Here is a 72,089-nt window from a genome sequence, read left to right on the forward strand (position 1 = left end):
GACCCACAGTGGGTTCTGCGATGTAGCTTCCAACATATTTGTAAAGTTCACAGTGATTTATCTCGACCTCACCATGATATTAAAGCCCCCAGTGGGCCCCAGTATGAAGACATCACCTCTGTAGTTTCTCGTGCTGCTGCGCCATCACGCACTGGAAAGTTCGTGGGGAGACGGCCCCTTACTCCAACGGTTCCTTCCTCATTAGCTGGGTGGTGCTCCTTCCACGACGAAGCTGTCGTGCTGATTTATGTTAAACAAAGGCTCTGCAAATGAAGAATCACTCCGCAGCAGGTAGGCTTCAAAACCTTACTTTATTTTTCATTTCAAAGGTGAAGTCCCATCTGTAATTCAGTCTCTTTCCCCGACGCATTTCTGAGCTGTGCGCTCTTTCCTCAGGGGGATGAAAGCTTGCAGGGGTGCACAGGTCTCACAGTCTTAATGGCTATTCAGTTCAGCCTGCTTAGTAGCATGCATTGTGGGACTTGTATTTTTTCAATTGACCCACAGTGGGTTCTGCGATGTAGCTTCCAACATATTTGTAAGGTTCACAGTGATTTATCTCGACCTCACCATGCACAGCTCAGAAACGCGTCGGGGAAAGAGACTGAATTACAGATGGGACTTCACCTTTGAAATGAAAAATAAAGTAAGGTTTTGAAGCCTACCTGCTGCGGAGTGATTCTTCATTTGCAGAGCCTTTGTTTAACATATATATATATATATATATATATATATATATATATATATATATATATATATATATATATATATATATATATATATATATATATATATATATCCAACACAAAGAGTCGCCTGCTGTGGAGGACACCACTCAAACTGGTAGGTTTTTGCCAACATTTCTTTATTGCAGGTAGCAACACAGGACCAGGAACCAGCTCACTGGATGTTCGAATCCCACCCAACGCGTTTCATGTAAGCACACTTCTTCAGGGGCTTGGGATCAAAAGAAATGCTGATGCACTTTTGGCGGCAACCTAAATGTTCAACTCTCCCCGCCTTGGTGGGCGTGGCCAAGACAACGGCCTGCTGGTAGTTGTGGTGCACGTCGTTATCCTTTAGTGAGCGGCATCACATTGCTTTGAGAAATAAAATTGAAAGTTTTTATCCAAGTGGATTAGTGGCACTGTTCCAAGTTGTTCGCATTGCTAACTTGTCCCCGCAAAAAATGGCACCAGTTTCCATATGCAAATCCGCCGGTAGACGAACTTGCTGGGATGCTGGAACAGCATCGGGGAGTCCTCCGCGGCTCAGGCAAAGCAGCTAACATCCAACACAAAGAGTCGCCTGCTGTGGAGGACACCACTCAAACCGGTAGGTTTTTGCCAACATTTCTTTATTGCAGGTAGCAACACGGGACCAGGAACCAGCTCACTGGATGTTCGAATCCCACCCAACGCGTTTCATGTAAGCACACTTCTTCAGGGGCTTGGGATCAAAAGAAATGCTGATGCACTTTTGGCGGCAACCTAAATGTTCAACTCTCCCCGCCTTGGTGGGCGTGGCCAAGACAACGGCCTGCTGGTAGTTGTGGTGCACGTCGTTATCCTTTAGTGAGCGGCATCACATTGCTTTGAGAAATAAAATTGAAAGTTTTTATCCAAGTGGATTAGTGGCACAGTTCCAAGTTGTTCGCGTTGCTAACTTGTCCCCGCAAAAAATGGCACCAGTTTCCATATGCAAATCCGCCGGTAGACGAACTCGCTGGGATGCTGGAACAGCATCGGGGAGTCCTCCGCGGCTCAGGCAAAGCCGCTAACATCCAACACAAAGAGTCGCCTGCTGTGGAGGACACCACTCAAACCGGTAGGTTTTTGCCAACATTTCTTTATTGCAGGTAGCAACACGGGACCAGGAACCAGCTCACTGGATGTTCGAATCCCACCCAACGCGTTTCATGTAAGCACACTTCTTCAGGGGCATGGGATCAAAAGAAATGCTGATGCACTTTTGGCAGCAACCTAAATGTTCAACTCTCCCCGCCTTGGTGGGCGTGGCCAAGACAACGGCCTGCTGGTAGTTGTGGTGCACGTCGTTATCCTTTAGTGAGCGGCATCACATTGCTTTGAGAAATAAAATTGAAAGTTTTTATCCAAGTGGATTAGTGGCACAGTTCCAAGTTGTTCGCGTTGCTAACTTGTCCCCGCAAAAAATGGCACCAGTTTCCATATGCAAATCCGCCGGTAGACGAACTCGCTGGGATGCTGGAACAGCATCGGGGAGTCCTCCACGGCTCAGGCAAAGCCGCTAACATCCAACACAAAGAGTCGCCTGCTGTGGAGGACACCACTCAAACTGGTAGGTTTTTGCCAACATTTCTTTATTGCAGGTAGCAACACGGGACCAGGAACCAGCTCACTGGATGTTCGAATCCCACCCAACGCGTTTCATGTAAGCACACTTCTTCAGGGGCTTGGGATCAAAAGAAATGCTGATGCACTTTTGGCGGCAACCTAAATGTTCAACTCTCCCCGCCTTGGTGGGCGTGGCCAAGACAACGGCCTGCTGGTAGTTGTGGTGCACGTCGTTATCCTTTAGTGAGCGGCATCACATTGCTTTGAGAAATAAAATTGAAAGTTTTTATCCAAGTGGATTAGTGGCACTGTTCCAAGTTGTTCGCATTGCTAACTTGTCCCCGCAAAAAATGGCACCAGTTTCCATATGCAAATCCGCCGGTAGACGAACTTGCTGGGATGCTGGAACAGCATCGGGGAGTCCTCCGCGGCTCAGGCAAAGCCGCTAACATCCAACACAAAGAGTCGCCTGCTGTGGAGGACACCACTCAAACCGGTAGGTTTTTGCCAACATTTCTTTATTGCAGGTAGCAACACGGGACCAGGAACCAGCTCACTGGATGTTCGAATCCCACCCAACGCGTTTCATGTAAGCGGCATCGCAAAAAATTTCTCAAAACAATGTGATGCCGCTCACTAAAGGATAACGACGTGCACCACAACTACCAGCAGGCCGTTGTCTTGGCCACGCCCACCAAGGCGGGGAGAGTTGAACATTTAGGTTGCCGCCAAAAGTGCATCAGCATTTCTTTTGATCCCAAGCCCCTGAAGAAGTGTGCTTACATGAAACGCGTTGGGTGGGATTCGAACATCCAGTGAGCTGGTTCCTGGTCCCGTGTTGCTACCTGCAATAAAGAAATGTTGGCAAAAACCTACCGGTTTGAGTGGTGTCCTCCACAGCAGGCGACTCTTTGTGTTGGATGTTAGCGGCTTTGCCTGAGCCGCGGAGGACTCCCCGATGCTGTTCCAGCATCCCAGCGAGTTCGTCTACCGGCGGATTTGCATATGGAAACTGGTGCCATTTTTTGCGGGGACAAGTTAGCAACGCGAACAACTTGGAACTGTGCCACTAATCCACTTGGATAAAAACTTTCAATTTATTTCTCAAAGCAATGTGATGCCGCTCACTAAAGGATAACGACGTGCACCACAACTACCAGCAGGCCGTTGTCTTGGCCACGCCCACCAAGGCGGGGAGAGTTGAACATTTAGGTTGCCGCCAAAAGTGCATCAGCATTTCTTTTGATCCCAAGCCCCTGAAGAAGTGTGCTTACATGAAACGCGTTGGGTGGGATTTGAACATCCAGTGAGCTGGTTCCTGGTCCCGTGTTGCTACCTGCAATAAAGAAATGTTGGCAAAATTCTACCGGTTTGAGTGGTGTCCTCCACAGCAGGCGGCTCTTTGTGTTGGATGTTAGCGGCTTTGCCTGAGCCGCGGAGTACTCCCCGATGCTGTTCCAGCATCCCAGCGAGTTCGTCTACCGGCGGATTTGCATATGGAAACTGGTGCCATTTTTTGCGGGGACAAGTTAGCAACGCGAACAACTTGGAACTGTGCCACTAATCCACTTGGATAAAAACTTTCAATTTATTTCTCAAAGCAATGTGATGCCGCCCACTAAAGGATAACGACGTGCACCACAACTACCAGCAGGCCGTTGTCTTGGCCACGCCCACCAAGGCGGGGAGAGTTGAACATTTAGGTTGCCGCCAAAAGTGCATCAGCATTTCTTTTGATCCCAAGCCCCTGAAGAAGTGTTCTTACATGAAACGCGTTGGGTGGGATTCGAACATCCAGTGAGCTGGTTTTTGGTCCCGTGTTGCTACCTGCAATAAAGAAATGTTGGCAAAAACCTACCGGTTTGAGTGGTGTCCTCCACAGCAGGCGACTCTTTGTGTTGGATGTTAGCGGCTTTGCCTGAGCCGCGGAGGACTCCCCGATGCTGTTCCAGCATCCCAGCGAGTTCGTCTACCGGCGGATTTGCATATGGAAACTGGTGCCATTTTTTGCGGGGACAAGTTAGCAACGCGAACAACTTGGAACTGTGCCACTAATCCACTTGGATAAAAACTTTCAATTTATTTCTCAAAGCAATGTGATGCCGCTCACTAAAGGATTACGACGTGCACCACAACTACCAGCAGGCCGTTGTCTTGGCCACGCCCACCAAGGCGGGGAGAGTTGAACATTTAGGTTGCCGTCAAAAGTGCATCAGCATTTCTTTTGATCCCAAGCCCCTGAAGAAGTGTGCTTACATGAAACGCGTTGGGTGGGATTCGAACATCCAGTGAGCTGGTTCCTGGTCCCGTGTTGCTACCTGCAATAAAGAAATGTTGGCAAAAACCTACCGGTTTGAGTGGTGTCCTCCACAGCAGGCGACTCTTTGTGTTGGATATATATATATATATATATATATTTATATATATATATTCACTGAAAAAACCATAGGTTTCACACCAGTTATAGTTAGCTGGAAATTGTACTGACATAAAACCAATGAAATTCCACGTTATAGTTAGTTGGACTCACTATAACTTGCGCTCCTGCAATGCACTGCTAATGACGTCACATATTACATCACTCATGACATGGTCAGTGACATCACTCATGCCAGTAGGTAGTTATAGTTAGGACCTATTTTCCATATGAAATACGCAACATTCTATTTCCAATAACTTTGCTACCGGTCGATCAATCTTCGCGTAATTTTTAAAGCTTATGGCCCGCTCTGGTCCACTCCTATCCTGAAAGTTTTGGTGTGATTAGGCAAGCGGGGCTGAGAAAAAAGGGGGTCCCAAAATGTGTTTTCCCCATGCAATTTTACATAGGAAACTTTAGAGTTAGCCCTTGGTTCAGAAATTTGCCTTTTTGTTAAATGGTGTAAATCTGTTCAATAGTTGCTGTAAAAATCAAAAGTAAAAACACATATACATCCATATCCATGGTGGATCTGTGCACCTTGCGCACACCCTACGGGCACCCTCCCAATCACGTGCTGCATGTTAATTGGTTGTCAACACTCCATACCAGGAAGTGTTGGCAGCTATTTTGTGCCTCTGTAGAACTGAGGCACAAGAAATCAGTGCAACAAGTGCGCAAAAAGTTAAAAGGGGCAGGGTGGAAACACCCTGACCCCCTACACCTGCTTAGGGGGTCCAACAAGGACCCCCAGGGGCAAAAAAATATATATATTTTTTTTTAAATGCGGCAAAATCCGAGCAGGGTGCGCATATTTGGCCAAGAAAAAAAAGCAAAGCACGGACTCCTGCACTTCGTTAATAATAAGTCCCCGGGTGGGCCGAATCCTGGGGGAACGTATTTTTTATAATGGGGGACCAAAGTGCCTCCCATCCCCGGGGACTGCCACTCCTGGGGCTTTTAACAAATATGGGGGGCTCACAATCCCCCCTGCCCTGGGGACCGCCACCACCGGGGCTTAAAAAATAAATGGGTGGGGGCTCAAAGGGCCCCCCCCAGCCAGTTTGGTACTGCCACCCCCGGGGCTTCACAAATAAATGGGTGAGGGGGCTCAAAGGCCCCCCAAGCCCCGGGGACCACCACCACCCCCCGGGGCTTTGTACATTGAGGAGGGGGTGGCGTGGCTCCCCTCCTAGAACCCTCGAGGCCCCTGGGGACCACCACCCCCCAGGGCTGGCTCCTGCAGTGTCTCAGGGTACCCACCCCCAGGACACTGCAGTTTGCTATGGCAGGGCGGGAGCCTCGCAGCTCTGCCATAGCAAATTTGGTTTGGATTTTGACAGAGAGAGCAGCGAAACCTGCTCTCTCTCTCAAAATATAACCCGATTGCTTTTCCGCGCGGGGAGCACCATGTTAGCAGCTCCCCATGTGGAAAAGCAATGCCGGCTCCCAAAGGACACGGGGAGTTGGCGGGACCTGTGGGGGCAATGGGGTTCCCCCCACGGTCCCCAACGTTGTATTTAGGCCCTGGGGGATGGGGTCCCCATGGAGAATATAAATGAATGATAGAAGCTAAATAAAAAATTCAGTAAAATTAAGGTGTCTCGCTCCCAGCACGGCGCTCGGAGCGGGCCCCCGGTGTGCACGCGCTGGGTGTGCGGCTCCCAGCGCGGCCCCCTGGTGTGAACACATTATGTGCGAAACTCCTAAATCCCCTGGGTGTGCGACTCCAAGTAAACAAAAAGTATTTGCAGAATGAGTCAGACATTCACACTAGAGTGCAGTTGTGAAATGTGTAGAATGTATGAAGTACCTTACCCCTTCCAGACTAGTGAGTTTCTCCTACTAAAGTCCAGGGAATAGTCTAGGTTGTCTATAATCACACGGTGAGTCTGTGTCCACTTCTGCAACCATTGTGACAGAAGCATGTGGTTACTTCATGTCTTTGCAGACATATAAGCGCTTAAAAAGCTGTCCTGTTGTGACATTTTAGTAGTATTAGAACCCAGAGATTGCTTATGCATTCGCAGAATGAGTCAGGCATTCACATTAGCAGTGCAGTAGTGAAACGTATAGAATGTATGCAGTCACCTTACCCCTTCCAGAGTAGTGAGTTTCTCCTGCTAAATTCCAGGGAATAGTCTTGCTTGTCTAGAATCATACTGTGAGTCTGTGTCCACTTCTGCAACCATTGTGACAGAAGCATGTGGTTACTTCATGTCTTTGCACACAGATAAGTTCTTAACAAGCTGTTCTGTTGTCACATTTCAGTAGTATTTGAACCCAGTGATTATTTATGCATTCGCAGAATGAGTCAGGCATTCACAGTATAGTGCAGTAGTCAAATGTGTAGAATGTATGCAGTCACCTTACTCCTTCCAGACTAGTGAGTTTCTCCTGCTAAAGTCCAGGGAATAGTCTTGCTTGTCTAGAATCACACTGTGAGCCTGTGTCCACTTCTACAACCATTGTGACAGAAGCATGTGGTTACTTCATGTCTTTGCACACACATAGGTGCTTAAAAAGCTGTCCTGTTGAGACATTTTAGTAGTATTAGAACCCAGTGATTGCTCATGCATTCGCAGAATGAGTCAGGCATTTACAGCAGAGTGCAGTAGTGAAATGTATAGCATGTATGCAGTCACCTTACCCCCTCCAGACTAGTGAGTTTCTCTTGCTAAAGTTCAGGGAATAGTCTTACTTGTCTAGAATCACACTGTGAGTCTATGTGCACTTGTGCAAAAATTGTGGCAGAAGCATGTGGTTACTTCATGTCTTTGTAGACATGTAGGTGCTTAAAAAGCTGTCTTGTTGTCACATTTCAGTAGTATTTGAACCTAGTCATTGCTTATGCATTTGCAGAATGAGTCAGTCATTAATACTAGAGTGCAGTAGTGAAATGTGTAGAATGTATGCAGTCACCTTACCCCCTTCCAGACTAGTGTGTTTCTCCTGCTAAAGTCCAGGGAATAGTCTTGCTTGTCTAGAATTGCACTTTGAGTCTACGTCCACTTCTGCAACCATTGTGACAGAAGCATGTGGTTATTTCATCTCTTTCCTGAAACATAGCTGATTACAAATCTACTGCCCTTGTGCTCCTCTAGTTAGCCATTTAGCACCATGTACTAATCCATTCATTGTGCCAAACCCCAACCACTTATAAATTCGCCCAGGCATTCTCTTTGCAGTACTCCAATTATTCAGTCAGTACCCAAGTACTCATGCAATGACTCAGGCCTTAGCACATGGACTGCTTCAAACCCCTATCCACTATGCATGCAGTCCTCTAACCACCTGCACATTTGTCTTTCGCACCTTCAATTCCCCAGTCATTGTCTATAGACTCCAGCAAACACTCTGCCACCCTCTTTGCACTCCTCTAGTAACCCATTCAGCACCATGTACTAATCCATTCACTATGTCAAAACCCAACCACTTATAAATTCACCCAGGCAGTTTCCTTGCAGTATTCTAATCATTCAGTCAGTACCCAAGTACTCATGCAATGACTCAGGCCTTACCACATAGACTGCTTCTAACACCTATCCACTATGCATGCAGTCCTCTAACCACCTGCACATTTGTCTTTCACACCCTCAATTCCCCAGTCAGTGTCCATACACTCCAGCAAACACCCTGCCACTCCCTTTGCACTCCTCAAGTGACCCATGCAACACCATGTACTAATCCATTCACTGCGCAAAAACCCAACCACTTATAAATTCACCCAGGCACTCTCCTTGCAGTATTGTAATCTTTCAGTCAGTACCTAACCACTTATAAATTCACCCAGGCACTCTCCTTGCAGTATTGTAATCTTTCAGTCAGTACCCAAGTACTCATGCAATGACTCAGGCCTTAGCACATAGACTGCTTTAAACGCCTATCCACTATGCATGCAGTCCTTTAACTACCTACACATTTGTTTTTCACACCTTCAATACCCCAGTCATTGTTCATACACTCCGGCAAACACCCTGCCACTCCCTTTGCACTTCTCTAGTGACCCATGCAGCACAATGTACTAATCCATTCTCTGCGCCAAAACCCAAACTTATAAATTCACCCAGGCAGTTTCCTTGCAGTATTCTTATCATTCAGTCAGTACTCAAGTACTCATGCAGTGACTCAGGCCTTAGCACATAGACGGCTTCAAACACCTATCCATTATACATGCAGTCCTCTAACTACCTACACATTTGTCTTTCACACCTTCAATTCCCCAGTCAGTGTCCATACACTCCAGCAAATACCCTGTCACTCCCCTTGCATTCCTCTAGTGAACCATTCAGCACCATGTACTAATCCATTCGCTGCGCCAAAACCCACCCGCTTATAAATTTAACCAGGCATTCTCCTTGCAGTACTCTAATCATTCAGTCCATACCCAAGTATTCATGCAGTAATCCAGGCTTTACAACATGGAGTGCTACAAACCTCTGTCCAATGTGCATGCAGTCCTTTAATCACCTATACACCTATCTTACACACCTTCATGTCCCCAGGCAGTATCCATACACTCCAGCAAACACCCTGTCACTTCCTATGCACTCCTCCAGTCAGTCATCCAGCACCATGTACTAATCCAAACACTGCACTAAAACCCAAACACTTATACATTTACCCAGGCACTCTCCTTGAAGCACTCTAATCATTCAGTCAGTACATAAGTACTCATACAATGTCCCAGGGCTCAACACAAACACTTGTCCATTAAACATGCAGACCTCTAACCACCTACACACTTATCTTTACACCTTCAATTACAATTTCAATTCGTGATTACAAAAGAAAGTGGTTAAATGGTTTTATATACAATGTGTTTGTATAGTAATAGAAAAGTATAATTTATACATTTATTATTATTTATTTTTTACAGATATTGTTTATCATCATTAAAATAAACTTATCATGCCTGAAAAATCAAGAAAGAGAAAAGGACACAAAAAAGGTCAATTATTTGAAGAAAATTCAACAAGTATTGGATGATCAACATTATGTGGGAAAAAACAATAAGAGGACCAAAGAATTTATTAAAAAACTTTCAAAGCCTACAAACAATGTGCACATTGATGAAAGTTCAAAGAGTGCTTCAACAACTAGATAGGGTAATAAGGAAAGAAACGTACATAAAACAAAATCACATTCAAAATACACAATGTATGGTAAAAGGAGGAAAAGTCAGTAGGCAGAAATTAGAAAGAAAATGTTTTACAATAGAGTTGTTTCTAATTTGTTAAAAGATGTGAGGAAATACAAAAAAGAGCAGTATTTTATTAAAAAAAGCAGTTTCAACAAATAACTGCAGTTATTTGTTTAAACTGCTTTTTCCACTGTTCTATTTTTAAACAGGCAGTGAATCGATATTCTAATAAAAAGTTCCCTTTTTTTCGCCTCATCACCCTATTTTATTCACCACTCTTTTGTGTTTTGCACTGCACTGAATTCCTTTGTGATCTACTACTTATGGTCTAAAGTGGTTGTGGGTCTGATCCAATCCAGCCTATTATCGTGGTTATGGCAATAAGTCTCTATGATCAAGAGACATACCCTCCCGATAGATGAATAACCAAATGAGAAGATTGATCATTGTGATATATTGTTGGGAGTTCATTTAGTTGTTTTTAGATCTCACTGGTAATCACTTATCTTTTGCTCTTTTTTCTGTTTTTCCTGTCCTTGTGGGTTTTTATGTAACTTGTGTTCCGACTCCCTCAGTGAGAAGTTGAAGCCAGCTAACTACATTAATGGCCTTTAGACCCCCTTTTTTTCTGTTTATTATATTTGAGTACAAGGGGATGTGAACCTGGGCAGGTCTTTAAATATCTCTATGACCATTTCTCTCCCTGTGGTGTTTATGGTTGGTTATTGATGAGGTAAGCATGGTCTCAAACTTAATGCTTGCTTTTGTGCATTTTAGAATGCAGCAAATTCTTAAAACAGAGTACGATGTCTTATTTGTAGGGAAACAGGTAATTGTTTTCGGAGATCTACTGCAACTTACTCCCATAAAAGGACAACCAGTATTTAAAACACTTGCACATGAAGACACCAGAAAGTCTTTGGGTAGTATTAGAAATGTTAATATTTGGTCATATTTTGAATACAAAGAACTCATTACAATTATGCGACAGGCAAATGATGTTGATTATGGATCTATTCTTCAAGATATAAGAATTTGAGCACTGATAGAACATGGTAAACAAGCTTTGCAAAGTCGATTACTTTACAATTTATTTCCAAATGAAAATATAGTTTCTGAGAAAATATATATGAAAATTTCAGAAAATAAATGTATAATCTGCTTAATGCTAACACTGAGCATGTTCTATATTCAATGAACAACTTTTGAAGCTAGAAAATGAAGAAATAATAAAAATGGAAGCCATTGATAAAATAGAGCATGAAGGAATCACTATTATTTTGACAGAAAAATTGAAAACAATATTGGATTCTTTAGAAAAATCGATATCTAAAACTGCTGGGTTAGAAATAAATCTATATGCTTGTATAAACTGTACACGTAAGGCGTAATTTGGATGTTAAAAAAGGTTTAGTTAATGGAGCAATAGGTAAAGTTGTGGATTTTGTTAATTATCAGAATAAAGATGAAATTGCATTTTTATAAATATCAAATTCAGATTGAAGAAGTAAAACACATTGGCCGTTGTTCAGTTCGTTTTTTGCTTGTTAAAGATTTATATGTCTGTAGAAAACAGTTTCCACTTTCTCTGGCATATGCAGTGACTATTCATAAATCTCAAGGTTTAAGTGTAGACAGTGCTTTGGTGAACATTGGAAGAATCGTGTTTAAAGAGGGTATGGCATATGTTGCTTTGTCCTGAGTCAGAACTTTATCTTGTTTGTTCTTGATAGTTTTTGTTGACACAAAGGTTACTGCAGATGCAAATTGTGTAAAAAAGTATAATTGGTTAAGAAGAGCGTATGCTCCCAATTTAGGTCAATATCCTGTATTTGAAAAGTATGTGGTAGGTCGAAAAAGAAGGTATGAGAATATCTGTAGTGAAGGTATAGAGAAGGAAAAAAACAAGATAATGTTGTGATTGCAAACAAAAAGAAAAATGACACTGTTGAAGAGATTGTTGGCTATCAGTTTGAAAATAGTTCAGGTATCAACTGCTATGCTAATGTGGTGGTCAATGTTGGTTTTTTTCTTGAAAGTTTGCTACGGCAAATTATGGAGAATCGGGGAAAATATTTTGTTCCTTGTTGCATTCCGTTTATGAAAAATTGAGAACTGATAAAAGTAAAATGCAAAGCGTTTCTGATACTTGTAATCTTCTGGATATATGTTCTGGTTCTACACAAATTATGCAGAATATCCAAGAAGGTGCTCAGGAATTTCTAATGTATATGCTTACCGTATTGGAAAGTGAAGGCATAGAAATTAAAAATCTTTTTGGCCTTTGTTATAAATGGGAACATCAATGTGAAAATTGTATGTTTACATGTAGCACTAACATAGACACTGAAAGATTTATATATTTGACATTACCAGACTGTAAATCAGTGTCTTTCAACAAACTAGTTAAAGCAGCAAATCAAAACATGGAGTGTAGACAATGCAAATCAGAAATGTTATCAACATTATTTATAGAAAGATATCGACCATACATAATTTTAATGATGCAACATTGTACAGCTGATGGAAGAAAATTAGAAACTTTAATAAAACACTTTGTAGCAAGTCAATTATTAATATCAAGAAGAACTTTTGTAGCAGTAGAAATAATTTTCAATGATTGTCCTTCTACAACATCTGGACATTACACTGCCTATTTAAAATGCGATAAAGGATGGACATATTGTAATGATGCTCAGTTGGTTTTTAAACAACGTTTGCCTAGCAAATTACCTAGCAAATTACCAAATTCCTACCTAATATTTCTAAAGCCAAAGTTTTAGGAACATAATTCGGCCTCTGAGGAATTTATTAATATGTATTAATACGATTACTATTGGACAATTTCAATATAAATGATTTCAAGAATACTATTTGGCCTAGAGGAAAAGTATATATTTGAATTAAGGACTTTTTCTTGCACATTCTGTCAGCATATGTTTTTAAAGAACATTATTTACAGTGTATAAAAATTAAAAATAATTTTTCATCGTTTTATTATTTGCGTTCTTTCATATTCAAGTAAGAAATTTCACTTAGAAAAAAAGCATTTTACACATGTGTGTGATTTGTATTATATGGTTTGTTATTGAGGGTGTAGTTTTTGTGGAATATTCAGAAATAGTTGGGTATGTGATAATTATGTTAGATGTAGTTTTTTTTTAAAACAATCTTATTGATTGTTTGTTTTTGCCTGCTGTTATGTGATGAGTACGATTGAAATCACTGTTTCTAGTGAAATTCAATATATTCCGAGAACAGCAAAAAAGGCAAAAAAAATAATTTATAAAATGTTAAAATTATGCTGTGTTGTAAAAAATATAATATTATGTAATCTAACTGTATTTTTTCTTCTCTTTGAGAGATCCTAATTCTAAAATATGAAATTTTCTGAAATTTAAATTATAAAAAACAACTTAAAAAAATGTGTAGCGTTTTTTATTTCTATTACTTTGAAGGTAAGATTAACTAAGTTCATATGCACAATGGGCTGTGTTTGCACACTGGTGAAGAAAGGGGGGATGGACGCAGTAGATATGCATTGAAAGATGCTCTGTGGGAGTTTTAAGTTACGGGATAAAGTTACCTTGAATACTGAGTGTCCCTGGGGGCCAACTAACCCACCAGATATGTGCAGAAAGTGCAAGAGAGTTGCATTGTAGAGAGGTATAAAATGGGACATGGCTTTGGAACACCTCTCTGGAACGCAGCTGTATGGTGTTCAATAGAAAGACATGATGGGCTAGTAGGACCCAGAGACTTTCAGGATTAAAAGAGACTAAATTCCTCAACTTTAAACACGTCACAGTGAGTGTTTGCACATGTCACATGAGGCCCCATCTCTTCCCTTCACCACTCTATAAACATGTCCTATACCTTTGCCAAAACCTAAGTACTTAGAAATGTATGTTGTTCTCTGTTTGAACTACTGAAATTACTCTACTTATTAGTCATATAGTTAAGGATTGGCCTAGCCACTAACCCTAGTTCAAGTCAATTTAAAGCTACAAAATATTAATACAGTTTTCAAAATACCTAGTTTATACCTATTTAGTTTTAGAATCACTCTATCATAGGATCCCATGTAACCTTAAAAAAAGGTTTGATTGGTTCATAACATTTTGCATTGTACCTATTGAAGGACTATATAAATATAACAAACAAGAGAGGTACCCTATCATATAAGATAGGGACAGGCTGGGTTCAAGAGTACAAACAGTGTCCCAGTAAAGAGGCACAGAGATCCCCAAGATATACTATCTTGTTTTAAAGCAAGGTCTATTGTCATTTTTGTCAGTCAGTCAGTCAAAAAGCTTTATTTCGATAAAAATTCATTATCATAAAAGCAGAACAATAAATGTATAAAAAATTACAATTTGAGTTTTACTTTTAAAAAAAAAGGAATTCTGTATCTCTGGTCCAAGCAATAGTTTCAGGAATTATTTGCTCAGTAATGCGTAGCCAGTTAGTTTTAAAAAGGTGAAAAGTTAAAACATTACTAGAATATTTTTTCTAAAAAAGAATTAAACAGATTGTTTTAGCTTTTTGGCTCGGATAGCCCAAGCCCAAGATAAAAATTTGGCTAGGGCACAAGCATAGGGTACATAACTGTCCGAAACAAGTATCCTGATTGCCACATCATGGCTCCTAGTTCCCAGCTGACGACATAGGTTTTTCAGCCACACCCTTCTTGGATTAGCATATTCGTTGCAGACAAACAGAAAATGCGCTAATGTCTCTGGGTTGACAAGGCACGATGGACATAAATCAGTTTTGCCTATACTGGATTTCCATCTTTTGGTAAAGGTGTTCAGTGGCAAAGTACCCGTTCTAAATCTAAAATACAAGGCCCGGGCAAAGGGTTTCCCTATTATGTCCAGATAAGGTTCCCACCTGGGACAATCTTTGAACATCAGGAAGTCCTCTGTTAGCCTGCCAAGAGACGTGCTGGAATGTCTTTGGGAGCAAATCCAGTCCCGATAGAGCTTTTTAAGTGTTTGCTTTGGGGGTGAGGTTCTACTTAACCAAGATTCGAGTAGGCCCAACTTGGTCAGTAAAATTTTCATGTCTTTTAACCATTTGATTTTGTCCCAGTTCGGTGATGCCATAATTTCTTTAAGGCCTCTGGCATATCCGCTGAGTTCTTCTACCCGCCAAATACGGGCCCATAATAGTAACGGACGAAATTTCGCGATTTCGCCAATCTGGGTACAGCCGAGGTCCATAAATAAAGGAAGTATTGGGGTGCCTTGTGGAAGGGACATTATTTGTCTGCAGAATTTGTTCTCAGATCTTTGCAGAGCTTCGGTAGATGAAAAGCCCCAAAGTTCCGCTCCATAAAGGGCAGAGCTAACACCTTTAGCTGCGTAGATCTCAAGGACTGTTCCTATTGGTTTTGTTGAGCTGGAACGTTGCTCCCTTAGAAGGGCACCTGTAATCCTTTTATGGCTCAGCAGCATTTTGTCTAGATGAGGCGTCCAATCCATTTTATCTGAAAGGCGTATCCCGAGGTAATCAAAAACTTTTACCCTTTCCAAGAGCTCTGTGTTTAGGGTGGGGGAACGCACATGCTGTTTTGGAGGATTGAGGACCAGGTACTTTGTTTTGTTAGTGTTTATTACCAGGCCTCGGTCAGTACAAAATGATTGGAAATTGTCCAAGAGCCTCTGGAGTCCCATTGGGGTTTTGGAGATTAAAAGCGTATCATCCGCGAAGAGGAGGGTCGGTATGCGTTCACCAGCCAGGGATGTATCGTCAGATGGAAATTTGAGAAGATGCTCGACCACCCCATTGATGTACAGAGAGAAAAGGGTGGGAGCCAGAACGCATCCCTGGCGGACCCCTCTCTCGACCGGAATACTGCCCGTTTTCTCCCCTCCAGGGCCCCACATGACTTGGGCAAAGCTGTCCTGGTGTAGCCTGACCAATAGGGATAGTAGGTAGTGTGGCAGCCCCATGTCAGCCAGAACCTTCCATGACAGGTCCCTAGGGACAAGGTCAAAGGCAGTCTTTAAATCGATGAATGCGAGATAAAGACTGCCCTTGCCTATCACTACAACCTTCCAATAAACCATCATAAGCCTAAATGCTTGCTCAATCGTTCCAGTACCTACTCTGAAACCGGCCTGGAAGTCGGTAAGAATTTTGTTTTCTTCTACCCAGTTAAGGATTCTGAGTAAGAGAACTTTACCGACAACTTTTTGGCTGATATCTAGCAAGCTAATCGGCCTATAGTTAGATGGATCATCCCTTGGGCCTTTCTTGTGGATGGGGACCACCTCCGCCCCCTTCCATGATAAGGGAATGGGGGCACCCCTGCAGATGGCAACAAGGAGGGAGTGAATCAGTTTACCCCATTTAGCACTATCAGATTTTAACAGATCCCCGGGAATGCCATCTGGTCCAGCAGCTTTTTGTGGAATAATAGAGCTTATTGCATATTCCACTTCCTTTAGTGTAAAATCAGAGTCGCTGGGACAAAGCATGTAGTTAGTGTAAGGAGAGGATAAAACAAGCCCTCTCCCATTGGGTCCGTTGTGACAGGAGTAAAGTTTGGAAAAGTGAGCCTCCCACGCCTGACCCGGAATGTTACAAGTTATAAGGTCACTATCTGGTCTGTTACGTGCCCTTATAGTGTCCCAAAAGCATTTGGAGTCTTTTTTCATGCTTGCTTCCTTAAGGGTTAGCCAGTAGGCATCTTCCCACTCCCTTTTAGCTAGCCGCAGGGCCTTTTTATGTTCACTTCTGGCTGTTTGAATTGATAGAGGGGACTTCCCTTTAACTGCCTCAATTAAGCATGATTTGGCCTTTCTGCATGATGCCGAGTACCAGTCATGCCTGCCTTTAGGTTTAGATACGGGTTTGGGTTTCCCTACAGACCCTTGTGCCCAGAAAAGGTCCCCTATAGTTTTTATGGCTGCTTCAAAGATAGTAGTAACCTTGTCTGCTGCCTTAGTTAAGTCAATGGAGCAAATTTCGTCTTGTGTGCCTATGACCACTTCATCTATAGTGGATAGTTTATCAGTGTTACACACAATCTTGCTCCACTTAAGGCGCCTTCCACAAGAGGAGACAGAAATCTCCTGTGGGCAACTCAATGGGGCTGACGACACTTCAGTGGACCAAGAATTTTTTTAAGTTACAGAAAGTGAGTTGTGATCGCTCTCTATGGTAGGAATAACAACCATATCGATAACCAAACTCCAGAGTCCCCGGTCCAGCAGAATATAGTCGATCCTTGTGGAGTGACCAACTCTGTTGAAAGTAGGGGCACCCAACAGATCAGATCGTGTACGGCCATTGTCATTTAATAATTGTCATTCAAAAGCAAACATAAGGCGTGTCAGCAAACCACACAGTATGATAAATCCATGGAATCAAGAGAAATTATATTAAAAAAATCTGTATGTATTACAATCAAAAGGTTAAAAACATAAGTGCATAAAAACATTTCATTACAGTATTTTTAGAAAACACAGTTGACGCGGCGTTTCGGTGAGTTACTGGATGTTCACCTTCTTCAGGACAGTTTTCTAGACAATCGAAAAAGTTTATTATTTATATATACTTGTGTTGCTGACACCACCTCTACAATAATAACTTATACTAGCGTATTCACAATGAACAAGGATCAAGGACCTTATCTCAGTCACCTTAACCCCCCATAAACATTGTCATATTATTAAAACAGAATTTTCATTAATAACATAGTATTCATATTAAAAACATAGATTGCAATAACTATTCTCTAATAGTTCAGTATGAATTTAATAACAGTTTTACTCAACATCTGTAAAAAACACACATCAATTTGAATGGCATACCTCTATTTTATGACAATGCTGAGTTTTTATTCTTTGCCTCAGTATTATGTCATGAGAATGATATGATGGGATCTTGAAGATAACCCAAATGTTAAAACCTGTAAGTTGTCAAAGGGAGAGGTTTTCTCAATACCTTCTCTATGGGTCAGAAACGTAATTGATCTGAACAAGGTAATAGCTAAATTAAACCTACCCCCTGTATAAATGTTCAGGAACAATGGACCTTCGTTGGAGCCACCATCTTGACAGGATAAAACATATACTATTTGGGCAAAAAGAAATGTATTTAAATTACTCTACATTTACTGCCAGTCTGAAGCTCAGAAACTGTCCGGCTTAATTAAACTTTAACTTGCCTTATATTGTATGTAAAGGCCAACAGGGTATGCCACAGGAGCCTGTTTAGATAAACAGATGTGTCTCGACTGGATTGCGGGTGATAAGTGATAAACACATTGAAGGACTGCAATCATTTCAATCATTCTTCTTTGAGCATCTTTGGAGATATATTTCTCTGTGCTTACCTCCTGACACTCTCATACAATTTTTCAAACAATGAATTAGCAAAATGTTCTTATTGTAACAGTCTGCCAATACCTAAGAACTTATGAGGCAAATTTAGAAGCATCCTGTGCCAACAATATATCACTTTTTGTAACATAGTGATGGCGCAAGACACTCTTTCATATTTACAAGGAGAGGAAAGGGCACTTTGTGTATCTTTTCTTCTCCATGTAAATGCGACTTCATCATACTCACCACTTTGCGTTAAAGGGGCGTTCTAAAGGCTTTGCTGTGTGTGTTTACACAGAGCACTCATACAACAACACACATCTCCAGATTTATCATAAATCCTAAATCTGGACATGTGTGTGAATGCTGCACAATTCTCCAATTGGTGTGGCAAGGGTCAACAAGGAGAATTGTTCTCAGTTCTCCTGCTTTTTTCTCTTCCAATACATGTTGCATTGCACATCATACATTAAAGGAGCAAAATGCCTTCACTGATTGTTTTTGTGCAGGAAGGTGTGTCTTCCTGCACAAAAACAAACTCCACATGACACAGACCTCCTTGCACCATGGTGCAAGAATACCTGTGTCACTACATGGCTGCAGTTTAAGCAACAGTGCAGAGGGAAGCATCGACTTGCAACATATTTATGGACATAGGTTGCATCCCTGTGCTTCGGAAGTACTACTGCACACTGCAGCTAAAGAGGTTACAGTGGTTACAGTGTTGTGCTGCAGCACTTCCTTATAGTTCTGCACTTATACATTCACCATACACTACTAATGCATTCTTTCAGTCAATTATACACTACGTGTGCATTCAGCCAAACTTTCACACACTATCATACAAATATAGCTCTTTTTTTTAACCAGAGAAGTTAGTTCTGAAAATAACTTTTTTGTTGTTTTATATTTTGTTTTGCTATTTGAACAATTTTGTGATTTTTTGAGTTTTTTTCACACAAAAATTGAACAGGAGGAACAAAACAATGAACTGCAGGAAAAAAAGAAAAACAAGAGTCTAGCACCAATGGTTTTCCTGTGCTCTGCAGATAAGATCCACAGACTGCTCCCCGTAACACAATAACCTGTTGCACTTAATGCAGTGTATCTTGACTTGAGCAAACTGTGGACGTATGTCCAGGTGTTGTGGTGACAACGCAGTACCAGAGGTGCTTGTAACTGCAGGTGGAGGGTTTTCATGCAGTCTTCTGCACTCCTTGTTTGTCAGGTTCACAGGGTGCAGAATCTTCAGGTGCTTTAGCATGCTTGCGGTCCCGCAAGAGTACTTTTTGGTGGGGTCACCTCTTGACAGGAATTTTTGCAGATCTTACAGGTGACTTTAGTCGCATTTACTTTTTTTTGTCCTTCAGTAAATGAAAAAAATGTCCAAACAACAGATGTGAACCTCTCAGGGCACAGAGGTTCTGGAACAAATCCATCATCAGATGAGTGTTCAGAGTCTGATGGTTGCTGCTGTCCAGAAGCCATTGTTTTGGAATGGAAAGCAATAGCAGGTGTGCAATAAGCAAAAAAAAGTTCTTCTGAACTCTCAGATGTTCCTCCAAAGAAGGTCTAAGAAGAATTATTGAAATGAGTTGGGTCCTTCAATAGTTACAATAGCAAATGTTATGAACCAATAAAATCAATTTTTTCCAGGTCACATGGGGTCCGCGCACTGTGCGCACAGGCAGCACGCACCCAAACTGACTTCGTGAAATTGCATTTAAAACTAATATAAGTTTATTAAAAGTAAAAGTATATTATTTTTATGATTATCTTAGATAAAGTCTGGACCTTATATGTATATTAAATACATATATATACAATTTAGACATTAAAACATTTCGCGGGAGTCACGCACCCACCGCGTTGAACATGTATATGATATCACACGCAAGCGAGCGAGCTAGCATAAAGTAATACGTATGTGTTGCGTAAGCGCCTGGAGTCGCATAGCGGTCGCATAGCAATCACGCAGGAAAATACGCACCCATCGCACATCCTACGTGGATCCTTGACAACAATCCTAAAATGGCGGCTAGGTTCGGCGCAGTGATCGAGAACGGTACGCTTTGGGTGCGCGACTCCCCAAAAAATTGGAAAAAAATATAATTAAAATAAAGTAAATAATATAAATATATTTTGAAAAAATGATAAAACAAATTAAAAAAATTGTTTAAATATTTTAAAAAAAATCCATTTATATTAAAAATATATAATGTAATTAAAAAATAAATAGTTAAAAAAATAGAAAGTCAGCACCAAAAAGGAAATATAACATTTATTATGTTTAAAAATTGTCATTTAAAAAACCTTTGAAATTCACTAAAAAACCATAGGTTTCAGACATGTTATAGTTAGGAATTAGCATTTAAAAAACTGTTGCAATTCACTGAAAAAAACGTAGGTTTCAGGGGTGTTATAGTTAGCTGGACATTTTACTCGTACAAAACCAATGAAATTCCTCCGTTATAGTTAGTTGTACTAACTATAACTAGTGCGCCTGCAATCCACTGCTGATGATGTCACATATTACATCATTCATGACATGGTCAGTGACATCACTGATGACATCACTGATGACATCTCAAATGACATCACTGATGACATCAGCCATGTGTCAATCTGATACACCTCATCATACACTAGTATAACCTTTAAACACTCATTATAAAATATGGAGTACCATATTTGAAACCATTTACACACCAATACAAGTTTCTAAATACCCACTCAGTGATTCCTACATCTACACACACATCTAAACACTTACCTATAGATTCATTCAAACATGCTGACAAAGATCAATAGAACACTATTAAATACACTTATACACCTACATCAACATTACACACCAGCACACATCCTATTTACTTATGCAGTCATCCTACACACTTATGCAAACAATTGATCATACTTACATTTACTCAACTACACACTTATACAAACGGCACTTTATTTATTCATATAGCTAGTAACTCATAATTAGTGTGTTATAAAATCACTATTACAAGTATACAGTTTTCCATATAGTCACTCATACAATCACCGAGTCTTATGTATACTTATTTATGTACAACTGTCACATACACTGCCTTTTATATTTCTACTTTGTTGGACATGTATCATTGAGAAATATATTTACTCATCACCACACCCATAAAGAGATTCACTCACCCAAACAACTGTTTCCTCATGCAGTCTTAACCTGATATACCTACTAACTATTTACACATCTTTGGACAGTCACACACCTCCCACCCAACCACACACACATTCACTCTCCCATACAAATACTCACTTAACTAATTAATAACTAATATAGACTTTCACATAGCTAGTAACCAACTTATGCAGTAGCTTACACAACAAGAGACAGAGTGATACAGATATTTACACAGTTTAATCACTATCCCATATATTTAGTGATGCACTTTAAATTAGTCACTTAGACAGTCAGTCACAGTGCTACGAAATCCTCCATCCAGGTAATTATACATCCACTCAGTCTTCAATGCAGATTGCTACATACATAATACTTATTTAAATATCGAACCAAACCACATTCACTGGATGATGTCATCAGTGATGTCATTTGAGATGTCATCAGTGATGTCACTGACAATTGTCATGAATGATGCAATATGTGACATCATCTGCAGTGGATTGCGGGCGCTCGAGTTAGAGTTAGTAGAACTAACTATAACAGAGGAGTTCCAATGGTTTTGCACGAGTGAAATGTCCAGCTAACTATAACACCCCTGAAACCTATGTTTTTTTCAGTGAATATATATATATATATATATATATATATATATATATATATATATATATATATATATATATATATATATATATATATATATATATATATATATATATATATATATATATATATATATATATATATATTACCTACTGGCGGTCGCCAGTAGGTAGTTATAGTTAGGATTTTTTTCAATGTTAAATCTCAAAATTCTATTTGGAATAACTTTGGCGCCGGTTGACGAATCTGCCTCAAAATTTCCTCAAGATGGCCTCGCGGCGTTCCGGTCCTTCCCTGAAAGTTTGGGGGGGATTCGTCAAGCGGGGGCTGAGATAAAAGGGGGGTCCCAAAACGCATTTTCCCCATGTTAATTTCCATAGGGCGGTCGATTTCACTTTTAGCCCGAACGGCTGAATGGATTTCCACCAAACTTGGCAAAATTGTAGGGACTGGTAGCCCGATGTGCCTTTGCTATGTCTCAAGATATATGCTCCAGTCGATTTTGAGTAATTAAGGTTCAAAAAAATATTTATATCTATAGCCCCGCACTGGTTCGTGCACCGGTACGCGCACCGGGCACGCCACGCGAGGTGCGCACGGAAAGATGATTGGCTCTCGGGTGTCTGTTAACATTCGAAACAGTCTGGAGCGGCCGCCATCTTGTGTCTCGGTAGGATCGAGACACGAGAGGTGGGCAAAACAAAGAGGGAAATGACCATAAGGGGGCAGGGTAGACCCCCCTTGACCCCCTAGGTTTGATGTGGGGGCTATAAAAGGGCCCCGCGGGGCATTTAAAATATTTATTTTTTCATTTTGCGCGGGGGAAGCGCCCGGTACGCGCACCAGGTAGCGCACCGGGGAGCGTAAAATGAGGGAAAAAGATGACAGAGTTTATAAAAAAAAGAAGCCTTTATTTAGAAATTGGAGGTAGTTCTAAAAAGAACTTTTTTTTTTCTTCTTTTTGTTGTTTTATATATTTTTTTTTTTTTTTGAACATTTTGTACTTTTTTTGGCTTTTCAAAACAGTTTTATATTTTTTTTGTATTTTTTTAGGGGGAGAAACAAAAAAAGGGAATTGAAACTGGCTCAACTGGAGCAAAAAAACAAAAAACCCAAAAAATTACTTCTTTTTGGGGCACTTGTGATTATCACCTGCAAGGACGATGAGCTTTACGCTTTTTTCACCATAGGCGATAAGCTTGCCACATGCAGAACAAGCGCTTTTAAAATCAGCAAATCTTGGCTGAATACAAGGCATCATCTCTGATGTTTCTGGTCCCGATGAAGTGGGTTGGGTTCTTTGGGAGGTGGTCCTTGACGACTGGGGGAGGTTACTGGCCAGTTCCCTGAACTCTGCACGAGAGTAGTTGTTTGGGTGCTTTCGGGTCATATGACGAATCATGGTATGGTTACCAAATGAATATTTTTTGTTTGGGTTGCCCCGTGAAAGTTCTTCATTGCAGATTAGGCAAGTTACCTTGGCCGCATTCACTTTTTTTTTGCCCTCTGGGATTGAAAAAAACTCCCATACAATGTGTGGCTTGGGTTTGTATGGGGTATTTTCTTCAGGCAGCCATCTTCTCCTCCCCTCCTCCTCTTTCTCTTCCTCCTCCTCCTGTTCTTGACCACCAATATAATTTGGAGCTGGTCCTGTTGGTGGTGGTGGTGGTGGTGGTGGGGCAGATGCACCAGATGCTGCTGCTACTGAAGCCATTATTAAGATCAAAAAGGTACAGAGATGTACAAACAGGTCTTCCTCAGTCAAAGGACAAAGTCAGAATAAGGAAAAAAGGTGGGGTCTTTCATCATTTTGAAAAAAAACTGTCCTGAACCAATGAGAAGTGTTATTTTCAGGTCACAAGACCAGGGGCTTCATCATTATGAAACTAAAACTGTTATGAACCAATGAAAAGTGTTATTTTCAGGTCACAAGACCAGGGGCTTCATCATTATAAAACTAAAACTGTTATGAACCAATGAAAAGTGTTATTTTCAGGTCACATGACCCGACGCGCTTACGCTACGCGCCCCCGGGCGCGCCCGGTCGGATGTTTACGTTGCGCGATCGTATTCGCTCGAGTACTTCCGGGTGCGTTTACGCCGTGCGTATCACGCGGACGCGGCTACGCGATACATCATGATCATGTTTTCGTTCGCGATATTGGCGCTTACGAGACGCTCCCCGGAGCGCGCCCGGGGGCGCTTTATAAAAGTACGCTTTTCGGGGCGCTCCCCGGGAAGCGCACCGGAAGTGCTCCAAAGCAAAAAATAAAAAAAATAAATTGGGAAAAATTGTAGGGACTGGTAGCCCTATTCATAAGTGGTTTTTACGAAAATTAACTTTGATAAAATATATATTGTGCTACATTGGGCTATATATATGCCAAAATGTAGCCCAAATGTAGCCCAATGTAGCCCAATGTAGCCCAAAGATGGCCACCAGAGACCAAAAAATGCAAATGTAGCCCAAATATCAGCTAGATGTAGCCCAACTGTAGCCCAATGACAGAATGTACCAGAGTGTTCTAAAGAACAACTAGAGTGCTAACAGTCTTACATATAAACTGAGACTTATAGTTAGGAATTAGCATTTAAAAAACGTTTGAAATTCACTGAAAAAAACATAGGTTTCACACCAGTTATAGTTAGGAATTAGCATTTAAAAAAACAATGAAATTCACTGAAAAAAACATAGGTTTCACACCAGTTATAGTTAGGAATTAGCATTTAAAAAACCTATTAAATTCACTAAAAAAAACATAGGTTTCACATCAGTTATAGTTAGCTGGAAATTTTACTGACATAAAACCAATGAAATTCCACGTTATAGTTAGTTGGACTCACTATAACTTGCGCACCTGCAATGCACTGCTGATGACGTCACATATTACATCACTCATGACATGGTCAGTGACATCACTCATGACATCACTGATGACACCATCCATGTGACAGAGTGACAGACCTCCTTTCAGTGTAATGTAACCATTGAAACACATATTCAAACAATAGAAACTAACATTTTCAAAAAAAATGGAGATACCCATACCAGTTACAAAAACCAATTCAGTAATTCCACCTTTTATATACACATCCATTCATACACCAACAGTTTTATATAGTCACTCATACATATTCTCACTCATCATATATAGTGAAACACATATACATCCTGTTACACACCGACAGTCTTATAAAAGTTACTCACACACATACTCACACATGCAAATAAACTATTGAACATCCATTTATTTGCATATACAGCTATACATACATTAACACATTACTTCTAAGGAAACTTACACATACTTACTCTCTTAAACAATCACTTATAGAAACACATACTTATTTAAAAAGGAACTCTTTCAATCTCTCACTCTCACATATACTGACTTATATACATCAATGCTCATATATACAAGATTAAAACATATGTAGTTACTCATAAAGACACTAGTGAGACAGGCATTCACTCACTAACACACACATATACACACTCATCCACCCATACAGTCCTGCACATATGCTGTCTTCAAAAAACATACAAACAGTGAGTCAGTCACCAACCCATGCAGCCACTTATACACAAAGTGAAACACTGATACATATATTTTAAAATATAAAAATTACTCGTTAATATATGTATTCATTAAGATACACTTAATAAGGCAGTTAACCAATCAATTCTTTTAAAAAAAACATCCATTTACACACTTATTTAACCATTTACTCTTCCATCGTCCTTTACAAATACAAATATAAAACATATTTATTTTTCATAAAGACACACATTCACTGGATGGTGTCATCAGTGATGTCATGAGTGATGTCACTGACCATGTCATGAGTGATGTAATATGTGACGTCATCAGCAGTGCATTGCAGGCGCGCAAGTTATAGTGAGTCCAACTAACTATAACGTGGAATATATATATATGTATATATATATATATATGTATATATATATGCATATATATATACACTTGCTTCTTCATACACAGAGTACAAGCACTTGCGGTGATCCTTCACCCAAATTTATTGGGAAAACACACAAACAAGAATATATATATATTTTTTAAAAGCAAAAAGGTTACAGGGATGTTATAGTTAGACTCAAAAAAAGGGCGGCCCCCCTCCCCAGGCTGATTACTGTCCCGGTGACCCCTTTCCCAAGGGTCCAGACATTTTTTTATTTCTTTTTTTTAAAGGGAGAGTGGCCTCACGGCCCCCTCTCCATGCCAATTTTGGCCCCGGTGCCTCATCCCCCAGGGCATGGCCATCTCGTTGGGGACCGCAGGGAGAGCCAGAATGCCCCTACAGTTCCGGCCAGCTCCTGCCTCCTGCAGGAGTCGACATTGCTTTTTATTCCCAGGGAGCTGCTAACATGTAGCTTCCTGGGTGTAAAAAGCAAAGTGTGCTCCGCTTTGGACAAGCTTGAGCAAAATGCTCTCGCTTTTTCAAAGCGGAGCATACTGTTTGCTATTGCATCCATGCCATAGCAAACTGGAATGTCCCGGAGCTGGGCTTTGCTGGAACCGGCCCTGGGGATGGTGATCCCCATGGCCATATACAGCTCCAGAAGGGGGTCAATGCGGCCCTCCTCCCTTATTGAAAATAGCCCCAGGGAGGTGGTGGCCCCTGGGGTAGTGGGGGGCATGTGGCCCCCCTTATTTTAGTATATTAGCCCTGGGAAGGTGGCGGTCCCTGGGGCTGTGGGGAGCCCGTGCGGGCCCCTCATCATTACTATTTTTTGCTCCCGGGACCAGGCCCACCCGGGGGCTAATTAATCAAAGCGCGTCAACCTGTGCTTCATTTTTTTTTTTACTTTTTGGCGGGATTCGCAGATCCAACGCGACTCCCTCTGAAATGTGGTTTTTTAATCCTTTTTTGTGCCTGGGGACCCCCTGAACAGGCCTTGGGGGGGTAGGGTGTTTCTACAATGCCCCCTTTTCTGTCTTTTTTATGTTTTTTCTTGTGACTCTGTTCAACTGAGTCACAAGATGGCTGCCAACACTTTCTGGTTTGAAATGTTGGCAGCCAATCAGATCTCAGGCACAAGGTCGAGAGGGCATGGATCCACAGTGATGACAGTCGTATATCTGAGAAATCTTTAGATTTCTCAGGAACTTCTGAATTAATTTACACCATTTAACAAAAAGAGTGCTTTCATGGCCAAGAGCTCCCTTTTTGCCGAATTTGGTGTAATCCCGTTCAGAAGTTCGGGCTGTAGCCGTTTCTAAAGTTTCCTATGAAAATTACCATGGAGAAAAGGGAAAGTTTGGGAACTGGCAAGTGGGTGCACTTCAGTGAAGTCATCAGTGATGTCACTGACCATGTCATGAGGGATGTAATATGTGAGGTCATAAGCAGTGCATTCCCAGGTGCGAGTTATAGTTAGCTCAGCTAACTATAACTGCAAAATGTCTCTGTTTTTTTACAGGTGAAATGTCCAAACAACTATAACGTCCCTGAAACCCGTGTTTTTTAGTGCATTTGTAAGGTTTTTTAAATGCTCATTTCTAACTATAACCTATGTTTTTTTTCAGTGAATATATATATATATATATATATACACACACATACACAGAGAGACAGAAAGAAAGAGAGAGAGAGTCTCTATCAAAAAGGTTAAAGTGACGTTATAGTTAGGTATGGTAATGATATCTTACTTTGCACACAAAAAACCTTAGAAAGGCCCTAAAAAAAGCAAAGGTCAAAAGGCAGTTAAAGTTCGCTATGGTAATAATATCTTGCTTTGCAATAACAAAAACCTTAGAAATTCACACAAAAAAAAGTTTAAAGCTAATTATTGTTAGGTTAAAATGTCAGCTAAAACATGCAATTTTAAACTAATTAAACCGCTAAAATTCACCTGTTATAGTTACTTTAACTAACTATAACTCGTGCTCCCCATGCACAGTGTTGTCATCAATGATGTCATTTAAGATGTCGCAGTGAAGTTATCAATGATGTCATAGAATATGTCATGAGTTATGTAATGTGTGAGGTCATTAGCAGTGCATGGCATAATTCATCGCATTTAGGGCACACATTGAAAAATACTGGTATACTTTTGGAAATGCTTGGCATGTGGACACCATCTACAAAATGCTGGTATTAGCACAATGGAGGAACGCTAGACATAAGGTGGACAACCAGGCATACAGGAGGGTAGCAAACAAGGCAAAATGCTGGTGCTGACATACTGAGGTCATTTTTGACATAAGGGTCACCTATGGTATATGGACAGCATACATTTCTCAATTCTTGCACTTGCCTATCATATGTCATTTTTAATTATGGGGATACCCATGGAATATGGTGTCACCCATGACAGAATGATGACCTTGGCACAATGGAGGTCATTTTTGACATATGTTTGCATCAATACCATATTTTGAGAAAAAAGTGGTCAAGTTTTGGAGAATTCAAGGTTTCATTGGCTTTAAATGAATTGAAAATGTAATGAGTGCCTTTTTAGTACCTAAATCCCTTTACAAAATTTGTGTGGAAAACATTTCTTTCAGATGCACAATTTCACATCATTCTTTTCAATTTTTTTCTAGTGGAAGAGAAGCTTTGTAGAAGAGGTTTGACTTACTTGCTTTGCTCGCTCATTACAATTAAGGACACGTATTAAGCCCCAGAACTTTAAAAAATCAAGTCACCACCAAAATATATGTGGTATCTAATATAGACATTTGCCTATGTTATGCTGTTATACTAATCATGCAGTTATTATGGAACGTTACCTATGTCAATTATTGTGATATTCGGTCATGTGAAATGCCTTCCTGGAAAAGAAAATTTGGTCATGGATCATATCCTGTAATGTCATTATGGTAAAAGAGTAAGTGAAGTCACTTCCGCAATCCCTAGCATTTTGGTGAATCTGCGTCTATGGAAAAGATGTCTGAGCTCAACTCACTATTTCCCACCTGTGCAAAGAGACAGATCTGGAGCAGTTGTACCAATGGTCATGAACACCAGGTACCTGTGTGATGCCATACATAGGTACATTGTTAAAAGCCGGAATGGAGTTCACTGCTAGAACAGGTGACGCTTGAGTCATCATGCTGGGAGTGCAGATTAGTTGGGCTTTGATGAGATGCACTGCAAGCATGGAAATTAGGCGGAGTTAGCGGAGTTCTGCTCCGCGAAGTGCCGAAAAAACTCTGCTGTGCTCCACAGAGTTCTGCAAGAGGCAGAGTGTGGTAAGTGGTGCTGCTCGCACTGATTTTTAGCACCATGAGTTTGTCCTGCACTGTAAAATTCCTGCTATTGGCACTTTGTGCTTATCAGAGGGCGCTGCTTCTTTCTGCCGCTCGAGTAGATTTTTTACTAGAGCTGCAACTTCCTCAAACCAAGTGGCAGATATCCTAATGCTACCTGCCATGACGGCCCGCGTTGAGAAATGTCACTAGCAGAAGGTCTTGCTTGCGATTTTTCTCACTGGCACCCACTAACTTAACATTGGTAAGCCACGAAAGAAAAAAAGCTCCACTCTGCGTCACTTCGTGGAGTTTTGCGGAACTCCACGCTCTGCGCACAGTGGGCAAAACTCTGTTAATTCGACTGGCAGAGCAGAATTCTTTGCCTATCCCTAGTTGAAATTAGAAAATATTACATACCCCATTTCCTTTGTTTCAATACCTCTGCTGATGATATGTTGATCTCCCCCATGAGTAAAGCTCTTTGGGGGGTTCCTCATATTGTGCCCACCCACATTTCTTTCTTTCCACTATTGTTGTATAGTGTTGCATTTTCATCATCCTCTTTGCCAAAAGGGCCCCTGCTTGCTGACAGTTCCTGATCTGCATGTGTTGCTGGAGTTCGATTTCATCCATCAGATGCTGAATACAAAGCATGTGAAGAAAAAAGGGACATACTATCTAAAGGTTCTGTAGGCAATTTTCTTTTTATTGCATGTGTTTTTAAGCTATTTAAGGCAGTCAAAAAACGTTTCGAATGATATTGGCAACCATTAACAAAAGGATTGTAATTATAGTGCAGTAAATTGATTTCTTCCACACTTTTTTTTATGGAGGAAGGAACACTTTTACAAAAAAAGACTTGATGTCAGTGATGTCATTTCTGATGTCAATTGGGCAGTGCTTGGTGAGGGTGCAAATTACGGTTTGCACAAGAGATAGCGTTTGCGTAGCACATCTCAACTTGTTAGTCTCAGGGAGTTGAGGTTCAGGAATCACATCATGACTTTAACTCTAGTTTATCGGGAATTTCTGACATTTTTACAAGCATATATTAATATGTTTTACCATAATCATTTGTTCTGCTGAATTTCCTAGAGCAAACTAAAATACACAGAATGCTTCTAGCACAATGAAACAACATCCTCTGCGTTTCCAATAATGTTCAAGTGCCATTTGTAGACTTACGTATAGAAGTTATAAAGTTTGGCTTGCTTGTAAGGAGCTAATGTTAGGCGCACATAAGCCTAGTTTATTATTGAGACAAAAGGATGGCGTCCAAATCAAACAATGAAAGAGCCATGTACTGCATTACACATTGAACATCATTAGGCACTTGCCATTTTTCAAGCAGCCGAAGTACAAAGAAAATTTATAAAAAGAAGAGATATGTCCCCCACACGACAGCACTGAGATCAAACAGCGCGTGAAGTCAGTCTGACAACAAGACTCTTCTACGAGGTGATGAGCACAGGTAATCAGCCGTGTCTTCACAGTTTACAGACTGGGCGCGACAGGGACCTGTCTTCGAAAGAGATTGCCCTTATTTTTGGCCTTATTAAGTGACGGGCGGTATTGTGTTCCTGTCTGATAGCAGCCTTCTCTCAGCATGAAACGTGTGCGACTGCTCAGACACTGCCAGTTTGTAAACCATGCTCTCACTTCAAGAGTTCTGTAACTTCATTAATGCATTCAGCATGCAGTCACTTGCCTCTATATGCTCAGTGAACTCTTTGGTTTGCAGGGTCCTTATAATGTACAACTGAATATGCTTTTTAACAAATTAATAGTCCTATTGTGACTACTAACATATAGCATGGAAAACACATCTTAACTTTATTGTCATACATTATTGCAGCTAAGTTGTGGCAGCACATTGCCAGCAACTCGCCAAAGTGACCTTCTTAACAATTGTGGGAAAGATTAGCCTTTCTCATGCCTTTCTCCTGATCTTTCCACCCTGAAAATACAGTCATTGATTCACAGAACCACATGTATGTGGTGTGTTTATGTATTGCACCCTACAATTCAAGGCATGAAAGGAGAAACACATTCGCATGTCAGCACCAATTCTAAACCACAAAGCTACTTTTTTTATTCCAAAGTACTTTATTGGATTTTATGCAAAAATACACAAATGAAAAGTTGCCATGAAACAACATTGCAGAACACAGGTTGGAAAAGGCAGGTACAGTGAAATATTCTGTTCTACAAAGATGCTTAACACAAGTAAAGTGATAGTAAGCAAAAACAAAGCATAAGGGAAAACAAACCCTGAGACTGATGTAAAACATAAGAGTAAAAGGTGAGTCAAGAGATTACAGTAGTAGGCCTCACAATCCTGAAACCAGAAGTGGCAACATACACATTTTTCAGAGCGATAGCAGTCTGGTGACAGGAAAAAAAAGAGTTATGATGGAAAATAATAACTGTGAAACCTTTTCATGGTGTGCCGAGGGATTCAGGGAGGTTTGGTATTGACGAAATTGTTATCTAGTGTCTTCCAAACAGTTCCAGATGTGGTCTCCTGTTCTAAATAAAAGACGCCTGGTCCATGTAGATTTTAAATTGATTTATTTAAGATGGAAGTTAACATCTAGAGCCCCACCATGACCACCCTTCCTGCTGCTCAGCCCATCCTCCAACTGGCTCTCACACTCACCAACATTCCACAGCCTCCTCACACACCAACATTCCACTACCACAATCACACCGGCTGAGCAGCAGGTGTAACACATTTCCTTTCTTTACACAGAAAAATAGTACAACTCTTGAATGCATGTTTACAATTTAACAGTGAGAGCTATACATGTTTATAATGTAACAGTGAGAACTAATGTGAATGCATGAAATTAATAAATGGGAGATATTTCATGCACATGTCAAAACACACTAATTGCAAATGTGCATACAAAGACGGATGGAAACATTGAATGCAATTAGCACAACATGTCATAACATAATACTTGCAAAATAATGAGAAGAAGAAGAATACACTCACCTTCCCAAATACACTCATCCTCATCTTCTCCCTTTGTAACCAAACAAAACACACACTACCACACCACAAAACCACAATCCAAACCCTGATACCACAAGACATGCCAGCTGGCTAGGCTAACATACAACGCGTCACGTAGGGCACAGACCACAGGTGTGATAGTGAACCAACGAAACAACTGCAAAAGTAAAAAGAAAGGTGAAACACCTTAGTAACTGTGGAACACCAAACCACACCAATCATTTGGCATCTCCACTGCCCTTCACCCAAATCCATACTAAGGGTGGAAAATACTACAATCACACATACTGTGGGTTCACTATGCCACTCACCCTTAACAAGTTGGCATCTTCCCTGCCCTTCACCCAAACCCGCAGTAAGGGTGGACTCAAATTCATAAAAGTCCACAATCCAAACAGTAGTAATTTGAAATCTGTAGCAGCCTTCCTGCTGTTCAGCCCAACCTCCAACTCACTCTCACACTCACCAAACATTCCACAGCCTCCTTACACACCAACTTTCCAACACCACTGTCTCACTATCTGAACAGCAGGTATACCATCTCCATGGTGAGTTTTGTAGAGTAATGGTATCAGCACCCCCTAAAAAAGAGACCCACTATAGCCAGGACTTGAAGAAGGTGGCAGAAGTGTTTTTCCAGTTAGCGAGGACAGATTTACAGACCGCAGGCAGTATAACATCTACCATGAGACTATCATTATGTGGCTTGAGTTGTGGGTCAAGGAAGCCCTGGATGAAACAGAGAAAGTATCAATACAGATGGATCCCAAATAGGGAATGTATACATTCAAATATGCAGTCCTGGAAATGGGAAACAGTACTACAGTAAAAGAGTAAATGAGAGAGATCACAGTGGCTTTATTACAGTTCCAACATAATGAGCCAGCTCTAAGAAACATCTCATGAAGGCAAGAGGGAGTCCAGAAAGTGCTATGTTTGATCCAGGATTGCGTTTGGGATAAAGAGGGAGTGATTTTGTTAGAAATTACTGATTACCAAGTAAAGCCCCAATCTTCTGAAGAGATAGACCCAAGAGTATCCAATTTTTTTGATATTTTTGAGGTCCGACATGTAGTTTTAACTTTGAAGAGATGGTCAAATTTGCTAAATTGGTGGCTGGTTTTATTAAAGGAGGAAATGATCATGAGAAGAGAGGGGTCAACATTGGGGCATTTTGTTTTAGATAGACTGGCTTTGTACTTGAGAAAGTCATAAAAGTCTGTATCTAACCGACTGTATTGTTGTTGGAGTTATCTGAAGGAAAGAGAGGTTTGCAGAGTGCCTAATAGTTTTAAGAAATGGATGCCATTAGCTGCCCATGAGCGCTAAAATATGGTTATGCCCTGAATTTTGATTTGAGGGTTATACCAGAGTGAGGCCAGATTAGAGCGGGCAACTAGGGCTGCCAATACTCTATCAATCTTCAAAAGAGCTCTTTTTGTATTGTTAATGATATATTTGACTGCAAGGGATGATTTGATTTTGATAGATAGAAGCATTGCAGGGTGTAAGTCTCCAAGAATTTCTTTTTCAACTATTAGCTAGGTGGGGGGTATAATCAAGAGATTGGGGGAACCATAAAAAAGCCTTGTCTGGCTAAGAAAGTGGTTCGGTAATTCTTGAAATCGGCCAGATTACCTCCACCTAGATTTGTAGGAAGGCGTTGTTTTTTTATAGAAATTCTGGGGCATTTGTTCTGCCATATGAATACAGCTAATACCTTGTCAAGTTTTTGGTGAAAATTCTCAGATAGTACTAGTTTCAACATGCTGATAAGGTAATTGACTATCTGGGTCGCCATCGTCTTGATAGACTCAATGCATCACCACCAAGTAATAAAGTTAGGGATCTTATCCATCAAGTACGTTTTCAATTTTCTTTAACATCAGTTTTTCATAATGTTGAAGTATTTCTAATAGGTCCGAGCTAAATTCTAGATCCAGATATTTTATGAATTGGGGTTGCCATGACAGCACTGTAGAATTTAGGAACACTAGTGCAGAGATTATTTAAATAATATGCAGCAATGGATTGAGATGAAAAAGTCAGCCCGGGCAGCTAAAAATAAAGTGGCCCACATATCCATATTGCCTTTCCGCAAACACTGCTTCGGCGAAATTTTATTTTAAAAAAAGGGGGGGATTTAAAAAAAGGCACAGATTTGTTTACACAGGTTAAACACACCTGAAAACAAATGAGGCCACTTTTGCTCGGGCCCCTGCTCAAAATGCACATATTATTTGGCCAGCCCAGTGAGAGAAAAGGAGGGACACCTCCGCCCGTTGAGAAAAGGGAGGCAATGGATTCCCATCTGCCTCCAGAAAGGCCACTAAGGCACCCACTGGGCCGCTGGCGGTATTCGAACACAGACAACACCCAAAACAGACCCCAGTCTGCCCAAAAAAGCAGCCACCAGCCCCTCTGGGCCCTTGCATGAAGGTGAGCCTGTGAACTAAGAGACAGGTTGGGGGTGCCTGCATAAGGATGGCCCTGCTCAAAGCACTGAGGGGGTGGCCGCAGTCTGCAAAGAGACCTGAGAAGTAAGCGCCAGAGACAAATTGCCCTGAGAGACTAGTGAGTGGTTTACCTGAACTTTGGCCACGCCTGTGAATTGTGAATGGTTCCCACACATAGCAATGAAGTCATGAAAGCCGAAGTAAGCCATGCTCTAGGCACAGCTCGAGCTCTGAGAGAAACTAAGAGGTGAATAGTGGTTGTCTCAGAAAAGGAGAAATGACTGGACATAAGAGTGCAGTGCCTTGAATATGAAATGAGGAGATCAGTGCACAGACACATTGAGAAAGAGGTTTGACTAGCCTAGCACAGGAAATCTGCAGCGAAGAAGCTTAACCCATGATTGGATTGTAACTAAGGAAGTAGGAAGATGGCTGCTCACTAACCTCTGAGGTTTGAGTGGTATCTGGAGGGGCTGTACAACTCATAAGAACCCAGGGTAATGGGATTATACCCAAGGTAGTGGTACTGCCATCCTTGCCAAGTGAACCACCAAGTTTTACGTTGTCGGTGGCTCCTTACCAGACAACTTGAAGCGATCAACACTCAAAATAAAAGGAGAATCACAGAGACAGGGTATGCTGAGGGATCATCCGCATATATGACATTAGGCAAACCTGATTCACAACAGGGAGACAAGTGTATTTCTGCATCCCCTTGGCCCTCAGTCAGGAGCACTTAGCAAGTAATAATGTAGTGAAGTCGGCTGGGATCCTTAAAAATTGGGAATTGAAGACCTGCGTAGCTCACTAGAAAGCAGACTTCAGGAAAACCCTGGCAGAGAGCTTGATGACACTTTAGAAAGACATTAATGAGGATATAGGAGAAGTAAAATCAGACATGCAGAGGATTCAAATATTAGTGGAGTAGCAGACAGGGTCATTTCACAACTACATCACAGAGGTGGAGAGACTGCACACCAGTAATGCAGGACCTCAATCAACCTCAGAAAAACTATTGCTGAACATTTGCTAGTATTCTGTTATTTGGAGAGGCAGTGAGACAATTGTTACATCTAGCAGGGGACTACTGAACATAGCAGAGGAAAGCTCAGACAGAAAAGGAGAGGAGAAGCTTGTACATCTGGAGGACCTGTCATGGGAGCCCCATATGCTTATGAAGCCAAGGGCAGAGATACAAATCCTCAAGGAAGAAATACTTTGTGCATCTCTCTTGATGCTGCAGAGTTCGCAAATCTCAGCTACCCAAGATGCTGAAGAAGGAGGTAATGTAGGAGGAGGGGAGGAGTATGTTGAAAGATAGTTTGAGGCTGACCGATGGTCCGAACTAGTTAATTTCATATCAGGTGGATTGGAGGGGTTAGGACACATTTCCATTTGGACTCTGATGACGTGGTGGGCACTGGAGGAGCAAAGTGGGGGAGTCTCTTGGGAGACACAGCATCTAATACTTACTGAAAGTAGTTTCAAGGTCACACCTGTGTGGCGATCTCGGAGTAGCGAATGACCGCAAGGAATATGCATAGTGCCATACTGTGGGTCTTCCAACAAGCGACGAGCTTCCTCAGGTAACAAGGTCCTGATATAATTTGTCTAATAAAAGCACACCTCCTGTATGAATATATAAGGTTACATCGCGGTCTGAAGGACTGGGCTAATTTAAAACCCAGCGGTGCCAGGGGACAACACCTGAAAACTTCGTGGAGATACCTGTTCCGGCGTACAAATTACAGAGACACGGGACACTTCCTTCGGCATCAAAGATCAGCATTTATTTACTGCAGGGACACAGAAATCGCTAGAAGTACAACATAGTGTATGTTCAGAGAGTCTGCTTCAAATTGCAAAAGTGGACCGCTCCTTTTATACACATTTTAGCCATTGCACAACATAACGAACAAAAGGTTACAACTCAGTTCCCACAGTAAACTTCAAAAGGATCGCATTCATGTTTTCAGAAGCCCGGAACATAATTACAGAAACATGTCGGTTCCCAACTGTAAACGCACACTATCCCTCCATTAGGCACATTCCATTCTAGTCGTAAACGACCTAAGAGAAGGGACAGAAACAGGTGCAGGGAAACAAAGACAGACAACAGATTGAAAAGAGTGTGGGGCAATATCGGAAGCGTGATCACAGGATCAAAGGATTTGAGCCTAACGTATGCAAGGCTGAAACAATAGACCGGCACGGCAAGATGAGCCTCGAGCTGAGCCATCTGCTTTTGCCGTGTCACTTCCCTAGTCATAAAGACACACTCAAAGGAATATGCATCTTCCGCAAGAGCTTGGGAATCCCAGGGTCATCAAGCGGACATTGTCCGTTCGCCGTCTACGTGAGGGCAAGAAACAAAATGGATGCCATACCTAAAATGGAACCCGAAGGTTCAGATGAAAAACCCGTAAATAAGACGAACCCTTCCAAGTAGTGTAGCGAAAACACGTACATCTACTAATCTCATCATTTACGGTTCGTAGATACCAAACTCATCCATATCCGAACAAGCCCAAAACGTCGTTCCGATTCTCACCGAACCTCAGACGCTCCTTTTGCCCTCATGTAGGCAAACACTAGTCGATATCAAAATCAATATCGATATTCATCAGATCGTTTAGATGTTGCTGGAGCATTACTCTATCCATCAATATCTCTCTGGTAGCAGATGGTCTTCTTATACACGTCGTAGCACAAAGGCTACATAAGGCTGGACCACACTGTACACAAAGACAACACGTGAACAGGAACATCACAACAACCCCTACAATCATCAGAATCTTCCAACCCCAAGTCGACATCAGACCCCAAAACCATCCTAGAAGCGTCCAATCACCTTCGTCCACGTGTATGGACTCGGAGTTTTTATGCAACTTCGAGATGGCTTGATAAACAGTTGGAGCATTGTCAGGTATGCAAATACAGCAGCTCGAATGGATCGCCTTGCACACACCACCTCCATCTGCGAGTACAACATCTAGAACCATACGGTTCTGTAATGTCATCAGTCTATCCGCTTGAAGCTCTGCTCTCAGGTTACCAAGAGCACTTGCAGTTATGTTAGCAGTTGATTCTACCACACGAGTCAACTGTCTCAGGTTCCTGCTATTAACCATAGGTCCCCAAAACGGTAGGAAACCCTTAAAGAAGTCTCCTGCTTCTTGACCGGCAGTGTCCTCTTTACTAATAACACCTCTCACAACTCTCGTTTTGTAGTAGTCTGAGGCAACTGTGAAAGTCGGTGGCAAAAGATTCGCGATATAACATGTGCCCGAGAAGTCACGGGGCAACCACGTATAAGCGCGATCATAGCACACAAAATAGGTACCCTTGGCAGTCAGAAATACAGGGGAAGAGAGCATCGGTAAAACGTATGTCTCAGTACAAGCACTCTTCCCAAGCTGAGCTCTCGGATTTCGACCAAGACCTTGCAGACTGAAATGACCAAGGTGGGGTACAATCCAGATTGGAGACGAGCTCTTAAGCTGTCTATCACCTACTGAAATACTATACTCGACCTCACTCAGATCCTTGTAGGCTCGCACCTCTTCTTCTGGAATAAGCAGTGTATCAAAAATATCTCTATCCAGATCAGCAATCGCTATCGTCAAAGACTTGTAGTACGGGCCAGAACCAAGGTCTGTGGAACGTGGCTCTCGGCGGGGGTAGGAATCTAGTGCACTACCGAACATGGTTTGGAATGCCCGAGCTGACCCCTGGGAGCTGTAGGGAAGAACTAAATACAGAATACCCTTATCCATGGTATGTGGCATTAACCCACACACCCAACAGTTGGTGGTGTTCATCACCAACTGATGCTGATGCAAAAGTTGGACAAAGGAATTGTTCATAAATTCCGCACGTCTGACCTGTTCATGTTGGGGCAGAAGATGAAAAGAATGTGGAGAGATAGTGGGAACGAGAACAAAATTCAGATCATGAGAGGGGGAAGTAGGTGAAGTGGAAGGCAACAGTGACTGAATCCCAAAATACACTCCACCCACCAATAACATAGACACAGTTAGGAATAACATGAAAATCTGAAACAAAAAACACTTTGTTTGTAAAATCTTATGCAACTTAGATCTTTGCGCCAACATCATCTCTATTTCTGACAGCTTAGAGAACTCCATCCTCTAAGGACCGTCCGTAACGTTCTTGGCGCACCTGATTCTGAGTAGCAATTGTCAATTCCCAGGAGTTCCCAGAAACCGACAAAAGTAACCGACCTAGTGTCAGAAACCTGCCAAACAGAAGTAGGTACCCGTACGGCCCTACGGCCAACCCAGATGGTAGGTTTAATCAATTGAGCATCCAATTTCATATAAGTCTCCTAGCTGCACAGAAAAGGAACACATGTGATATGTAAAACAAAATTAAAGAACTCAAGATCAGGAAAAAATGTAAATTTCCACAATATTCATAGCAACAGGGAGGGGGTAATGTAGATTCAAAAAACTAAAGGGAATTTTTATTTGTCCTTAATCACGCGATCAAAGCAAATATCGACATTTTCCAGGTCGAGTTTGTTCTTCAAACAATGGTTCAGGTGTCAAGACAAAGTTCGATTGTTCAGGTAACTGTTCAGAACTTGAATTCTCCGATGCTGAAGACAAAGATACAGTTCCAGATGATTCAACAAACGTATCTGGCTGAGCTGGATCGATCTCTACAGGTTGAGCATCACTAAATGGCTCATACTTTGGGATGACATCGGTTTCAGTCGGGCCAAACCCTTTCCTTATCCAATTATTTGCTGGCAATGGGAGCGGTACTCTCTTCGTGTGGGTGGCGTGCACCCAATGCTTCCTGCCGTCCAACCGAACTGCAGTCCTCGTTGCCAACAAGACTTGGTAGGGTCCCACGAACCTTGGCTCGAGATTTCGTTTTCTCCCAAAGTTACGAACCAGCACCCACTCTCCAGGTTGGAGTCGATGTCCAGGTCCTTCTGTTTGTGCCGGTAAAGCTTCAAAAACCTGTTGATGAATCAAACTCAATTTAGCAGTCAGATCGTAAAGATAGTCAATCAACATTGGATATTCAATTCTGCTAAATTCCTTAGGCCTTGGAACTCCCCAAACGTTCGCAGGACGGCCGAACACAATCTCATATGGGCTAAGCCCTACTCGAGAGTGCACAGTCACCCTGGTCGACAGGAGAGCTAGAGTCAATGCATCAGGCCATGATAACCCACTTGTTGCTTGGATTTTGGCAAGTTTCAGTTTCAGAGTACCATTGTACCCTTCTACCAAACCCGCCGATTAAGTATGGTTAGCACTATGAAATTTCTGGCGAATACCCAAACCCGCACACACACTCTTCATCACATTTCCCACGAATTCACTACCATTATCCGACCATACGATCCGTGGCATTCCATACCTTGGGAAATATTCTTTGAGTAGAACTTTTGCTGTGGACAGGGCAGTATTATCCTTAAGAGGGTATGCCTCAATCCATCTGGAGAACGCAAGAACCACAACCAATACATATTTCAAATTATTGCATCTCTCCATATGGATGAAGTCCAACTGGATAACTTCAAAGGAGCATGTAGGAGGAGCAAAATGACCAGGTGGAGTGGGGGTGCCCTTGCCAGGATTATGCATCAAACATACCATACAGTTCTTGACCACTCGCTCAGCACACTTAGCAATCCCATCATTCTTCCATATGGGAGACAACAATTTACATATACCTTTCGTGCTAATATGTGACATGCCATGGGCCATAGTAACAACAGCAAGCACATACGCATCCGGTAACATCCATCTCTGATACTCTGACAAATCAACCCAACATCCATTCATGTCTAACTCCCCTGTGCTTTCTTTCCGCTTAGCCTTTTCAGTTTCGGTGGCCTCATTCTGAATCCCTTTCACACTCTCAACTGTGTCCTCACACATACCAGTCTCCGCCGGCCATCTCACTGAACTCGTAACATACATTCGGTTTGTCAGATTCTTGGCCGTTTCCTTAGCAATCTCATCTGCAAACGCGTTACCACGACCAACATCATCTGTAACCTTTCGATGTGCGCTGCATTTAATGATTGCCACTTGCTTAGGCAATGTAAGTGCATCTAAAAGATCGTTGACGAGCTGTCCGTGTTGAATCTACGTGCCATGAGACGTCATGAATCCTCTCTCTCTCCACAATCGACCAAAACTATGTGCTACGCCAAACGCATACTGACTGTCAGTAAACACATTCACTCGCTTTCCTTTAGACAAAACACACGCTCTAGTTAAAGCAATCAACTCTGCAGCTTGTGCCGATTTCTGGCTCAATCTGGCAGTTTCCACAACCGTACTCAACGTCACTACAGCATACGCAGTCGTCACATCACCATTCGGCAACTTGAAACATGAACCATCAACATACAAAGTACCATCGGGATCTACCAATGGAGTGTTTTTCAGGTCAATACGACCCTTCGTCTCTTCTTCCGTTCTTAAGTAACAGTCATGTGGTGCTACATCACCTGACTCCATATGAATCGGCAACAATGTCGCTGGATTCAACACATTACAACGTTTTATCTGTATATGACTTGCCAAAAGTGTCAACTCATAGCCGGACAACCTTGCACTCGTCAAGTGTTGAGTCTTTGTTCGAGTTCAAAAGAGTGTCAACTGCATGCGGAACCATCACTGTAAGCATATTATCCATGACCAGACCTGCGGACTGTCGAATGGACACCGCAGCTGCCGCTGTCACCCTTAGGCAACTCGGCAACTCTCTAGCTACTGGGTCTAAGGTCGAAGAAAAATATGCACATGGACGCTGTTTGCCGCCAAATTGTTGCGTCAAAACACTTAACGCACAACCTTCTCTCTCGTGAACATATAATGTAAACGGCTTACTGTAATCAGGAGTACCTAACACAGGAGCCGAACACAACGCATCACGCAATTCAGAAAAACTTTTCTGACAATCTTTAGTCCATGGCAAAGGAGTCGGAACATCCTTGCACGTGAGAGCTAACAATGTCTGCAGTATGACGTGATACCTAGAAAGGCACGTACGTCTCTCTGAGTTGTTGGCACAGTCATTCGAGCAATCGCTGCAATTCTTTCTGGGGTCAACCTTCTTCCCTCCTTTGACAATAAGTGACCTAAATAGGTTACTTCTTGACAACAATACTGTAACTTAGAAGGTGACACCTTGTGATGTAAGTCACATAAATGCTTTAACAATGATACTGTAGCAGTTTTACAAATTTTCTCAGTGTCGGCAGCCACTAACAGATCATCGACATACTGAATCAAGGCCGCACCAGCAGGTAACGCAAATGCATCAAGTTGACTATTAAGGGCCTGACTGTAAATCGATGGATTCTCACAGTAGCCCTGTGGTGCGCGTTTAAACCTAAAACTGCGACCACCTAATGAGAAGCCGAATAGATCTCTGCTTTCCTCAGCAATCGGAATACTAAAGAAAGCATTCTTTAGGTCTATCACCGAAAACCAGGAGGCAGAGGCTGGAATCAGGGTCAGCAAAACTGTAATGTCAGGCACCACTGGAAACTGTGGAATCACAATTTTATTCACTTCTCTCAAATCAATTACAAAACGGTACACAGGAGGCTTGGATGGGTCAGTTTGTTTCAAAATAGGTAACACAGGACTATTACACACATTTCCCCTAGTTTCTTCAATAACATCCTAATCTCGATCAAGTCATAAATGATCGCTAATAGCGCTCGCTCGCCATCAAGAGAAATACGATACTGGGGGATACGTGGTAATCTCACATGTGATTTCAATTGGACTACATACGGTGGTATGTCCAGTAGGCCCACATCATTGGGACCTGTTGCCCATAAAGCCTCAGGAAGGGAACTCAATTCCGGTGGGAGCTTATCAGTTGACAAGTACATAGTAGAGATCACTCTCTGACCTAATGTAAGCTCCACTCCCGTAGAAGAGCAATACAGAGTCGCATATAACCGCTTCAACAAATCCAGACCCAAGAGATTCTCACCACAACCAGTAGGAAAATCAAAGGAGCCTCTAGCTCACGTGTCCCGATCGTAAGGGACAAAGGGCTAGAAACAGGATTGCTAACCGGGGCGCCAGAGAATCCAACAGAAACGTTCGTTAAGCCAGACAAAGGTGCGCCAGGGAGTTTCGAATGCATGATGGAACTTTTTGCTGCACCAGTGTCCAACAGAAAAGGCTCAACTACGCCCGATGTGGCAACTGCGACGTAAGGCCCTCTCTGATCAACCGGAACTGATACTACTCCCTCTCTTTGTCTATGGCTGTTCTAATAATCGCTGTCTGCACCAATCTCATGCTCAACATAATAGTCATCCACATGATACTGTGCAGATCTACCAGACGATGCATTTCGCTGATCAAAACAATTGCTCGTATCCGATGGAGGAGCAGAACGCTCATTTTGATTTTGAGAGGTGCCACGACCTCTACCTCGAGAGACTTGCTGATAACCACCACGACCTCCTCGAACCGAGACACCATTCGTTCGGTCACGTAAAACAGGGCAATTAAACTTATAATGGCCCTCACCCTTACAGTATGCACACTGATTACTCCCAAGCAGAGATCTGGATACAGAGTATTCAGAACGCGACTGCATCCTAGAAGACTGCGCCTGTGGTCGATACTGCACATGCTGCTGTTGCAAATCATTCTGATTCGAGCGCGGAGGATACGCTTGCTGCAATAAGACCTTAGTTTTTATCTCCTTCGTTTTCTTTTCTGCACGATCATTCTCCTCTTTTTCTCTGTTCTCATAATATTGAGCCGTTGCTAATATTTGAGCTGTGGTTGAAACAGCCCAAGCACTTTCAGAATTTTTCAATTTGTTGCCTAACTCAGGCAACAAATTGAACACAAACTTATCGACAAACAATCGCTGACCTCCCTCAGTGCTCATATCCTGACCACTATGATCAATAAATGCCTCCTCAAACCTAGTAAAGAAATCGGAGACACTCTCGTCTTTCTTTTGTTTGCAAGCAGACAATTTATCCCAGTTCACCTTCATCGCTGTCATGAGTGTTTTCATGAGCTCAATGATTCTTTGGGGCAGATCCGTAATTAACTGATCAGGCTTGGCCCCACCAACTTGCTGTCCGTTGGCCGCTACAATTGCAGCCCAATCACCACCTAACTCAACTGCATGATTCTCGGTACGAATCTTCGCCCAGATCGGTTGCGGTACTACATTACCAAACAACATGTCGATATCAGCAGGGTTCATAATAGAAGCATCTACAAGTTGGGATAACTCCTTGTAATAACCTGCCGGATTCTTTCGTGGGTCAGGCAAAGATTGTTTCACCTGCAAGACTTCTGATCGCTTCCATGGGAGGTGTATCCAAACTCTCTGGAAGTGTGGCAAAATTGGAGGATTGACAGTAGCATCACCTGGCCTCCACACTGGGGGGACCTCTCGTATAGGATACTGACCAGATTTCATTTTCAAATCACCGGAGTCGTCGTCAAACGATACTCGTGAAGGCACTGTAGACCTAAAAGCTAACAAAAGCTCTAATGCACGCCGTACATCACTACCTACAATCATACCGTTCGAAAACTGACTCTGAAGTTCAGTCAAATCGGGCAGTACGATATCTAGCTCATCATTATCCCACTCTTCTTTCAATGATTTGCACATCTCTTCGAACACAAATCTCTGTGTGGACTCATTAAACTGAGAGAACGTATCGAAAACTGTGCGTGAAGTGTACTTAGCAGGGTGTCTAATCCACCTACGCGCCATAGATACTAACATCTCACTTTCCCTTACACCAGGCATTTGACTTCGCCTCTGAGAGATTTCAGAGACATCGGATTCGAATAACGATCCGAAAAGTGGAGAATAAAGATTAGCAATAGAATGAGGTATTGTAACGACCGGGTTCTCGAACCAGATGGGATCAGCTCCTTGGAGCACCTCCAACCCAGCCGGGACGTAACCACCTCCCTCCTCAGGACCCATCTATCCAGGCACCTGGGTACCTACCTGAGGATGGGGAACTCGCAATATACAAGCTCATATCATCAGAAACACCACTAAATCTATAGGGATTACTAGGAATACTCACTGATTACTAAGGACGTCCATGCCCTACACCACACTCATACCTCATAGTCTCGCGACCACATGGGTCCAGACTAATCTACCCTGGGGCAGTTCTGATTATTTACCATTACACACTGATCACTATCAGTGCTCACTCGACACGCAATCCGGCGTGCCATACACACTGAGCTGCAGCCCCAGTGCTCTCTTTTTATCCGGTCCACAATCCGGCGGACCTACACATCAGGCTTCCACCTGATGCTCTCACTAACGCCACTTTCCCTAGAGGCGATCTCATTACACACCGTATCCCCCGGTGCTCTCTCAAGCCACAATCTTGCGGGTATACACACTGACCACAATCAGTACTCTCACTAACGCCGCTACACAACGACGATCACTTTCCTATGAATACCTTCAGCTCTCTCTCTCTCTATGTTGGGAAGTCTCTCTCACTATTCACTAAAGGTTCGCTACTACAATAATATTATGGGATGGACGAATCACTTAGTGTCAATAATTCCCTAGCTCAAGGGCTCCTCTCTCTCCCTAATTATTCAGTGGCTACTTACCGGATCAGGGGCAGCATCTGTTCTGGCTGTAACACCTGACTAGAAGGAAAGGTTACCTGTGCTTTAAGAACAATAGACACACACTGTATGTAAGAGTTATTCCCTGATTTAAACGCTCCTATTTCCTTTTGATCCATCAGTTGCTAAAGCCTCTGGTTAGAAGAAAGGCTAGCTTTATCATAAGAATAACACATGCACACTGGTTCACTAAGAACTGGGGTATCTTTATTACAATAACAATAGAATACACATACACAAATCTGCGGGGTCTCTGTAACTAACAGGAACTGTAACACACCGCTGAAAGAAAAGGATTAGGCATACAGTATAAGGACAAGGTTATCTGCGGGGTCTCTGTAACTAACAGGAACTGTAGCACACCACTGAAAGGAAAGGGATTAGACATATAATATAAGGACAAGGTTAATATTTGAAAAGTAAGGAACAATATCACCTAGGGAGTATGAAGTCTTGCTCTAGCTGTCATCTGGGCTTCTCTCTCGTCTGTGCCTTAGCTCGTCTTAGATTCTCTACTGCACTCTTGGACACACATCTGCGCTGATCACTTTGCACTGGACTCCTCTCCCCCACGGACTCTCTCCACCTTCCAACTTCAGTCTAATGGTTTCTGCCGTTCTGATAATCGTTCGTTCCACCAGCTTCTTCACTCTATCTGATTGTCTCCATGCCAATATCCAATTCACTCCAGCTGCTCCCACAGATTAATCCACGATATAACTTCAGTCTCTTCTAAAAGGCATTACTTCAGACTCTAGCTATTCACAACTCCTCCTGATAAGTAACTGCTTCTGACTGCTTCCTTTAGTTCCAGCTCACTGACTGTCTGTCTGTCTTCTCTCTATTCCAAGCATCTTCTGTCTCTTCTCCTCCTGCAACTCCACTCCTCTCCTCTGCTCCAATTCAACATCTGATTCTCCACTCCTTTTGCAACTCCAGCTCAACTCTCTCCGCTCCTCCAACTAAACTCTCTCCGCTCCTCCAACTCAACTAACTGACTCCGCCTCTGCACTTCACTATTATGGAATGCTGTTTCCTCATGGAAAGTTCCAGCCATCAGCCTCCTCCCACCAGGTCCATGCACCGGGCTCCTTGCTTTAGACGCTCCCACAGTGATAAACTGCTTGTTTCGTCTAGAGACCTGAGCCCAGGGACACTTCTTGACTAGATTCAGCTCTGGCTGGTTCTCTCCGGTTCGCTTAGGACGAACAACAGCTCAAAACCAAAATATTACCTTTCCCCTTCAAGCATCTCAGCTCTGCAGGGATAGAAAGCAAAATGGAGTCTCTCTAGTTCTGGGCCTTGTAGGCCTGAGAAGGATGAAATAACCCTTAGCTCTGTCAGAGTACCTACACAAACCATACCAATGTGTAATATAAAGTCAGGACCAAAGGATCCACCCTCTACTATAGGCAGGATAATGAAAGGACACATAATTATGTCAAAGCCAATAGGCAATAGATGGATTAGAGTCAAGAATAAGGGATCTATCATCATATAAAGCAGCTATCCTCTTCTAGGTCTGGAAAAAAGGGCTTAAAAGGGCCAACACAAGGTAAGAATACAGTCTATAGGTGTGAGCAAGCTTAAAGTCTTCATCACTCCGAAATAGAGCCAAAAAACCTGTCAAGGCATTCCACCCTAGACTTTATCTTGCAAACATCTATAAACAACAACAAACAAATAAACAAACATCAACATAAACTATCAACAAAACCAAAAAACAAAAAGAGCTCTCTAAAATAAATGACAACTGAAGGAAATTCCACCTAAAACTTGATGTAGGGAATACAAATCTAACAACCAACTGAAAACAAATCAAAGCACCCTTGACCTGAACACTGAAATGTAACTAAACTAAATGAGCCTCAACTTCTAGTGATAACTGATGAAATCTATTGATATAGGGACATGTTTGTAGAATGAAAACAGCAAGGGGTCTAAATGGGGCCTACCTACTTCGGTCAACTTAAGAACTAAATGTACCTCAACTTCTAATGATAAAACAACAAAGGGCCTAAATGAGGCCTACCTACTTTGGTCAATTTAAGAACTAAATGTGCTTCAACTCCTAGTGATAACTCATGAAATCCATTGGTGTAGGGCCATGTTTGTGGAACGAAAATAACAATGGGCCTAAATGAGGCCTACCAGCTTTGGTCAACTTAAGAAAGGATATGGTGAAATCTAACAAATAAACATGACAAAGGGTCCTCAAGGTCTGGGCAAACAGTACTAATAGATGTAGAACATAACCTTACTAAAAGACACACCTCCCAGGACAACTTAAAGTCTAGGATGACCACCCTTGGAACTAATCCCACTGTTCTAATTAAGAGTTGATGAATCATAGTGAAAGTGTAATAACAGGAAAATAAGGATAGCCCCATTCCTACAAAATAGCTGGTGTAGCACTATGCATATCAAGCAATAAGTCAAAGAAAATTATCTAAGTGTGGTGCATATATTGTAGCACCTAGTTCCTCACTGCATCACACTGTGGAACACATGTGTGCACCATCATTTCTTTCTCTTCCATTGGCAAGACTGTTTTGCAGAAAACAGGAAAACTATGAAATAGGTGAAAGATAAACAATTGTATCAATAATGAAATGGCATAGCATACTAAAAGCAAAATATATATAAACTATTTCATTCATGTGGCACTGCATAAACATCAAAACCATGAACAGGACTGTGACACTCTTTTTTTTTAAGTGGGGCCTGTATATGGTAACTGCAAAAGTGGCATAATGTCCATCTGAAATAGAAACATGGGCTTTGTCAAAAAAGTTCAGGAAATCCAAATCATCGAAATTCTGTCAAGGCAGTCAACTATGGAAAGACAGTCTGTTGATTCATCAGTGTAGGTCACCACCCTTCATCTTCATCGGTATCCGGTGCCAAGGAAGCACTTCCTCCGATCTGGTCATTAGTCACCAGCTTCCGCCGTTCATCCGCCACCATCCGATCTGGTCTGGTTCCATATTCCAAAAACAACAAACTAACATAAAAATAAAAACAATAAAGTAAAATAACAAAGGGAGTGGGAGGGGGGTGGGCCGACGCACACATCAAACACCACAACCCAACAACCTGAAACGAAAAAACAAGTATCATTAATCTATCAAAAATACATTTTCCATTTAAAAAGCAGCCCAAGTGCTTTTTTATTGTCGAAAGAAACCTCCTAATTTATAAAAGTAATTCTTCTAAATTCAAGGAATAATTTAAATCATATTCTTTTAAATTTGTTTGGGCAAAATCCAATCTTGTCATAGACAGCCAGAAGGGCTGGGGCCTAGCTATCCCTAACTCATCTGAGAAACAGCCCCTCCCTTCAGAAAGATGTTCGCGCTCAGAGTTTTGAATCCGCTCCAATCAAAATAAGCAGAAGCCGGGCTACAGTGCGATGTAATTTTGAATCACTGCCAAATGCTGATCTCATTGCAGGAGCAAGGCTACTGCCAACCATTCTGTCCAAGCATCTCTAATCTCTAGTCAGGGAAGCTCACTAGGTCCTACTGTATTTATCTAACTCCAAGGGCCAAGCGTCTGCCAATTATTCTGCATGTGCAAGGATCCCTTATCTGAAGTCAATGAAGCTGTCTGCGCCGACAACAAGGAAGAGCGACTTAACCCCCCCTTACATAAACATTTCTCCGCGGAAAGAAATTGAAACATAGCCAAGAATAACAAGCTAGCTATCTCTGCTATCAGAAGTTACTCGGCTTCCACCCTTTCAAAACTCAGAGCGCGAACAGATGCAGGGCTCAAATCAGTCAAGGTCAAAGCAGATGCCTTGAAACTGAAAACATTACAGCCTTTCCCAGGGCAGAAGCACTGACCATTATTTTCTAACTAACTGAAGGAGATTTAAACGTGGTAAAAAGCAAATTAATAAAGACATAATTTTTGCAACTAAGTCACATGCTAGCATTTTAAAATAAACTATCATAAAAACAGCTACAGGCTGAAAGGGAAAAATAATAGAACAACATTGCATGCAAACACATTACATTTTTTCTTTTTGAAAATAACATGTGAAATATTATCAAATTAAAACAAGGGGCAACATGTAATTTTGCATTGCATAACCAAGAATTCATAATTTAGTGTGCAAGCTTTTCTATTCTACCTATGAAAAGGGCCAGATTCATCATTTATTTTTCAAATAGCCATGTTTTCTAACTGAGTGGGTTAACTTTCACACGCTATTCTAAAGGGCAGCTTGCATTGGAAAAAATAATCATATATAATTTTTAGAACACATTTTTTTTTAAAAGGCACACGGTTGCATTTCACTAATTAAAAGCACATTCTATGATGGGTCTATTTTATTTTTATTCTCTTCACAACCGTGAAAGCACAAACCCTTATCTCAATCCGACTGGTTGATTTATAACTTTCCGACCTCTGAGACAGGCACATTAAATCATGTGTTCCAAGGCAAACCCACACAAATTCGTGGACGCATTTCAAATAGAATGTTAAATGAACACAGCTTTTCTCTCTATGCAAGATGTTACCATTCTGTCAGCTAGCTGACAAAGCACATAGGCAGAACCCAGCAACCAATGAAAGTCAAATCAAACCATCATTCATCTAAACAAACACTGACTTTTAGTGTCAGCTCACATAACCATGCATGTTAAACAGCATGTTAAAATAAATACTGCCGTCTCAATTCAAGATATTAACCCTTTGGCAGCTCAAACACAACCATTCCCCAATGTCTGCAGTACATGGGAAATTCAAGAATTTATCACTCCACGTTTTCAAATAATACGCGTGCACATCTACAAAACAATTTCCCCAAGCATTTGAAAGAGATCCAGCTCTCTCCTGCCTAACGCAACAATACCATGCTCTGTACAAGCCATATCCGCATGGCGCTATTCACAAGCCATATTTACAAGAAAGTCAACAAGTCCAAAAAATGACATGCTCTTCACAAGGAATATATTCAAGGCGCAATTCACAAGGAACACAGCAAGTCAAAATGAGAACATGCTCCTCACAAGCCACATTTACATGGCGCTATTCACAAGCCATATTTACAAGAAAGTCAACAAGTCACAATAATGACATGCTCTTCACAAGGCATATAAACAAGGCGCAATTCACAAGAAACTCAGCAAGTCAAAATGAGAACACGCTCCTCACAAGCCATATTTACATGGCGCTATTTACAAGGAACTCCACAAGTCACATTACATTGAATACATTTCACATTGCACAGCATAAGCAAATGCAGCAAGCAATTTAATGGGCAATTTAAAAGCATTTTTCACACACATTTGTATAATTGCATCATCACAAAGATGGAATTGGCTCCCTCATGTAATGTCACCCTTCAAGCCTGACAGTTCAAACACCAAGATGAAAAGCATTTCTTCCACCCTGCATAAGTCAAATGCCATGATGTACTGCAATCTCCTTACACTCCAACTGTTCAAGCCCATAGGTCAGGCACTACACCTCATCATGCAAGTCACAGACTGTTCCCAGATGTCAAATTTAAACGGTTTCCAGTTCAAATACATGACCAGGGCACCCTCCTCTGCGCAACATGTGCGAAGCTGTCAACTACGCCAGATGTAACTGGCGATTAGGGCACTCCCCCACAACTTATGCGACCAGGGCTCCCTCCTCTGCGCTTAATTCAGAGCTGCCGACTACACCAGATGTAACGACCGGGTTCTCGAACCAGATGGGATCAGCTCCTTGGAGCACCTCCAACCCAGCCGGAACGTAACCACCTCCCTCCTCAGGACCCATCTATCCAGGCACCTGGGTACCTACCTGAGGATGGGGAACTCGCAATATACAAGCTCATATCATCAGAAACACCACTAAATCTATAGGGATTACTAGGAATACTCACTGATTACTAAGGACGTCCATGCCCTACACCACACTCATACCTCATAGTCTCGCGACCACATGGGTCCAGACTAATCTACCCTGGGGCAGTTCTGATTATTTACCATTACACACTGATCACCATCAGTGCTCACTCGACATGCAATCCGGCGTGCCATACACACTGAGCTGCAGCCCCAGTGCTCTCTTTTTATCCGGTCCACAATCCGGCGGACCTACACATCAGGCTTCCACCTGATGCTCTCACTAACGCCACTTTCCCTAGAGGCGATCTCATTACACACCGTATCCCCCCGGTGCTCTCTCAAGCCACAATCTTGCGGGTATACACACTGACCACAATCAGTGCTCTCACTAACGCCGCTACACAACGACAATCACTTTCCTATGAATACCTTCAGCTCTCTCTCTCTCTATGTTGGGAAGTCTCTCTCACTATTCACTAAAGGTTCGCTACTACAATAATATTATGGGATGGCCGAATCACTTAGTGTCAATAATTCCCTAGCTCGAGGGCTCCTCTCTCTCCCTAATTATTCAGTGGCTACTTACCGGATCAGGGGCAGCATCTGTTCTGGCTGTAACACCTGACTAGAAGGAAAGGTTACCTGTGCTTTAAGAACAATAGACACACACTGTATGCAAAAGTTATTCCCTGATTTAAACGCTCCTATTTCCTTTTGATCCATCAGTTGCTAAAGCATCTGGTTAGAAGAAAGGCTAGCTTTATCATAAGAATAACACATGCACACTGGTTCACTAAGAACTGGGGTATCTTTATTACAATAACAATAGAATACACATACACAAATCTGCGGGGTCTCTGTAACTAACAGGAACTGTAACACACCGCTGAAAGAAAAGGATTAGACATACAGTATAAGGACAAGGTTATCTGCGGGGTCTCTGTAACTAACAGGAACTGTAACACACCACTGAAAGGAAAGGGATTAGACATATAATATAAGGACAAGGTTAATATTTGAAAATTAAGGAACAATATCACCTAGGGAGTATGAAGTCTTGCTCTAGCTGTCATCTGGGCTTCTCTCTCGTCTGTGCCTTAGCTCGTCTTAGATTCTCTCCTGCACTCTTGGACACACATCTGCGCTGATCACTTTGCACTGGACTCCTCTCCCCCACGGACTCTCTCCACCTTCCAACTTCAGTCTAATGGTTTCTGCCGCTCTGATAATCGTTCGTTCCACTAGCTTCTTCACTCTATCTGATTGTCTCCATGCCAATGTCCATTTCACTCCAGCTGCTCCCACAGATTAATCCACGATATAACTTCAGTCTCTTCTAAAAGGCATTACTTCAGACTCCAGCTATTCACAACTCCTCCTGATAAGTAACTGCTTCTGACTGCTTCCTTCAGTTCCAGCTCACTGACTGTCTGTCTGTCTTCTCTCTGTTCCAAGCATCTTCTGTCTCTTCTCCTCCTGCAGCTCCACTCCTCTCCTCTGCTCCAATTCAACATCTGATTCTCCACTCCATCTGCAACTCCAACTCAACTCTCTCCGCTCCTCCAACTAAACTCTCTCCGCTCCTCCAACTCAACTAACTGACTCCGCCTCTGCACTTCACTATTATGGAATGCTGTTTCCTCATGGAAAGTTCCAGCCATCAGCCTCCTCCCACCAGGTCCATGCACCGGGCTCCTTGCTCTAGACGCTCCCACAGTGATCAACTGCTTGTTTCGTCTAGAGACCTGAGCCCAGGGGCACTTCTTGATTAGATTCAGCTCTGGCCGGTTCTCTCCGGTTCGCTTAGGACGAACAACAGCTCAAAACCAAAATATTACCTTTCCCCTTCAAGCATCTCAGCTCCGCAGGGATTGAAAGCAAAATGGAGTCGCTCTAGTTCTGGGCCTTGTAGGCCTGAGAAGGATGAAATAACCCTTAGCTCTGTCAGAGTACCTACACAAACCATATCAATGTGTAATATAAAGTCAGGACCACAGGATCCACCCTCTACTATAGGCAGGATAATGAAAGGACACATAAGTATGTCAAAGCCAATAGGCAATAGATGGATTAGAGTCAAGAATAAGGGATCTATCATCTTATAAAGCAGCTATCCTCTTCTAGGTCTGGAAAAAAGGGCTTAAAAGGGCCAACACAAGGTAAGAATACAGTCTATATGTGTGAGCAAGCTTAAAGTCTTCATCACTCCGAAATAGAGCCAAAAAACCTGTCAAGACAGGTATACGTTTACGAACAGAAGGAGAAGAGGAAAGAAGAACAGGAGCAACAATATTAGGACTAAACGTAGGAGCAGTGGAAGTAGCCAAGATAACAGGAGTAGTAGTAGCAGTAGACTGAGAGGTTACGGGCAGAGGAGCAGTAGGAAGAAGAGGTGGTAAAGGAGCAGGGCCCACTTGAGGAACAAGGGGATTTGGAGGAACAGGGCCAACTACAGGCTGACCAGCAGCCACCGGAACAACAGGCGGAAGAACAGGAGGAACTACAGGGACTATAGTACCCTGTACATAAGGAGGTGGTGACTTTAGTAAATAAGATAACAAAGGATCCTCTTTCGATTCGTCTTCCTTCTTTTCAGAACTCGACGGTAAAACCGGATAACATTTATCCACCGCCATGCTATGCTGTCTAATAGAAACTTCCCTTTCCTTCTCTGTCGTGTCTCGCTGATGCTGTTCTGCACCTTGCATTATCGAAAGGACACCCTCTTTCTTATTTTTCTTAGTCAGCTTGATTTCTTTCTGTCTGGCCTCTTTACGCCATAACCGAAAGGAATCAAACATTGCTGGCTTAGCTTTCTATTTAAACAATTTTGCTTCGAGATTATCTAAAATCTCAGTTTCAAAGCTACCATGGGGTGGCCAACTAAGGACACCATCTTTTCTCGTATAAAGAATCCAAAATGCGTTATATATAATGGGGCCCACTCCATGTCTACTATAGAGCTCATAAATCAGAGTTCCAACTGGAGGTATCGGACACGAGTCCTCCAACCCGGAATCCGTGTTGCAACATCTAAGGAAACCAAACAAAATACTACGGCCAGGCATCATGCACACTAACCGAGTTTCAAACTTCAAGGGTTATCGAATTACGATATCCTCGCAAAAATCCGAGACCCTCGGTTTTTTTGAATTGCAATTGTCAAAGAACCCAAACAACAAAAAGAAAGAACCAACAACTAAGGACCAAAAAATGCAATGGAACCATGCAATCAACCAAGTTTCAACAACAACAACCAAGTTTCAAAGTACGAAGCAAATGTCAAGCAAATGCCAAGTTTTCAAGTTTGAAACAACTGTTCCAAAAAGGAACCAAAGAGCCAACCTAAGAACTGGGAGCGACCCACAAATACTTAACTGAAAGAACAATGGCGTCACCAGGAAGGCCCATCTATCGTCTCGCCGTACAAAGGACTACGCCAGGCACCAAAACAGGTCGACAGTCAGGGCATCAGTCCATCGCAGCCGTCGGGAAGGGGGAATCTTCGCGGGAAAAATCTTCGGACCACTTTTTTCGACAACAGGATCGATGAAGCGGGTGCACCTTCCCTCGGAGATTTCACACGAAGTTCCTCACGATCGTCAGGCTTTGGACCTGTACCACATGATGTCGCCCCACGATGGGCGCCAACTGAAGGACTGGGCTAATTTAAAACTCAGCGGTGCCAGGGGACAACACCTGAAACCTTCGTGGAGATACCTGTTCCGGCGTACAAATTACAGAGACACGGGACACTTCCTTCGGCGTCAAAGATCAGCGTTTATTTACTGCAGGGACACAGAAATCGCTGGAAGTACAACATAGTGTATGTTCAGAGAGTCTGCTTCAAATTGCAAAAGTGGATCGCTCCTTTTATACACATTTTAGCCATTGCACAACATAACGAACAAAAGGTTACAACTCAGTTCCCACAGTAAACTTCAAAAGGATCGCATTCATGTTTTCAGAAGCCCGGAACATAATTACAGAAACATGTCGGTTTCCAACTGTAAAAGCACACTATCCCACCATTAGGCACATTCCATTCTAGTCGTAAACGACCTAAGAGAAGGGACAGAAACAGGTGCAGGGAAACAAAGACAGACAACCGATTGAAAAGAGTGTGGGGGCAATATCGGAAGCGTGATCACAGGATTAAAGGATTTGAGCCTAACGTATGCAAGGCTGAAACAATAGACCGGCACGGCAAGATGAGCCTCGAGCAGAGCCATCTGCTTTTGCCGTGTCACTTCCCTAGTCATAAAGACACACTCAAAGGAATATGCATCTTCCGTAAGAGCTTGGGAATCCCAGGGTCATCAAGCGGACATTGTCCGTTCGCCGGCTACGTGAGGGCAAGAAACAAAATGGATGCCATACCTAAAATGGAACCCGAAGGTTCAGATGAAAAACCCGTAAATAAGACGAACCCTTCCAAGTAGTGTAGCGAAAACACGTACATCTACTAATCTCATCATTTACGGTTCGTAGATACCAAACTCATCCATATCCGAACAAGCCCAAAACGTTGTTCCGATTCTCACCGAACCTCAGGTCTTCAGACTGCGATACGTTTACAACGCAGTCATTACAAAGCATGTCGTTACAACGACTTGCGATGGAGGGTGCTGGACTTAAGAATAGTATGACTTACTATTCTAACTCTAGCCTACGTAACAGTAGGGAAGGTGTTGGAATAGTAAATCATACTATTCCTTAGTTGACAGCGCCATCCAGCACAAGTCATTGTAACGACTTGCGTTGTAATGGCCACGTTATGAACGTATTGCAGTGTAAAGACTGCGTTGTAACAGATGTCTTCCCTCCTGTACACAGAGACGTTCAGCATGATATGTAGGTTATGTCCACTACAATTCTAGGTTGCATTTGACCAAACCAGCTACAGAGGCAACCCTCTGCAGGCATGACATTTGGGTAACATGACATAAAATCAAATGGATTCAGGCTGGACATCTGTACTTGTCATCCTTGAGATTCAGTGCGACGATTTTACAGTGATCAGCTTATATTCTCTAAGATCAACCCGGGAGGCTTATTTAAGGTCTTTGATCGAGAAAATAGTGGGAGAAGCAGAAGGTGAAATATTTCTAAAGGGTACCTCAACACAGTTTGGGATTCAGAATGGACAAATACCACCATTAATTGCATACTACTGTTGCAATAGCTAAGTGCCTAAAACCCATCTCTAGTTATCAATGTTCAACTGATACTTGCTGCTTCCTCCACCCACAGACAGGGATTACTCATTATTCTACTTGCAAGGTCACACTCTAGAATTTACCACGCGTTCATGTCTCAGCTCTATTCAATAGGCTGCAACAGTCAGATGTTTCCGAAATCTCCATCTCAGTCCACACGCATGTTGTATTTGAATGGGCGAAAGGTAGGGACCCAACACTTTGGAAATGATGCTCCAACCTGTTGGGAAGTCCAGCCTTCAGTGCGGAATTGTTGCAAGGTTGTTGTCCGTGCAGTACATTTCTTTAATGTACAGCTGGGATCACTGACAACTCTGTTTAATTATTTTACACAATAAACATCGTTGCCCTCTTTGATGCTAGACGTCACAATTATCCGTAATTTTGTATGGGGCATGCATAGCAAAGACTGGGCCTCCTGCAGGCACATAACTTTAGTCAATGTTGGCGCTAAAATCTTTACTACAGCATATCCAAATTTACTGGATAAATGAATGCCATTCCTGAATTTGCCCTCATGAAAGGACAGCAGGTCCAAGAAAAGATACTAAAGGTGGCACACTTGCTGCGCAAGGCAGGAAGGATCCCCATACTCTTAATGGGGTGTGAGGCACAGATTAATAGGTTGAACTGGGACTACCCTGATAAAGATTTTCTTTAACTACGGCCAAGGTCCCTAAATCATGAGTCAGGGTTAATGGCAAGCTGCTAAGAAGGTAATACTCCAGAGGGGCACGAGGTAGGGCAGGCCTCTTTCTCCCATTCTTTTCACCCTAGTCATAAAGCCCATAGTATCTGTGTTGCCCCCGATAAAAGTCACACAATTTGGGCCTGAAGAATACAAGATACCTCGCAGAACCGAGGTCTCTATCTGTCAATTATAGGAATATATGAGTTGAAGTACGGGTTTATGGTTATTGATACCTTGTAGTGATCCACTGAAAGAAGCAAGCTCCCCAACTGCTCCACAAAGGATTGTTTGTCTTTTTCAGCATACATCAATAGAAAAACCTATAATTTAAGGTGCACCACTAGGTGAAGCCATTAGCAAGATCTGGGAACAATACCTGATGCAGGTGAACGACTTACCTGACTGCCCTACACGAGGGCACTTCAGCTATTCGAGTAAAAGCAAAATTAGATATAGGATCCCAGGGAAATGCGACAGCGAGGGCTGAGGCCATTTACTGCATGGCATAGCCAAGTAAGACCTGGGGGAGTTGTACCCACGAGGAGTATTGAGGGGAAAGGGATTATTAGTTTTGTTTACCATTCTTTAGTTGTCACTCGTTGATTTCGAGATGCCGAGACCGTACACACCCGAGAGTACAGTGATGAAATGTGACTCTATGCAGACTAGAGGCACAATGGAGTCTGGGTACCTTCCGCTTGATTATCACTGGGACGGGCGGGACTCCCAACTCATTGCATCGGTGACAAGTTGAACATTTTCAAATAAAAAAATTGTGATCCCTTAGTCCCAATGTGTTTTCTTTTGATGTGGCAAGCAAACATGTTTGATGACGTTGGGTAATCCATTGTAACATTCCACTTACTGTTACTTGGGGGGGGAGGGGCAAAAATAAAAATGTATGGCGTGCCCTACATTTGGTGTATTTGCAACAGAAATGGTCAGAGTGTGACCATACAACAGAGTTGATGCTTGGAGATGATGGTGTGGATCGAGCGTGACGGTGTGACAGGCTGGTTTTCTTTCGGAAATAGTTGGCTGGAGATAGGCAGCCTGCGAGGTAGTGCCACGTGCAAGCATCCTCCCTAGCTGAGGGGAAAGGGTCTGGAAGCCAGTAGGATAGCCAGTATGTCATGGGCCCTAGTGCAGGGAAGGACACTTACCTCATGACTGCTGTGAGAATGTTAAAATGCAGCAATAAGCAGGGTCCGGTGGTCCTTCGGTGTTCTGGTTCCACTGCACCTGCTGCACGCTGCACCGATGGTGGAATGCGAGCAAGGAGCTGTGATTGGCTGCAAGGCATGGAGTAGGTGGGGGTCCTGGGAGGACATCCTACGTTGTCCTCGTGAGGCTGCAGGCTAGCTCAAGTAGGGCGAGAATGAGAATGACTGTTGCACGTGCTCCAGTACTTGCTGAACCAGGACTCTGAGTAAAACAGATTTAATGTTACTTCCGATCAAGGGACGATGGGAAAAACCCTACCCAAGCTGCTCTCAAGGAAACGGAGGGAAGAGGCCCGGTAGGACGGAAGAGCATTGAACGTGGAATGCGAGGAGCCCAGAGGGTTACCTTCTAAATGTTACGTCACTGATGCTATTGAATTCTTGAATACCGTGATCACCACAATAAGCGTTGTTGAAGAAGTATAATAGCGAAAATAAATCTGACTTGAATCTTCTTTCCTGCAGATTGTCCCAAATTTTGTTTAAGGAGATATACTGGGCGCACCCTGCGGGATGCCCAAGGTCCCTGCAGGGGACCCCATAGGAGGGCAAACCCCATAGTAGGGCGTGGGGAACCGTAGGCCAGTCCAGTGGAGGGAGGTGGGGCAGGGGGCGGGGTCACCCAAGGGAAGGCGTCCCCCTTTTTGGGACAAGATATAGGGGAGCCCCTCCCTCCTGGTGCCCTCTTTGCTGCTGCCCACCCTCACTAGTCGGTCACGCCAGGCTGCTCCTCGCCAGCCTTAGGTCCATTAGGCCTCCCAGCCCCCCCCCTCTTATCCCCCCTGACGTCGGACGAGAGGCCCGCGCATTCAGCTCCCCTTCCTACCGCTCACCCGCTGAAAGGGGGGAAGTGGGGAGGGGGGAATATTAACAATGTATTTGTGTTTTCTAGGTTGCAGGGGGAGTTACAAGGCGATCCCCATACAGGACAGGCGCAGGAACAGGACCTGAAGCCCCATTGCGAAACGCACCGTGCTGAGTCATACATAATCCAAGGGGCCCTTCTTGGGGACTTGGTTTCGACGGCGCCCCGTTAGTCCTTAGGGCGGTTGTAAGCCTGAGCAACCGGGGGCTTGCCAATAACGCCCTGCCTGGCTGGGCAAGGTGTGAATTGACTCTCCCTTGTGCGGAGGGTGGGGCAGGTGGACGATAGGTCCGCCGGTGGGAGGTTTTCCTCCCAAGTTCAACACCGGGCTATCGCCACTGGTGTCCGCTTCTTTGGCTCAACTTCAGGCGCCCTGCAACAAGGGGTTGCGGGGTATAGGGGGTCGCCTGTCAGTTAACCCATTCTGTTATTTGTATCACAAATAAACCTGCAACTTCTTCATCCCAACATGCTTGACTGTGTATCATTTGGGTGGTGGAGGTTGTGGGACGAGGTGTACCGATGCAACTACTATGAGCAGGGTGTCTGTTTCCATTTAAGCCCTTATGCCAAGAGGTACCTGCAGCCTTGCTGCAAAAGATAGTGAAGAGTTCTCAAGTTCCCCAGGTCCATGAGCGAGTAACTCATCCAATCCAATTTTACTCCTTTGCACTCTGGTATTTGTCGTCTTGTTTACCTCTTTATTAAATTCGGTTCCCAGGTCTCTGAATACAAAGAAAATTATTGGACTGGATAATGTACTTATGCATGAACCAGTACTTTTTTTGTTTCAAATTTTTGATGGCGCTATTTAAAGAAATGACAAAAAAAAGTATGCACTTGTTTAATGTAAAAAAACATTCACTGTTTAATGTTAAAAATGTAAAAAGTTTTTGGGCACTGTTTTGAGCAGTTTTTACATTTTGAATGGCCTTGATTTAGTTTCAATGGTATTCAATGGTTTTAACTAACTATGCAAATAAACTTGATTTGATGTGTTTCAATTCCGGGACTTTTATCCTTGTTTTGCCATTACAAACCCGGGACTGCTAGTTCCAGCATCCTAGAAAAAAACTGAACCTTTAGCAAGTCATCACTCATGTACATGGCAAACCTGGCAGCTAAGCTCAAGTCACAGAGCTCCTTCGAGCAAGCAGCCCCTGCCCTCCAGCAATCGGTAAGCTACCGTTAACATTGCATGCGTCGAAGAAAAAGAATAAATTAAGAATGCTGTACACCATTTCGCCCCAGAGACTGCATCATTTCTGTTTGTGTTGGTGACGTTCAGCCTGCTGCGTGTATAAAGGCTGCATGTGGCGCGCTCACCTATTTCTTCCCTTGAAACATTTATCAGCCTTATCTCGAATTAAGGTCACGGTGCTCGGAACCAGCGGGTTGTCCCACATTTCCCTGTGACTCAATTTGGGACTTTTCATCAAGATGGCAGCAGTGCATCAGAGCTGCGCGTTCTACGGGTCCTGCGATGGGCAATTTGTCAAGTATTCAGTCAGTATGTTTAGGGATGTGACGCATTCACAGCGTGCTCATTATGTATGGGCACATTTTAAATTTAAACCTCCTGAAATGTGTTGTCTCGCAGCAGTACAAACAAGTAGCGAAATAATACCATTTTTAAACATATTTTACCTTGCTTTTGTGTTAATAAAAATAACCACAAGGATCACCGAGAAATTCGTAAATAAGGTTGGATAGCAATTTGCGCATTGCTTCTATGTTTTTGAAATAGTGAAGTTAAACAAAAAGTGGAACGGGTCACATTCGTTATAGATACAAATGCAACGTCAAGTACTATTACACCAATAGAATTATGGGAATTCGGTTTAGGTGAAGGGGGTGCAAAGTTCCTTTGACCACAGACACAGGGCAAAAGTAAACATTATGCATGGCCCGAATCTAAATCTGCCGGTAAAGCCAATTTAGCCCCAAACGCAAGTTTAAGCCAAAATCAAGATAACAGCGTGTTTGGTTGTATTGTGCTTTGTCTCCATAAAAATCTCATCAGAAAAAACTGGTAAAAATGTAGAAATATATGTCTCGGGAGAATTTGTAACCATCCTGCCTCAGCAACCGCCTTCCACGGAATGCAGAGAATCTAGAACTTAATAAGTTCCAAGGATGACAGCACCGATTCTCATGCCTTCACGAGGATGACAGAAGCAACAACATCATAACATGTGTGTGGAGGAAATCCCGCAGATTCTGAATGTTGTAGGCGAAACGATGGAAAACCTGCAGAACCGCACATTATACCGCCATAGTGAGATGCCGAACCTGGAATGGGGAACCAAAGCCATTCCTGGTAACTACTGATCTTTAACCCCTTCGATGCTCATGACGGAACCGTTCCGTCATGAGTCCATAAACCCAATGGAACGTTCAGCACAGCGCACAAACTTGCGCCGCGCTGATGAGGTTAAAGGTACTTGATTGCCACAAAGCAGTGGATCTGGGGAACCAAAATATAAAGGGCTCCAGCCTCTTCCTCACAACCCATTACTTCGCCCTAAAATTTGTGGCAGTTTGAGTGCCAGTGCTTGGCTATGCAGAGGAAGCCGGGACATGGTTCACCAGATAAGGCAGGCGCCTGAAGGGCGTGAGGCTACTACTCGTTTGTATTCATGCTACAAACTATAGATAGAAAGCTACATAGTGGTTTACATAGTGAGGTTGTCAATCATAAAGAAGGGAAGGTAGAAGGTGGGGGTGGTCATGCCACCAATTACAGTCAAGTTGTTCCTAGGGTGGTGGGCCTGGTTGACACACTGATGAGGCAGTGTCTGTCTGGAAAACTGGAGGATGGATGGCCCTTGACAGATTTATTATGGGATTGCATTCCAGAGTTTGGGGCCATAACAATGGGAGGCGTGCTGTCTTCTTTTGTCTTCCTTTCCTTAAACTCGTGATCTCTAGTCTGCTGTCATGATGCCCAGGGCACACTTACCTTTGCGCTGGACTGAAAAACAGACATGTTATTATGACCCTCTGGAACATGTGTTTTTAGAGGTCAAAAGGGTGGTGGGATACACAGAAAATGAGTGCAGTGTCGCAGATGGGCACGCTACGCTAAACATATGAGTGAAGTCAAGAAAGACTACATGCGTTTTAGAGCAACCTGACTCTCACAAGACTTGCAAATGGTGGCAGCCATCTCAAATGCTTAGAGTATAACCTTCTTGGTATCCCTAATGTCCTTGCTTAGCCGCGGCCTGGACAGGTAAGAGCTTTGGCGCGGTGGGGCCAGATGGGGTCTGGGATTTCGAAGGACGATGACGAGGGAAAATTAAGTAAATAATTTATTTTCCCTCGTCATTGTCTGTCGAAATCCCGCCCACCCTGCCCTGCTCTTACCTCCACGGGCCGCGGCTGTTCTTGCTAAGAAATCATGATACATAGTTGCCGTAGTCAGGACTTCTCTGTCGAAATTTGGAAACCTAGCAATCTGCTATCCTTGAAAGTTGAAGAAAGACTGATATGCAATCAGGCAAGTACTCAGGTACAACACTCTTGTTGAAGGATGTAGACATTGCACCTGAACATTATTTCAGAAATAATTCGTTAAGGATTATATACTCTTACTTTACACTTGCTGCTTTTACAAGGAGTCATCCATTGGGATTAGAAACTCCATATTGCATTCCTTTGATCCAACAAAAGAAGTTACAGAAACCTTATATTGCCCAGATTGTTATATTTTTTTTAGAAGACATGGTATTAAGATATTTCTTTAGAAAAACAGGATTGTGGTTGTTAGAGTAAGATAAATGATTTTAATGAATACTTCTTATGTTGCAGTTTAGAAGCTAATTATGTTGAAAGTCATCCAAATCACTTATCTGTGTAGCTAGTTCTTTTTAACATACAATTCGATTGTATTCAATACTTTATAGTTTGTTAATAAAAACCATAACAATATTACAGTGAAACCAAAGGTGTAGCAATTTGTGTAAAACATCATGGTTGTCATTGAAGCACAACGTTAATTGCACATACTCAAATAGGACATTATGAACAGTCATTTTATCCATGATGTAACGCCATGGCGTCATCCATAAAGTTCTATGGTGCTATTAAGATCTAACCAATGATAGTTGGATTAATAATAAAAAATGACATCAACAGTGGAACAAAATGTAAATAATTTACAATTGGACCACGGCCAGAATTTCTTTTCTTCAGCCTCAGTCGGGCCTGGTTGCAGGCAATAGCCAGATAGTGACGGTTGTGAGGCGGGCGGGGGTGGGGCTTGACCGTGACATCAACTCAGCACTATAGATAGTCAGCATGAATGGGAATTGTTAATTGCGCTAGTGCTCATTTCAGGTTGTCCAGCTGCCTTTTGGTGTCCAGCCTGACATGCACACTGCAGCTAGAGGCCTCTCACCCTGTGCGTTTGGAAGGCTGGGGCGGCCGGGTCACAGCCGCAACCCCCCAGACTCCGAATGGGTGCTGAGTTTGCCTGACCAAGCCAATCCTGGTGCTGCTCTCATGTTTTAAGAGCAAAGAACAGCACCTGGATTGGCTTAGGCAAGTAATTATTACATAGGCCTTGTCTAGTGCAGACAGCACAGCGATGGGGGAATATCCTGGTCCACACCTGAACAGTTCAGTGACCAATCACTTCATTCTTTTATTATGAAGGCATGCAACGATTGGCCGCTGTTTCCATTCCCTCCTGCTCCTCCTACCTCTTCGTGTGCAGCACCAGCCACCCCACCAGTAACGGCATTGTGCATGTGGAGAGCAGCCTGCCTGCCAGCCTTCTGATCTGAGTGCGTAATGGTGCGTGCAAGTGGTGAGGTGAGGTAACCACAGCACAGGGGCCCCTGACTAAAACCTGCAGCAGTGGCTCAGGCTTTTGCATCCGTAGTCACTGAGTCAGTCACAGACTTGGCTCTGCCTGTCACTGTTGCCTGGTACTCAGCAGCCCTCCCTGCCTCCCCCGCCTCACCCTTTTCTATCTGCTCTGACCTGACCCAGCAGCAGGTATTCAGTAATGCACCACCTGCCCTGCCTGGGTGGGATAAAGCCACTCCCAAGCCCCTGCACGCACTGCTCCTGGTCCCTCTTTGGGAGCTCACACTCACTTCCCACTGTCCTGTGCCCTGCTGTGTCTAAGCCCCGTCCTCGGACTCCTTCTGCCCTCCCTCAGCGGACGCCACGCTTGGAAGCACCTAACCGCCGGCGCGGCCCTCGGGACAGCCCATGATGGCTCGGCTGGACTTTCTCAGGGGGAGTCTAGCAGCCGCTCTCCTGCTGCTGTACCTTTCGATGGTGCAGGCTGATGGTAAGCAACCTTCCCTTGCTGCAATGTAATGGGAGCCACTATATTATGAGGAACGTACCACTGGAAAGGATGTCACATGCCTCTTAAGTCAGATAGGTGTTCATAGAAAGAGACTGCTTTATTTCCCTTAGTCTTCTAAGTGCGCTTTTTTGTTTATCCGAACCTCAAATATGCCATCCCGTGAGTACCCGTAACTGCTACAGGAGTCTGGGATACTTCTGTGTACTCAGTCTCACCCACTGAAGTGCCACAATATCAGTGGTATTCCACCCTGTGAGAGTGGACTAGAGCCAGGGGGGAGAGTAGGCGCGTAGGAAGAAAATGTTAGCATGGAACTTGGTGTCAAGGAGCCAACATAGAAAAATAATAATTGTACAGATGTTTCTTTGTATTTCTTTCATTTTATATTGATTACATTTTAAATGGATACTTCAGTGGTAAAGGTGACCTGTGCACATAGCAGTGAACATGCTCGTGCTCATTACAGTCTGCACCAGAAGGAGGCAGATGGGGCTCTTGTTCAGGGTCATTGTGGGATCTTTGCGAGCTGGAGCATCCGAAACATCTTAAAGATTTTTGGGATCCCAGGCCAAATGTATTGTTCAGAACAGCTTTAAATTTCTGATCTAATTACAGCTCTTTCATGCCCTCTTAAGCCAAGTCCCTGACACACTGTGTTACCTTTTCAGGAGATGGGAGATGGGTCAATGAACAAAAAAGTGTCCTTTTTAAAATGGTTAGGAATACAAGTTGTATTTTTAGATTTGCTGCAAAATTAGGGGGTCGCAGAATTCATGAAATGCTATCTATATTTAATGCAAGATGTATATCCTCAGCCATATACGGAGCCGGGGTCTGGGGATATGATGCCCAGAGTGCCAAACTGATTCAGCGTGAGGAAAATGTGTTTTTAAAACGATTAATTAGTGCACCGGCTACGGCCTCAACCGAGTTAACTTAATATGAATCATGTTAATGATTTAATTTTTTACGTCCTTTATCCCTTTGGCGCTCAATTTGGGCAAAGTAGGAGACAAAGTTCACCCAGGATGTAATTAATGACTGCATTAAACTTGATCGCCGATCAAATATTCCCTGGCTGAGCCATATACAACATTGGTATAAGACACTCTATGGCCTAAAAATCTTTAAAGATCCTGCAATAAACTTAGTACCATCGAAGCGGGAGCTTAAAATCCTATTCCTTAAACATACAGCTGGGATTAGAACGGAAAAATATGTAAAACAAAGTACGTTCAATCTCTACCTGGAATATAATATTAATGAAGGCTTCCAAACTTATCTTAGTATTATTAGTACTAACTCTCACCGTTTTGTATTGACCTGTCTCCGTTTGGGAATTGTGCACCACCTTGTGGCCTTCCCCGTGGTTAAGAAACCCGCCACCTGTTTGTGTCCCTGTGACGGTAAATCCAAACAGAACACCTGTCACTTTATGCTATCCTGTAACTTTTATACTTTTTTTAGAAAATTTGATTTGAAACCCATCTTTTTAAAATATAATACGCGTGGTATACAAACAGCGATGCAACTGATGTTCAATTTAGAATCCCTAGATGTATGCTTTCATGTGGCCACTTATATTTTAAAATGTATTTCCGTAAGAAAGTCAATTATTATATGAATTTATTCAATGATGCTTTATCTTTTTTTAAGTATTTGAAATCTGTGCTGCTAAATGTATTGTGTATTTTTGGTAGGATGATATTGACACTTTGCACTTTATCATGCTAAATTGCACATATATGAATATTGTATAATTGCTGCTATCGTTTGTTTTGAGCAATGAAAGAAGTCCATAGCACTTGCACTTTATTCCTTTCTTATATCTTATCTCATTAGTACATTTTTGTACCTGTAAATAGATCGCATTTCTACTCTGTGAGTGTTGAGCTTATGATGACTGAATCTTTATTTTAAACGGGAGGTTGGACTTTATACGATAATTCTCCTTGTGTTAAAAACTAAAGGTGGAAAAAACTGGTTATTTTACTTTCGCCTGTTGCAGTGAAAGTCTATAAATCAGATCCAAAAATGTACTAATGAGATAAGATATAAGAAAGGAATTGCTAAATGAAGACGACCTTGTTAGAAGACACGCGTTTAAATGTTATGTTGGTGGTCGATTTGAGAAAAGATACAGGATAGGAATTGCAAAATAAAGACAACCTTGTCAGAAGACATGCTTTTAAATGTTACATTGGTGGTCGATTTGAAATTGAAAGTGTCCGTCGAGTTGAACAGTAAATGTAAATATGTAAATAGTGAGAAGTGATAAATGATACACATGTATTTTCTTTACAGGCAGGCCCCCGAAGAAGGGACAGGGTCCCGAAATGCATCGGGCCAACCAAATCCTCAATCGTCATTTAACAATTGTTATGGGTTGTGTTAATGTGTGATCTATATCACACCAAAGATTAATTTTATAGGAAAGAATTGATATTGAATATGACATGAAGAGAATGAAAAGTTAAATATACATGAAAACAATGTGTTCATCATAAAAAAGTACGGTGAATAAAACCAAGAGAAATTGATGAAAAAATTGAGTAAAGACATTTTTGTGAATTCAGATTAGAAGTACAACAACATTTCAGCTGTGCATTAGGTCAGGGAGTAACAGTGTTTACTACCCGCTCAACTAAGGTTATTTGTACATAGGGGATAGGCAGCCCCATGATACCTGATAGCATGCAATAGGTGGAGAAACAGAGTAAATAATAGTAATCATTTCAGATAAAATAAGGTGTGCCAAGTGCCAACTTCACTTATAAGTTAAGTTCACTCACTTGCCTGGCCCTTACCTTTCCCTTTCTTACATGTAAGATGCCCCTTAGGTAGGCCCCGGTACTCCCATGGGCAGGGTGAGTGTATGTGAAAGGTAGGGCATGTTTGTGTATTGACTGTCTGGTTTTGGAGTGACGGGCTGGGGATGTGAATTCACTGTAGACAGCCACTGGGTTGAGGTGTGCCTAGCCCTTCCTGGATGACTCAGAGCTGAACTGAATGGGGTTTGGCTGTGTTTAGAATAGTGGGAGGAGATTTCCTTGCCCTTGATTAGGGCCTGTCTCCCTTGTACTATGTTGCCTCCACCCCCTGTGATCATACTGCACCAGTGAGGTCAGAACTGGTTTGGAGTAGGCGGAGACAGTCTCGCACATTGAGAATAAAGACAAAATGGGGTATAAGTAATTGACCTTAAACTCCAGAACTTTAGATCACTTCTGGACTCAAGAGGAACCTTTAAGCAAAAAAGAATACAAAGTTCCCCGGGGACAACAAAAGAGGTATGTGTGTGTGAATCTGGATTAGAGCAAGAGCAGGGAACGGGGTGTTCCCTTGTTGGAACTAGGAGACCTCACACACCCAGAAGCTTAGGTGTCATGCTTCATCATTGGTCTCCTGCTCCTCGTCAGACTGGCGCTGCAATGTCCGACGGGCGCCGTAGGCGCTCTTTGTTGGAGATCTTTTGTTCCAGCCAATGGTTTGAGTGCGTGTGAGGGGTCTGGTGAAGGTGTAGTCGTGAGGGAACGGTGAGGTTTAAAAAAGGTGAGTCAATACACTAGGGACTTTATTCACATGGCTGACTCCCTTAGTTAAAATGGTGGGAGGGGAGAAAGGAACCATGAGGTGCACAGTAAACGAACTCAACCCTCTATAAAGGTCGACATGTTTCTTGCCTTGCTGGCAATTCTTCAGGACATCGGGTGCTAGGTACTACACAGTGAGAAAGATAAAAAAGAAGAGATAGATACAACCTCACTGGGTCAATCAGGAATCAGGCCAAGTGGTCCTGCTTTTAGAGGGGAGACCTAAAAGAAATATGCAGAAGTGAGCCAGGTACAATAACAATGGCATCATCTTAACAAAACATAGGTCACCACAGTAATCGTTAAAGCACACATACGCATAACATTAAGACAGGATACTGCCTGGATCATACAAAAATTGGCGACTAAGAATAGTTCGTCCACAGCTTACAAAGTGGTACTGGGACAGTGCTACTGTCAGTACATCAAAACATTGTTAGCTAAAACATGAGTTGATGAAGTGGTAATAATATTTTAACGGATGATTGGTCTGGTGCTTACCCTAAAAGTAACCCTAAAGGGCCCCGCAGTCTGTTCCCGTGGGGCTGTTCGTAAAGGTAAGATACATGAAAGAGAGGAACAGCTACAGCCATACAGGTAGTTTCCAGAGTGTGAAGTACGGCATGTTGATGGGACAACATGGGAAGCAGGCTAAGGTAAGCTGCGGGTCAAAGAAAGAGGCTATATGGACATGAATAAGCCTCTGGTATTTAGGACTAAGGCGGCTCATCGTTGATCCCGCCTCTGCATCGCAGGCAGCTGTAGGTAATGATGTGCCCCAGAGAGACCCCCATTGATGGTGTGCATGGGGCCCCCCCGTATACAGCAGGGGAAGGTCAAAGGGAGGGAGAGAGGAATAACTACATTCCAAGAGGATGAGAAAGTGTCAACATTATCCCGGTAGGACAATGGGATTATCTCAACTCATGGTAAGGAGCCCTTCCAAACAATCCCCCCTGGCCAGTCCACGGTAGCACGGTAAGGCTAAGCCGATGACAACCCATCAAATCACGGGTGAAAATGAGGGCACAAGATGACTCCAGGTATGCCCTCGAGGTAAGAGAGCAGGGTTGCACCAACGAGACTCTGTTAGGTGAAAAACTCCACACCACACAATGGCAGACTCGACTCCATGACGATAGTCACACCGCTTACCTCAGATCAGAACAGGCAGGGCATAGGACCTACCCCCAACGGAAAGCGCCCCACTCGGTAGCGCGGAACTGCTGGTGCAGGCTCGCCTCGGCAACTGGGAATAAATATCGGATCCCGCACTTCCGCATTTCCATGTAGCGTCGCTCCGTCAGTGGGCGTGGCATCCCTGCTCCTGACTGCGCATGCGCAGCTACAGTTGACGCATGAGGCGCGAGGCTACCGCTGTGGGTTGTGTAATAGTGCGGCGGCCATCTTAGCAGGGGTAAAGTTAGTATCGAAGGCAGTAACCAAACGCTAAGTAAGGAAATAATGCCTCCAATCTGAGGCAATGTTAATAATAACGCACATATTGTCTAACCGCCCATAGTGGTGTAGGGTGGGAAGGCGGAAAATGAATGCAACAGCGTAAAAATAGCGTTGGTCACAACCTAGCAGTGTATCATCCAAAGCTACCAAAAATTGATAGTTTGGAAAAACGTGGTAGTCCTATTGGTATAGTGGTTGGGCTTGGTGGATCAACCGGTGTTCCAATAGAGTACACACAATTATTGTGCTTTGTGGTCTCTGCAGAGTGAGTGCCTAACCCTCAGAGACCCGTAAAGGGGGGGTCAGATGTAGTGAGGAGGGAAAGAAACCAATGATGCTGCAAGGCGCTATACCTGGAGTTCATTGGGTATGGATGGGTTATATAGGATAGTATTATCATGGCAGTGTCCAAGTAATTTGTTTATTCAATTCATGGTGTGACAGTCATATATTATACCCAGCAAGGATCTCAATGCCGGATAAAGCAAAAGGCAACCAGGGGACAGTGTTCCAGAGAAACCCAGGGGTTCATCTGGCAAGGGATGTCCATGGGACAGAATCGTTGAGGCCCAGTGTGTCTAATTGGAGGTGATGTATCCATCGTTGTTCAATTCTGAAAAGGGCTTGTTGTGTAATGGAGGGGTGAGACTCAAGTACCAGCCATTTGATGTTGTCAGCTTGGTGGCCATGTTGGACACAGTGTTCATAGAGTCTGGTGTGGGTTTTTGAGCACCGAATATTGCTCTTATGTTCCATTATCCTTAGTTTGACTTGTCTCATGGTCATGCCAATGTAGTTCTTTCCACAGGGGCAAGTGAGTAGGTAAATGCATCTACAGCTGTTGCAGTTTGTGTGTTTATTCATGTGCCAGGTGAAGGTATCTGAAAGTTTAATGTCTTTGCATTGTCCTGTCTGTTGGCATACGACACACCCCCCACAAGGATAATGCCCCACCACTGGTGGAAGACTCCACAGGGTATTCTGATTGGTGGTAGTTGTTTTTTTAGGGCATGTATGGATGAGGGAATCTTTTAGATTGGCCGTGCGCTTGAAGGCAAAGTGGGGGCGCGTGATGTCAAGGTCCCCTGTGTTCAGTAGTCCCCATTGTTTGTTTACAGTTTTTTTCAGAAATGCAGAATTCTTCGTGAAGCATGTCAGACATGTGATTACGTCAGCAGGTGTTTTTTGGCGTGTAGCCAATAGGGCCTCTCTAGGGTTATTGAGGGCTCTCTTGCGTGAGTTGTGGATCAGTCTTACGGGAGACCCTCTATCCTGTAATTTATGTTGAAGCATGGCTGATTCTTTTTTATAGTCAGAAGTGGTGGTACAGTTCCTTCGAATCCTCAGGAACTGACCGAAGGGAAGGTTTTCCCGGAGGGCTCTGGGGTGGTGGCTATCAAAAAGGAGTAAGCTGTTCCTGTTGGTCTCCTTACGATACAGGGAGGTGCTCAGTCCTTCTTGGTTTAGATGAATGGTAAGGTCCAAGAATGGTATCTTGGTGTCAGAGATTGTGCCTCTGAACTTAAGGAATTGGTTTTGACAGTTAATCCACAGGCAGAAGGCTTCGCAGCTCTCCCGATCCCCTCGCCATAAGACCAGAATATCATCTATATACCTGCGCCATAGTGTGATATTCTGGCTATAGGGGTTGTTATCTGAGTAGGTGCACTCATTTTCAAAAGTAGCCAAGAGAAACCTTTGCCAAGGAGAAGAGCAGGAGAGCTGTGAGGAGGAGTACTGCCACTGTGTGGGTTTGGCCAGCAGCTGCTGCTTCTGCAAAGGAAAGGACAACGACTGGAACTTTGCTGTGAACCTGCTTTAAGAAGAATCTCCAAGGGTCTGTGTGTGCTGGTCTCCTGTTCTGAAGTCTCAGGGACACAAAGACTTCACCCCTAGCTACCCTGAACTCTGCTCCTAGAGTTCTTACCTGCCAGAAGGTGCCCGTTCCAGTTTTAGGCCTCTGGAAGTTGTTCCTGCTGTTGGGAGTTGGAAAAAACCTGAAGAATTGAGAAAATTGATGCATTGCCCTTCTTGAGGCTGTTTTACTGACACAGGACCACCATGCTAGACACCCCGCACTGCTGCAGAGATGGCATAGTGTCTGTGGCGGCTGTAAGAACTGACGCATCATAAGATCACAGCTGAAGAAACTTACGTAGCACCTCTTGCCGCATCAATCGCCAATGCATCCCGGATTTCCACGCATTTCACCTGTGTGGCAAGTTTTCCTGACGCATCAACCACAGACCCGAACCTTCTTGGAGTCGACGCATTACTTGCAGTCTGGATTTGACTCAACACTTCTCCTGCGCGCAGCAGAACTGTTGCACGCCTCCTCAAGGACTCAGGAGTTGACCATCTCTTTGTTTCTCAATGCTTCCCCTCTCTGCGGCTGTTTGGCCTTGTGAATTTTTACGCATCTACAAGTACTTTGTGTAGAATCATGAATCCTTTGTTTCTATGGGCGAAGTTGCTTGAAACCCTTTAAAAGTCGTATTCTTACTACATGTATGTTGGATTTTTGTTGTTT

Source organism: Lissotriton vulgaris, chromosome 8, assembly GCF_964263255.1.
Source record: "Lissotriton vulgaris chromosome 8, aLisVul1.2, whole genome shotgun sequence".
NCBI classification, from domain to species: domain Eukaryota; kingdom Metazoa; phylum Chordata; class Amphibia; order Caudata; family Salamandridae; genus Lissotriton; species Lissotriton vulgaris.